This window comes from Melanotaenia boesemani, chromosome 4, assembly GCF_017639745.1.
Source record: "Melanotaenia boesemani isolate fMelBoe1 chromosome 4, fMelBoe1.pri, whole genome shotgun sequence".
Lineage (NCBI taxonomy): Eukaryota > Metazoa > Chordata > Actinopteri > Atheriniformes > Melanotaeniidae > Melanotaenia > Melanotaenia boesemani.
This window is the reverse complement of record NC_055685.1, coordinates 21,268,831-21,340,919: the sequence shown is the minus strand read 5'-3', so window position 1 is coordinate 21,340,919 and position 72,089 is coordinate 21,268,831. Positions and strand designations below refer to the sequence as shown.

Below are 72,089 nucleotides of genomic sequence, written 5' to 3'. Positions count from 1 at the left end.
CTGGAGCATCGATACATTACGTTGTTTGTGGTTACTCGGTTCCGCGCAGTTAGACTGAATGCGAGCCTCTCACATGATCAATGCTAAAACAGCTGTTTTGCCAGCTGCTACTTATGCACTAATAATGTTTGGTGGCGGGCAGAGTACTCAACAGCAACCAACAATAGTTCCGCCCTGAGTTGCCGCCAACCAGCAGGTCAGGGAACGGTATGAAATGATCAAACACTCAGGGGGGAGACCTTGCCGACAGGAAACTGAGTTCAGGAGGGCAGCCTCTCAAACAGAGTACTGAGTTTAGGAGGGCGGCCTGAAAGCCATGACAGCAAGAGCTGTATCGCTGGTGAGTGCAGCAGAATAAGCCCTGACAAGCCCTGGTGTTAAAGGCAAAGGAGAGAGTCCCGACCCGGGACCCCCTCAGAGACATGAACCACAGGAGACTGAGTGGACCAGGGTTGGGATGCAGGTGGCGTGGACCGCTGAAGCACTGGCCAGGACCTGGGTGCCAGAGTGGGATGCTGGAGCGCTCGACTGGACCTGGACACCAGCATGGGACTCTAAAAAGCTGGACTGGACCTGGACGATGGACTCTAAAGCACTGGTGTTGGACGCTAGAATGTGGAATGTGAACCCAAATGCAGGACAGAGAGGGAGGAGGCAGATGAAATGCAGGAACAATTGATTTAATCCAAAATCCAGAATAACAGGAACTACACGATAGAGAAACAGGATGGATGATATGACAAAGGACAACTGAAACCAAAGGGTATAAATACAGAGGTTAACTAACAGGGAGCAGGTGAAGCAAATGAGCAAATCAAACCAGGTGTACTAATGAACAGGAACACATAAAACAATGCAATATACCAGGGAAGGAACTACAAAATAAAACAGGAAAACCGACAACAAACCCAGAGTAAGACAAAACCAAAAACACACAGACCATGGCAGGACTTGACAGGACAAATTAAGTAATGGATAGTTAAGTTCCCTTGGAGAAATGCCTATTATGAAATGATTTTAGTGATTCATTCACATAATGCCCTACTAACCATCTATCAATTGTCATTACAGTTTATGGAACCACACAATGTTGCCCCATAAGCCCACCACTGCCACAAAGTGCAGATAAAGCTTTTTCACTATAAATCTGTTGGCAGATTTGTTACCAAAGTCTTTATCCAATAAAACCTCTACATTCTTGTTTCAGCTGAGTTGACTTTACCAATTAAACTATATGGTAATTGTAATGGTCATCTTTATGGGCTGGTTTTGTGGGCCAGTGAAGTGTGGGACTGCTAACAATGCAAATGACTGTTGTGGACTGGATGCATAATGTATTTGATGTTTTGTAATTAATTTGGAACAACAGACTTTGATCTGTCCATCCATCCATCCATCCATCCATCCATCCATCCATCCGTCCATCCGTCCATCCATCCATCCATTGGTATTGCTCAAAAGAATAAAGTTTGACACCTGCAGATTAATTAGGCATAACACAAACCACCGAACAATGGGATCAACTTGGTTATTAGTTCTATGGTTTTTAGTGTGCCCTGCCAGAGGATTGCAGATGATAAACATGGATGCCACATGTGTCGTGCAACACATGTGGCATCATGACCATGTGGATGTGTCAACATTCAAGGCTACTACAGTATGACCAAGAGCTTAATTCAAAGATTTAATATATAGTGAGGAGTTGAAACCACCGGGAAAAGTTTGAATAGCTTCACATCCTCCACGGGTGTAGAGCCCATGCGAGTCTATGAGAAAGGAGAGTGACTCACAATTTCCACGCAGTTTTGGACCAAGTCCAAGTTACTCCAGCCTCTCTGTGCTGTCTGCTCTCTGGCTGCCTCCTCTTCCCCTCTCTCTCCTGTTTCTTGCTGTCTGAGAGAGTGGATAACAATAATAAGCAAGTGTGGGCAGTAAAATGCAACGCAAATTTGATGCAAACATATTTGAGGCTGAAAAGTGCTATATAAGTACAGTCCATTTACCATTCATCCCATGTGCAATACAGAGACCGGAAGTCCTCTTCACAGCATGCCTAGGTTCACTTCCTGAACTGGTGCCATTTCTGACATCCACCCTCTCTTGGCTCCTATTCCTGCCATTTCTTCACTGTCAATAAATGCCAATAAAGCCCATAAAACCATTAAAATAATCATATTCTACTGCATTTACCATTGTTTGATACACACACCCAAAGATATATTTACACAAGTAAATATATCTAAGCTCGAGGATAGCCCTAAAATAGGATATTTTCTTTATTTGTTTGTTTGCTTAACTCTGACAATATAAACTACAGAAAACAATTTTTATAGTCTTTTAGACATGTATTTTTGGACTTTACATTGTAATTGCAGTGTGTAGTGATAGTAACTACATCCAGTATATATATGATTACATTACATATTTTGTTACCTTCAAGTGTTTGAGGGTCCAGCAGGTGAGCAAAATATTTTATCTTGATTGACTGATAACACAAATAAAATAAAGTAAAGTGGCTAAAGCTCACCAAAGATGAATACATGCCCATATATTCCTTTTGTGGTCAGGAAGATGATAGATATATTTTGTGGAAGCAACCCAAAAGAGAGTAATTGCAAACCCCTCACATCTCCAACAAAATAACACTGCCATCTATGGACTTAAGACACTTTATATGCACCAATGACCATAAGAGAACACATATGTAAATGATTATTTTACCGCTCTACCCACAATATTAGATTTAACATTTATGCATGTGCAACAGCACTTTGAAAAACAACAAAGCTTAACTGTTAAGAAGGACCTCAAGCAGACAGGTCAAGGTTAACCAAGATTTATTCACAGGAACTTATAACAAGCACTGAGTCTTACTATGGAGATCAGAGTTATGGAAGTCACTGGAGTCCGATTAGATGCGATGAGAGTCGAGACCGGGAAGGGGAGACCAGGAAAGTCCAGCTGCATTGAAATGAGGTCTGACGAGGAATGATTGTGAAGCTGGAGTATATATAGCCCCGGGGTCTGATTGATTGCAGGTGTGAGCTATCAGAATTCTGGTGAGTGGCTGCGGTGATGAGTGTCAGGTGCGTCCGTGACAGGGTCTGGTGCAACATTAACAAAGTGCTACAATGTGGACATAACTTTAAAAAGTATTAAAATAATTAGATTATCAACACATCTATATCGCACCTCAGTACAGAAAAAATATACGACACATATTGTATGTGTCTCCTTTCGCTCAAAGCTAACTGGTAATGAACATGAATGTGAACAATGATTCGTTTAAAACATTTAATCTTTGTTCATAGGAAGAAGCTGCAAGTCATTATGAAGTAAATGGTGATTATATGATACTAAAGTATATTTTATTACCATGCAGTTACACAGGACATCACCGAGCAACTATTTATCCAGATTTGTTTAACTTTTACTGTCTACTGGGTTTGAATATCAGACATACTAAAATATAAAAGTTGACAAAACAATCATATCACATGATTCAGTTAGACTACATTTTGAAAGATGACAATAGTTCACACTAAGAATAGCTAATTTACTGTCAGAACAAGTAAAACAAACCATTCCAGAGGACTTGAATGGTAGATATTGAAAGCATTCACAGGAGAAAGCGATAATTGTGACTTGTTATCTTATGAAACGATATTTCACAATTACAAGATTCAGATCGCTTAATTACAAGATAATGTAGAATAGACTAATGAGACTAATGGAACTGAAATGATCAAAGTCTTGCTTTTTTCCCACTATGTGCCTCTGCAGCATTCTTTTATCTTCTCCTGTGCCACCAGCTGTTTTTACAAGTCACTGCAAAGATGTGTATGTCTAGTTTGGAAACACAGTCAGTGTTTTACAATTAGGTTTTTAACATTCACACCAAGAAAAACTTTCTTTTTTTTTCTTTCTTTTTTTCTTTTTCCTTATGTTTTGGACAGGAATAAAAAGAAAAAATGTTTTGTAGCAAATGGTTGAGATGAAAGTTAACAATAGTAAAATGGTCAACATTTAAAACAACCATATGATAACATACACTTATTTTGAGTATTACATAACAAAAGCAATTAGAGATGGCTCAGGCAGGTTTATTTCCAAAATTTTTAAATAGAATTTATCATATTCACTGAAGTCACCGAATAAAATTTATCATAGTCACTGAAGATTTTGCTCTACCAAACCGTAGTGCAGGACCTTAAAGGTCTAAGTGTGCTCTGTGACTAAGGTGGTCCAGCTATCTTTTATGCAACAGGATTTTAATTCCAGTTTACATTCATGTCTTGGGAGTTGAGATTATCAGAGAAGATTGTTATGTAAGACCAATGAGCCAGGTTTTTGTGTATATGTGTATGTTTGATTACCAGCTAGTACACTGCATTCAGACTCAGTATGATGATTCCTTATCTGTATGTAGAAGAACTGTGAGAGGGGCCTTTTTAAGCACTTCTACCTACTTTAAACACAAACACACTTATTTTATATTTTAAGGTTGCAACTGAAGTTATCCTGAAAAATCTTGTGCATTTTCATTTTACAGGCATGTTCATTCCTGACATCTGTTTCTTAGGTGCTCATACATAGATGCATGTGATTATGTGTAAAGTCTTATCAGCGACAGCGACCAGTAACAGACATGTGGGTCAGGGTTGGGTGTGCTTTGGTTATCGCGAGTTACTCAGAGAGCTGCATTGTGTCTGTTCAGTCATGCAGGAAAGCTAAAGCCCTTGTAGAGCAGACAAGAGAAAGGGGTCGTATATGTGTTTACAAGTGATACACAAAGAAAGCCTCAATAATTCAGACAAAGAGATCTGTTGTATTGTTATTAAAGTGGAACGTTAAGCTGTCAGAGATGAAGAATCAGCAGAAGAAAAAAACGACAAAAAATAAAATAAAAAAGCACTATTAATGAAACAAATACAATCATGTGGCATCCATACAAAACATTTGCCAGTTTATACACAGAGTAGGAAATAAGATAAAGCACACACACACACAGACAAAGTAATAGCATTTATTCTTCTATTTATGCCAAACATGTGCAAATAACTTTGATGGAGGCTAAATTAAAAGTTCTTATTTATAATAAAGCTGATTTCCATTAATCTGACAACAGTTGAATGTGTCGTTGTGAAATTTAACACGTTATCCCAAGCAGTTTGTGATGGTAATCCTAATAAGTCATACCTCGAAATGTCTACTCATTACTGTTTTTCTTTTTGTTCTCATCACTTTCAACAATTTGGCACAAGTCTGAACTTATAAAATCAGATTTAAGGGGTAATGCACCCGCAAATATGTTTTTTGAGTTATCAGCAACATTAAATGATGGTATTGTTTTGAAAACCTCTGATACTGTTGTTATAAGTGACTTTTTCTTTTTAATTCAAATCATGATTTTGTGGGTTAAAGATGGCTCAAAACACTACCTATTGTTTGAAACCAGGTTTAGTTCTTCAAACCCAAACCTGATGTAGAAACAACCATTTAGGATTCTCATAGAGAAAAACAAAAATAATAATTCAACCAATTCAAACAGCTGCAGTTTATCTGCTACCAAGTTGAAGAGTAAACGGTTGAAGCAGAAATCCACAGATTTCCCTCTCCATAACTCCTCTAGCACTTCCAGCCAGGTGTTCCCTGATTTCTTAAATATGGAAAAAGAATGGCTTGCAAGATAGCCCCATAAACAACAACAACAACAACAAAAAAGAAAATTATCACCATGAGAGACAGTCTCTGTATCATAGTCAACCCCACTGATGAACAAGATACCAACAGTCCTAAATTTCTCTACTTTATGCAGCAACTCACTTCCAACTAGAGGTGTAAAAAAAACCTTTTCCCAGCTGAGGACTATGACCTCGGACTTGAGGTGCTAATTTTCTCTTGGCTGCAAAGTGCTCCAGTGCCTGCTAAAGGTCTCTGCTTTGATGAGGCCAACAGGACAAAATCTTCAGCAAAAACAAAATTTATGTATGCAATACTAAGCCAGTTGACCTGGAAACCTTCCACCGTTTGGCTGCACCTGAACATTTAGTCCAGAAGTAGCTATGAACAGAATCTGAGCGATAGAGCAGTCCTGGTGGAGTCCAGTTCCTACCAAAAACTAGTCTGACTCCCTTGTGAAAACTAAGGTCTCACTCTAGTTGTACAGAGACCGAATGGCAGCTTATAAAGGCTGGATACCCTATACCCCCAAAGCACTTTTACAGGATATTGCAAGAGACAGCCTTTTCCAAGTTCACAAAATATTGAATGACTCATTGGGCAAACTTCCAGACACCTACCGGTAATCTTGGAAGGGTTGTTCCACAACCGGGACCGAATGAAAGAATTTATAGACACATTAATGAATGAATGAATAAATAGCTAAACAAATATCAGCAAACATATGGGTCAAGCAGAAAAATAGTCATCCAGAAAAAAGAAAGGAAATCTAGATAATAATTTTCTCTTTAAAGATAACACACAAGCTGTTACAGGTTGTACAATAGACATATCTTTTTTTCTTCTTCTTTTTTTTTTCTTTTTTTTTGCTAGTAAGGCTAACAACTTATTTGTTATCAGGCTGTCAGTTTGATTATGTTTTGTCCTTTCATCTGTGACAATTGAACAATAGCTCAGTTAGATAAGTCATGTGTAATAATTACAATGATGATATTTGATTTTACCTCATTTTAAAATTTGATATTTAAGTCCATTTAAAATCAGTTAAATTTACCCCATTCTTCAGTTCAAAATTATATCATTATTTCAAACTGTGTATTAATAGTTGTGCATTGATTAATTGGAAGAAAGAAAGTCTTTTGGGGAAATGTGAGAAATGCATCTTTTGGTCTCAGCAGGCTGAAGGGGTGTGCCAATGTCAGCGTTTGATTTACAGCAGCTTGCAGGTTGTCAGTGAGAACGAGAAACAAAGTAATCAAACTGAGCTGTAGCTGCGAGTCATGTGCAGACAGTGTGTTATTGGTGGTACAGAAGAGTGGGGTCCACGGTTTTAGAGTTCAGAAAGATCATGCTCATTGCTCAAACTAATCTACACTGACTGTTGGGCTGAGTGTGTGCTAAACAACACTCAACCCCAAATCCAACATCCATCCTGATCTCCACTTTTAATTGGATTAATGTTGCAGGATGATCACCTCTGAGAAAAAGCATTATTTTTGGTATGATGATGACAAATCACTTTCCAAAAAAATGCATTTGGATTTTTTAAAATATAAATCACCAACACTGTTGGTGATTTATACACTATCATTGTTGATATTTTTATTTTTACTTACTTGGAATACTGGCAAAAACTTACAGTTGCATTGCAGGAAAATCACTCAGTCAATCATCATAATATCAGACAATTACAGTCACATGCAGCATCTGATCACTGAGTTGTAATCCAGGATTAGTCAGATTAAGATCAATACCTATTTGTGTTCAACTGTAACACCCAGCTTATTTACAGCAAGAGGAATGTAATTATATCTGTAGGCTCAGACTGAGGTGGCAGCTGCAAGAGAAAGACTAAGGGAAACTATTTACTCATATGGTAAAGTTCCTTGTTATGTGATGCATAAGTGCTGTTTGCCTCTGTCAAACGTGAGACAGAGAAGGAGGAGTATCAGGAGGAGAAGGGTAGAGGAGGAAGGGTGGAAACATAACTTAATGAAACTAAGGACAAAGATGACTGAGAAGAAGGAAAAGCTCTCTGTGGGGTGACTGATAGCACCTGGATGAATGACAAAGAGTAATTAATAAACTCAGAGGATAATCAGGTGTCTGCATGCAGGCAAACTTGGATGCACACTCTTCACACACACACACACACTCACACACACAAACACACACACAGTGTAGAGCATATCGTTCCTCCCAGTCAAGGACTGGATACTGCTGTGGAGTGATGGAGAAGCTGAGAACAAATGTGAAGAGAGGAAAGGCCTAATGAAGATTTTAAATGAGAAATTCCTGCGAAAATATGATAACCCTTCCACCTCACCCCTTCCTCCCTTCCAGCTTTGATGCCAGTACTTCTTCATCCCCTGCACTCCCTTCTCACCCTTCACCCCTCCTCTGTGTTCTGCAAACTATAAACACAACCTCGTTTTAATAATGATTTTTACATTGGAAAACTTTAATTTTCTATCCCATATTTTCCACAAAAATCTCTATCTTCAGCTATCAAATTATTCCAGGCCAAACTCATAACTGCATGCGGTCCAAAGGGGGATTTGTGCACATGTTGGAGTTTATCTAAAGTTGGGGGAGCTTAGGAATGTAAGAGCATAAAGTGTTGCTGATCTCCATAGTGCAACAGCAGATTATACTAAAAAAAAAGAAAAGACAAAAGCTTTAGGTCCATCCATCAAGATTAACTTAAGACTGTGCCAAGGGGAATATCTGAAAGTGAGAAATCTTAATGAATTGCACACATTGTGGAACCCAACCATCCTTTTTAGTGAAAATTAGTGTTTGTTACATAAATCATTACAGTTTATATTTGAACTGGTTTAATGTAAGGTGGGGTTGGGTATTGGCAAGAAGAAATTATGGGTATTGTTCGGATAAGTCTCCAAGAAATGAACCCAAGCCTTTTTAAAGGCTTTTGAAACAATGGAAACACAACTGTTTGTGTAAAAGTGTAAAAAAAATGTTGTTTACCTGTTGTAATTGGTTTTTCTAAATAGCAGTTTCCCTCATTACACACTCACTCACATGCACACATATACACACAGAAATAAAGGCTAGGCCAATAAAGATTTTAGATAGCAGAAGTACAAAGTCAATACACTTGTCAAACTCACACATGGAAAATTGTGCAGACACACAAATATATGTCTTTGTCTTCAGTATTTCAGTGGCAGAGAAACACAAATACAACCATAGACAAAAATATCTTTTTTACTTAACATGATCTCAACTGAATACTAAAGGCCTAGTCAGGTCCAAGAACATCCACAATACTTACTAGAAGATTTGTGGGATATGTTATAAGTGACCATAGAAATTTATTCTGTGAAGCTAACCTGCTCCAGACCAGACTAAGTTCGAGGATGTATTTAATCTCATCCCTTATTACAGTCAGCAGTCACCACAAATGGAAACCAATATTTATTCTACTGCACACTACACATTGTTATCACATTCAACTACATTAACGGTCTTTATTTAAACACTTGTGATCAGTAATTACAATAATTTTAGATAAATGATTCTAGATTATTTTGCAATCATTAGATAATTTACTCTTTCCCCTAGACTCTATATAAAATACACATTCCATATAAATACACAAAATGTAACATTTATTAAATAAGGATAAATCAAAGCAATTAAACCATGAGCTCCAGTCAGGACTGAAATTACACCGTGCTACACAACAGTGACTCTAGTGATTAGCAGCTGTTCTTTTGCCGATAGTGGAGGCAACAAATCAGACCAGCACATTTACTAAATCCTCAGAAATGTTGCTTCAGGAGAAAAAAGGCCAGATAGAAAAACAAGGAAAATAACTGGTTTAGGAACTTTCCTGTTGGTGAGGTGTTTAGCTAACGTAACATAGCAGACGGCCTTTAAACCATTCCCATCCCCCTGACCCACTTTCTCATTTAGCTACTGATTAATAAAGGGCACTAGAACCCACAGAATGTTAAAAATATAACAATGTAAAAAACACCTGTTTATGGAACACACACAATATACAAATAACATCATAAACGTTTTACAAATTCCATTTGGAGTAAAAGTATTTTTTAATTTTATTATTGATGACATCACGAGTAATTGACTAATTGTGTTTCGAAAGGCCTGACTAGTCAACTTCAAAAATCACATAAAATACACTTTCCTATGGACTCTATACAAAATTACACATCACACACACACACACACACACACACACGTATATATGTGTGTGTGTGTGTGTGTGTAGGGGTTAGGGGTGGGATTTTAATTATGATTAACTAATTAAAAAAATAACACCTTTAATCGCAGTTTGCATTTCAAACAACGCAGAAGGTTTGTGAGTGTACTTTTTCCGATACACTGATTAAATTGAGACACAAATTGGAGCTAGCTAAATCAGTGTTGCTAATCATGTTGCTCATCCATGCATTCATCTTCAGCAGGCTGGATTACTGTAACGGTCTTTTAACAGGACTTCCTAAAAAGAGCATTAAACATCTGTAGCTCATCTGAATCGTTGCTGCTAGAGTTTTAACCAGGGCTAAGAGATCTGAACACATCACACCAGCTTTGAAATCTTTACACTGGCTTCCAGTCAGTCACAGAATAGATTTTAAAACCCTTCTGATTGTTTACAAATCCCAGAACGGTTTAGGCCCAGAATACATCTGTAATATGTTCAGAGAATATAAACCTAGCAGAGCTCTTAGATCCAAAGACTCTGGTCAAATAGTCCAGACCAGAGTCCAGACTAAACATGGAGAAGCAGCATTTAGCTGTTATGCTGCAATCAAGTGGAACAAACTGCCAGTGAAGGTTAAACTTTCACCAAATGTATTTTAAATCCAGGTTCAAAACATTTCTTTTCTCACATGCCTATGCATGAAATCTGCACAGTAACTTTTTAACTTACATTGCTTTTAATCATTTCAATGTAATTTATGATTTTATTGTGATTCTTGCTATTTGTTGCCGCCTTTTACCATTTCTTAATATCTGTAATGCTTTTAATGTTTTATGTAAAGCACTTTGAATTGTCCTGTAGATGAAATATGCTATACAAATAAACTGCCTTGCCTAATTTAACTATTTGCCGCTTTATTTAGTGAGTTTTCGGACACATCTAGTGACTCTACTGAGGCTGAGTGAGATGGTTTTAGCGGAGTAGTGAGTGTGCATTTGTGCACTACTTAAGTTTTCAGGGGGTTTGCAATACTTTGCTACGCATTCTCTCTTTGTTGTATAACCTTGTTGGTATTTCCTTTCTGTTCAATTTGGTCCTTGAATTCTTCATACGCTTCTAGGAGGATTTCCTGCTCTGACAGAGAGAAGTACGCCGCTGGCGTTGCCATGCTAGAACTTTGATTCTGTGATAGATCACGAGAATCTATAGAGGAAGCTGCGAGCGCGTACTTATTCAGGATAAGTTTCACCTGGTTTGATGAATCCGTGTCTGCTCATCCTGGCTTGCTCTTTGTGCAACAAATTTAGCCTGGACACCCTTTTTTTTAGATTGGATTAGACCGGCTTAGTTATTTATCCTGGACGCCTGAATCCTGCTTTTGTGCAGCAGGCCCCAGGAAGAAGAAACTAGTTAACTAAAAAAAAAGAAAAAAAAAAAAAAAGAAACAAGAAACAGCACACTAGGACTGCCTAGTGCAAAGATCCCTACAAGTTTGTCCAAAGCCTTTTTGACAAAAAAAAAAAAAACATGCACCCTTACAGATCCTGTAAGGGAACTTTAGGTAGGACTGTTTAAGGATGGGCCATTCTGACAGTCAAAGGTATAAATAACCATACGCCACCTACGCAATCACCAGAGCACTGAATGGACACAAGGTCCCTATTATGGGCATAGTTGAGAGCACAGGGACACTGTTTAACACCTTCTCAAAGTTCACAAAGCACATGTAGCATGGTTGAGCAAACTCCCATGCCCCCTCCAAGACCCTGAAGAGGGTGTAGAGCTGGTCCACTGCTCTACGACCAGGACGAAAACCACACTGTTCCTGATCAAGCTGAGGTTCGACTACCCGAAGGACCCTCCTCTCCAGGACTTCTGAATAGACCTTACCTTTTTTGAAGAGGGGGACCACCACCCCAATCTTGCAGTCCAGGGAAACTGTCCCCAATGTCCACGTGATGCTGCAGAGACATGTCAGCAAAGACAGCCCTACAGCATACAGAGCCTTAAGAAACTCTGGGCGGATCTCACCCACCCCCGGGGCCCTGCCACGAGGAGCTTTTTAACCACCTCAGCCCCGGAGATAGGAGATCCCACGGCAGGGTCCCCCGACTCTGCTTCCTTATTGGAAGACATGTCAATAGGATTGAGGAGGTCTTTGAAGTATTCCCTCCACCGACCCACAACGTCCCGAGTCGAGGTCAGCAGCCCCCCATCCCCACTGTACACGGTATTGATGGAGCACTGTTTCCCCCTCCTGAGCCACTGGATGATGGACCAGAATCTTTTCAAAGCTGTCCAGAAGTCATTCTCCATGGGGCGGTGTGGCTCAGTGGGTAGAGTGGTCGTCTTGGAGCCTGAGGGTTGCTGGTTTGATCCTCGGCCAGTTGAGCTCATGTCAAGAAGCAAGACACCGAACCCTAAATTGCTCCTGATGGATCGTGGTTAGCGCCTTGCATTGCAGCTTCCGCCATCAGTGTGTGAATGTGTGAGTGAATGGGAATATGATGTATAATGTAAAGCACTTTGGGTATCATTCCAGGTACAGTAAAGCACTATATAAATACATTTGCCTCTAACATTTGCCATTACCATTACCATTTGCCTCTCCAAACTCCTCCCATACCCGAGTTTTTGCCTTAGCGACCGCCAAAACCATGTTCAGCTTAACATGCCTATACCCATCAGCTGCCTCTGGAGTTCCACAGGCGAAAAAGGCCTGATAGGACTCCTTCTTCTGCTTGATGGCATCCTTCACTGCTGGTGTCCACCAAAGAGTTTGGGATTTCCGCCACAACATTCACCAACAACCTTACAGCCACAGCTCCGGTTGGCCACCTCAAAAATAGAGGCATGGAACACAGCCCACTCGGACTCAATGTCCCCCGCCTCACCCAGGATGTGGTTGAAGCTCTGTCGGGGATGGGAGTTGAAACTCTTTATGACAGGGGAGTCAGCCAGACGTTTCTAGCAGACCCTCACAACATGTTTGTGTCTGCCAGGCCTGACTAGCATTGTCCCTCACCATCTTAGCCAACTCACCACCAGGTGGAGGACAGCTCTGCCCTTCTCTTTACTTGAGTGTCCAAGACATGCAGCTGCAAGTCCAATGATACAACTACAAAGTAGATCATCAAACTGTGGCCTAGAGTGTCCTGGTGCCAAGTGCACATGTGGACACTCTTATGCCTGAACATGGCATTCGTCATGGACAATCCATGACAAGCACAGAAGTTGAACTTAAATCAGGAGGGCTGTTCCTCACAATCACTCCCCTCCAGGTCTCACTGTCAATGCCCAAGTGAGCACTGAAGTCCCCCAGCAGAACGAGGGAGTCCCCAGAAGGAGTGCTCTCCAACACCCATTCCAAGGACACCAAAAAGGATGGGTACTCTGAACTGCTGTTTGGTGCATAAGTACAAACGACAGTCAGGACCTGTTCCCCCACCTGGAGGCAGAGGGAGGCTACCCTCTCGTCCACCAGGCTAAACCCTAATGTACAGGCGCCAAGTCAAGAGGCAATAAGTATGTCCACACCTCCGTACCTCTCACCAGGAGCAACTCCAGAATGAAAGAGGGTCCAGCTCTTCTCAAGGACAGTGGTTCCAGAGTCCAAGCCGTGAATCGAGGTAAGTCCAACTATATCTAGCTGGAACCGCTCAACTTAACACATCAGCTCAGGCTCCTTCCTCGTCACATGTACAGGCGCCAAGTCAAGGGGCAATGAGTATGTCACACCTCCATGCCTCTCACCGGGAGCAACTACAGAATGAAAGAGGGTCCATCTCTTCTTGAGGACAGTGGTTTCAGAGCCCAAGCTGTGCATCAAGGTGTGTCCAACTATATCTAGGCGGAACCGCTCAACTTAGTTCAACAGCTCAACAGCTCAACAGCTCAGGCTCCTTCCTCGTCACGTCCCTAGAGCTAGCTTCTGCAGCTGAGGATCAGACTGCCAGGGTCCACACCTTCGGCTGCTGCCCAGCTGACACTACACCCGACCCCTATGGCCCTATGGCCTATTGAACCGCACTTTGTCTGGTCCCTCTCCTAGAGACCTGTTTGCCATGGGTGACCCTACCGGGGCATAAAGCCCCCAACAACTTAGCCTCCAGGATAATCAGTATGCGCAAACTCCTCCACCACGGTAAGGTGGCAGCTCAGGGAGGAGTAATAAAAGAAAATTTAATCAATTAAAGAAAATAAATTAACCAAAAAATTTTTTAAATTGTTTATTTGGAGCACATTGAGACCTCAAATATGGCAATGCTGGTTTGGAAAACAGAGCAAAATCAGGATTCCACATAAGCACAGTATACAAAGTCTACAAACTACAGACACTTCAATTTGTCAAACTAAGTGAAAAGACCTGTGTAAATGTTCCATGGTGCATGGGACATTGCTCTTCTGGACTGTGTTTCGTATGTGTTTGTACCTAGCAGCTAGGTTTACCTTTCTAGCCCTCACATACTGTTCGGGTCAAATTTGACGCATTGTGACATTTGACAGCACTGAAAATACCCTCAACATAATTCCTTTTGTCTGAAACTTGTCAACATTTCCTAAAGTAAGACAAAATACACAAAAATAAGAATATTTTCAATATTTATATTTTTATATAAGTGCTACAAATTTTTGGACACTAAGGCTGTTTTGGGTCAAATTTGACCAGTAACTATTTAAATGGTTTTAGATTACCCAGAAAATGGTGGGTTTGGGGAATCTTAGAACTCTATAAAACTATACAGGCCATGTTTCTGTTGGTACCAGGCAACAGTAAAGCAATTAAACACCAGAGGAGTTTATGGTGTAATAATGGAACAGAAGTCAGGCAGAGGTCAAACGGTGCCATTACTTAAACACAAGATCTGCACCTACAAACACCTGCACTTACACCTACAAACAAATTAAGAAATTTGGGTAGGGAGGGTGGTGTTAGGGAACTCATAACATTATAAACGTACATGAGCTGTCATTTTAATGACGGACATCATTGTTGCAAGACATAATGTGCAACATGCCTTTTGTCTGATCCTCCAACAGGATGGGGTTGATTTGGAGGAAGATGTGTCAGAGTAGGGAGACAGCATAGAAAAAAAGATAATGAATCAGTGCTATTTGTTGGTCTTTACTTCACACAAGAAGCCAACACAAGATGTGCTTGGCCCTACCTGAAGCCCTTTGTTGCACGTCTAACCATTTGACCCCCTTAACTTTGAAATAAAGACCACTAGAGCAAAGAAAATGTTAAAAAAGACAGATATGATTTCTTATGATATAGCAGTGAAGACAGTTTTTAATGAGTGCAATGGCTAAACTTGGTTATATTTTAAATCCCAAGTTCATGCTATTATTAAATTGAGTAAAATAAATATAAGTTTTAAAAGCTTTTATGTTTTATGTAAAACAGGACATGATATTGTGTAATAGATGTTTTTCTCCAAACTTGATTCCATATTTTTTTCCTCAGAATTGAGTGATTCCATTTTTTCCCTGTGCTTGGTCAGTAAAAGTAACCTTTTCTGACTACCATAATGTTTTTTCGTTGTTTCTTTTATTGTTTCTTAAAGCCAGAAAGTTGCCATTTGGAATGACTAGAGTTTTGTGTCATGTTTGTCTTCTGATTTTGTTTTACACAACAAAACAACTGCATGAGCGCTCTGCCAAGACTGGTGATTCCATACTTTTTGCCAGGGGTTGTATACTGAACCTTTCAGCACAACTTTAACATTGTAATATCAGTATTGGCTAAGATTAACATTATGAACTACATGGTCCTTGGTTTCAGACCCAGCAGCAGCAGCAAGTCCATCTTCACATCCAGATGAGGCTGAAGTTATTCAGTTTTCAATTATCTGCAGCTGGTTCAAACAAAATGATCTCAGTAATACTGACATCAAGTGTTTATTCTATTGTATGTCATGCTATATGCAGGTTAAGATAATCTTATATCTATCTGGCTTACATGGGATCTGGCCTCCTTGTAGCAGAGAGTAAAGCTTGTTACATACTCCGAGAGAAGTTTGTTCTTGTTCTCAGCCACAAAAACAAGAAAAATGTTTGCACTGGTCCTGTCATTTCATCCTCCACAAGAAGCTTTGACAGGGCAGGGATTACTGCAGGGTGCTGTCTGTGTTTTTATGTGCAGTGAACAGCTGACCTGGTGATTTCATATTTAACAAGAAACTATGTCCATGGCAGGACGGATCTGAGCACACAGTAGTGTCTATGTCTTTGTTTTCTATGTGTTGTATTCATTTTCACAATTTCTCACCACTTCAATCAGCTGTTAATTAAGACTTCAAAAAAGGCCAAAAACCAGTCCAACAAGGCACACACAGATCTTGAGAAATTATTATGACTATTAGTATGACTCTGACACAGAGACTTGTTCACATTTTATTTATTTATCTATTTATTTAACCTGGGCACCATGAATTTCAGCTGGTTGAACAGTGGCCTGTGTACAGATGCACCTGAAAAGCCACACAGAAAATTACATCTATAGAAGGCTATGCTACTGTGTTCCAGATCTTTACTGGATTTACATTTTAGGCATAAAAAAAATGAGTCTCTGCATTGTTTTAACCAGGCCAGTACACCCAGGAAATGCTTTGGGTGTAAAATGGAAGGCACAGGCAAAAGCTGGTGAATGTTGACATGTTCAGAAAGAGTAGAATAATAATGCGAGGAGCAAGCCTAAGTCTTTTGTCCACTGTGAGCAATCAATGGACCTTTACATAAAGGTATGTTTTTAAAGGATTTTTTTTCTTTGTCAGGAAACAATGCATTGATCACTTCAAAGCATGAAAATATGAGAATCTATACAGAAGTCAGTGTATAGAATAAAACCATGTATCAGTGATATGTGATGTTTTAGATGGTCAGGATAAATTCAGCCTGTTGTTACTGCAAAGCATTCAGTTTTTGTTTTGTTTTGTTTTGTTTTTTTTTATTTATTGTTGTCAGCCTTAGAGGAAACACTTTTTGACTATCAGACCTACAAGTCGTCTTTCATTAACGTCCAAAATGGATTTAGTTCTGTTTTGTGATGAGCCACTTCTATGGCAAAAAATATACTCTTGAAGCAAAAAGCTGCAGATTAAATTGTGGTTTGTTTTGTGGCGTCGCTCTGTAGTTCCATAGATGATGTTAGATGTGCACATCAGCAACATATTTCAGTGTTCCAAAAACACTTAAGTTCAGTAGTAGATCTATGATTGATATCATTTGACAGACTTCACAAAAACTTTAACCAGGTTTCGGGCAGTATATTTCAAGAGGACCTTACAATTTGTTGCAGTGCATTACTGGTGATGGTTTTTGTAGTGTGGAGTAACTCTTGGGTACATGATGGGGCTGGATGTGATGTAGCTGAGCTTATGGTAGAAGTAATTGCAAAAAATAATAATGCTGACTGTGCAGCAGAACCAGGAAATGAATAACCTTCTGTGTCAAAGTCATACTGTACACTGACGCCATGAAAGAACATAATTAAAACTACTGAGAAACAAAGAAGGTTATATTATTGCCTTGCCAGCTACTGATCCTGCTACTGATAAGCCAGCTGTGATAACTGATAGGCAAACAGTGGAAATGTGAAGATAATATCAAATCTGTGTAGCAACACAGTTGTTACACTGGTGCACTCCTTATTTAGGGAGCTAACTTTCAATGCAAACATCAATTGACTTTTCAGTCCCTGAGGAAAGCTGGTGGATTTCTGTGTGCTAGTTTCCAATTCTGCTTTGGAATCACACTTAGAGGTTGTGAACACAAATGTGCCAAAAGGTTTATGTATTTGCTTGAGGGGGTTTGAAAGAATAAAGTGATGTGACATAACCACCTGTTTCTGGTATGAATTGGTCAGACTCACCTGAATGACCAGTGTCTTCCCAGACACGGAATACTATTCCAGATTTTCCCAGTGATTAAAACTAATTCCTAATGAAAAGCACTGTCTTGTTTTTGTGGTGTCCACCACAGTTGTAGTCCTGGTTTGTTTCCAGTGAAGACATCTACGACTTTTACAACCACTGGTAACGTAATCTATATCACCACCCTCTGACAACACTAAACAGTCTTTTTGTTGTACGAAAACACATCTGACTTTCTTTTATTGCAGCTTTTTGAAAACATTGCCTAACTAACTTCACTAGTGGATGAAAACCCTGCTTATGAAACACTTCTTGGGTACAGCAGCTGCAGGCACACCAAGGTTTGAGAGAACCGTAATTTCAATTCTCTGGTTGTCCTGTACATTAAGCAATAAAGCTGACTTTGACTTTTGACTTTGATGCTCCCTTAAATACGTAAATAGGGACTTCCGTTTGAAACGTTGTAATATGTTGCAGTCCTCATACTTCCACGTATCTTTTGCCTTGCCATGGTTGTTAAGTCGATTGCTCCACTAGTGGGCAGTGCTACGTTCAGAGTTCATTCCCACAAGCCGACATCAGTTTTAGACACTGTTGGGCGGCAGTAATGCACTAGTACGAAGTTGTTTTCAACCCCCCCCAACATACCTTAAACACTCACATATCCTTTCTTCAAACGCTTGTGCAATTTCTACGTTTGTTGTCCTCGTCTTCATTCTCCCTTGCTTATCCTCTTCTTCTCTGGTTTGTTTCTTTCGCTGGTTGCATGTCAGCTGTTCTGCTCAGCACTGCCCCCGTAATTTTCAGTGGTATTGCTCTGTCTTCTGCTTCAAGCAATGGATAGCTAAGCTCTGTGAAAAAGGACCAAACTAAAAGCATAACTGACGCAGGAGACGCACAAAACTGTCCATCCATCTGCGTATTTGTCTCATCCGTCAAGTATAACTGGGCCTTAAGACTCACCATAAATTATGTGGTGTTTCCAGTCAAGTTATTTAAGAAGTCCAAGCAGGAAATCAGTTTAAACGTTTACATAAATGTTTATGTCTGGTATTTTAGGCAAAGACGCCACCATTAATTTTCTTGAGATGTTGGAGATTGATAGACAAGCATTATAGACCAGAGTGTCTAGTCTTAAAAAAAATCAGTTGAACAATAGTTTCCAAAACCTTAGTCAAATACTCACACACACTCCACTGAACACAGAAAATAGGATTTAAATGACTTGGAAATCCTTGCATATTTTAATTTATTTATATTTTGTATAGGCTGGCATCATTTATCATCAGTGAAAATCAAACTTCTTGAAAGGCAAGTAAGAGGGTGGCTGGACAAAAAGTATCTGAGGACATCTCAGAATAGATGGAGCATGACATAAACTGAGATTCACAACAGTACTCTACAAACCATTAGGTGGGTATTTGCTGTTTGCCCTGCTGAACTTTGCATGACAATGCTGGAAAAAAAACTACATGAAATAAGACAGAAAATGTAAGTCATCTGAACAGTTCTTAACTCTGCAAAACAAGCCAAACTCAGACACAAACAAAAGATGAAAATCCCATGTACAGACTGCCACTCAGCCCACTGGGCCTCATCTCTCTGACGCTGAGTAGTCAGCACAGTGCTGCCATCACAGTGAAGAAGAGAAGCCTGTTGCACTGACGGGAGTGCGGGGCTGTCAGTCATCGCTTACCGCTGCATTTGACATTTCAGTCAGGTAGAAAAGGTGTGTTTCGTGCCAAAGTATCTCAAGTCAGACAAGCATCCAGGCAGGGTACCTGAATAACAATATTTCGTCAAAATAAAGTGGGAATAACAGGCAAGAGGATGAGAGTGGTAAACATAGATCAGCATGGAGCTGCAGTTGTGTTGTTATTTAAAAACAGAAAAGCAACTTGTTCTTTGGCTGTAGCAACTCCAGCCTTCTTCTTTTTTTTCTTCTTCTTCTTCACATGCACGTACTAGCTCGCCACTTAACATGCTCTTCCCAGTTCATTAGCATATAAATAACTCATACAAACCAAAAAAGGCAACGGTGGCATCAGACTGATGTCTTCTCCAGTGGTGCTAAGAGGTGAATGTGGAGTATCAGCAGTTATAAGCAAACTCTAGTTATGTCAGTGTGTGTGTTTGTGTGTGTGTGTGTTTGCGTGTGTAAAAGCTTCACCAAAACTGATGAAAAGGCTTTTAGACTAATTACATGAGCAGAGAGTGTTTCTTTCCAGATGAATTTTAATCTTCTGCTTACGTCTGTGCTCCTCATACACACAAATAATGCATAAAGATGTATTGTGCACAAAATGCTGCTGCTGGATATTAAAGTAAGTCTAATATGATAACAGGTTCTCATGTATGTACACAGTGTGTGTATTGCTGTGATGTCTTCCACAACACTGAACTGTATGACTGAGCCAATAAAGAACATGATGTTCAGAGTGTGACCTGAGCAGCTTCGTCTTGGTTCATTGCTGATACCTTGCTTGCTGATGTTGCATTCTAGTCAATGACTTTCTCTTTCTCTTCTGTTTAAATTGGCTGATAAAAGGATAGATTAGCAGAGAAGAGGGTTTAGATGGGTTTTTGTTTTTAAATCTGATGTAAAAGCGCCCTCTATCCCAGTGAACTTAAAACTGCAGCAGCAAAACTGAGACTTTACCCCGAAATCAAATAAGGTGGATCAATTTTATCTACTGAAAAGCAGATTTCTTTACGATCTGTACGGTATAGAGTGTCCTTCTACCTCAAGGACTTTTATTCTAAGACAGTTGAAAAGATGGGAGAATCAGAAAAAAGATTATCAAAGACAAACACACTACGTGGCACATACCGATAGGCAATTCATTTTCTTAGAGAATCAAAGAAAATATTTGAGTTACTTTGCACAGAATTCTACTTCTTTTGTGCTGACTTGTTTCTGCTTAACCTCATTTGGCTACTCTTTCAACTGGAGACTCCGTATCTAAATTATTCCCAAATTCAGTTTAATAATTTTGTGTTTTACCTTTATAGATTATATATTTTTTTTCTGCTGCAGGCATGTATTCATTTGCCATGGGTTTGATTTTTCTGTCTTCCTTTCCCTGTTTACACACGACCAAATACTGAATATATTCTTCTAACATATTTTTACAAAACATTTATTATTTTGAAAGCCTTGGGTGAGTTTGATGTCTTAACAAATTTTAAATAAAAGATTATGAAAACATCAACAACTGAATCCACATTCATTTATGAGGAGATTGCCATATCACAGTTTTTGATTTACACACATACTTCTGCAGATCAGAAAATATTTGTCAAAGAATAATAATAATAAAAAAATCTGAAATATATAAAGTAAAAAGTAAAGTCTGCCGAACCATTGTGTGACATAAACACTTGTTGGTAGGCACCTAAATTCTTACTCAAGCTTCCCAAAATTATAACACAACAGTTATCTTAACACAGCCTAAATGTGGAATGGTGCAAAGACACAGACTCCCTTAGACAGGTGCAGTACTGGGTTGCAATTATAGCTTAATTTAAAATCAGATTTCAACTATCAAACCCAGTTCGGGGGTAAGAAAACCAGTAACAGAGTATTACAAACTTTTTGTGGATCTAGAACTGAAACCCTGTGAGTTGGGAGCTGGGAACAGGACTGTCATAGAAAGGAAGACCAAATAAAATTCCAGCCACCTATTTAAGAAAAACAGCGCTGGTGTAATGTCTAAGTCCTTGGAAGAACAAAAAGCTGTAGCTGTGATTGTCATTTTCTCTCCCATTTAATTTTGAACATATTCAGTCACCATCTTCAGTACAGCTGGAAATAAAATTAATATTGCCACCTTGAGTTGCAAGTACCATTCACATTGGCATTTATGTGTCAAATAAAATAATACTTGAATGTATAACAAGGAAAAGCACAAAAAGATTTTAAAAAAATAATAATAATAGTAAATAACAGGTCCCTTGAATAGAGGATGTGTTGTCTTTTTCTGTGGTTCCCAGCAGAAGTTCATGATAAACTAGAGAGAGCTCTAGATGAAAAGAAACCAGTTTCAGAATAGCAACAGGTTTGGAAAATAATAATAATAATAATAAAAAATCTCCTGGTTCTGGTGCAAATCCAACACATGCAGGTGACAAATGTTTACTTTATTATTGATTATAATTCATACTTATAAGGCAGACAGAGTAACTTAATACAAAAGACAGGGTAAGATTAACACAAAATCTCAAGGAAACCCAAGAACAATGCCATAATAAACATAAAACCATACACCATGACAGTATGGAGGAGCTTGTGTGAAACATATAGGTAAATAGTCAGACACTTTCCATGGTGAGGATTTTTCCATCTTATTAAGGCAAAGGGCAGCTACTGTTAACATTTGCACTACATTTATTAGAAAACCATTTTCCCACAGCAACTTACTAGTGAGGAACACAGTTCCAGTCCCAGTAGAACAAAAAACATTTACCCATCTATTAACTGCTTGATCTTTTTAGTAGATGAAGGGCAGCTGCTACAATGGCATGAGGATACACCCTGGACAGGTCACCAGTCCATCACAAGGCCATCACAGAGATAACAACAACCAATCATTCTCACTTCAAGAAAGAATTTAGAGACAGCTATTAACCCAACAAGCATGTTTTTAGATTGGTTAGGAAGCCAGATACCTAGAAACAACTCATCCATGTACAGGGATATACAAACTCTGCACATACAGGTCACAGCCAAGGTTCAAATAACGAACCTCCTTGCTGAGAGACATCAGTGACTAAACCATCACACCACCGTGCTGTAACGAATCTCACTACTGTTCAAAGCCTGGTGTATTTTCACCCGCAGGTTCAGCTGATAATCTCTGTGTTTATTTAGGTTTTTTTTTTCCTTTTTTTTTTTCTTTTTTTGTGTGAATGTGTGTATGTTTAAATGTGTGTGTGCTCGTTAATAAACCACCACTGTCCCCAGTGTAGTTGTTGAGTTAAATCTTACTCTCTGCCAAACACATGATGGAGCCAAGTGTTAGAATCTTTGTGCTTGTGCACAAGTGTGTGAGTGTGTGGTTAAAACTGCAGCATCAGTGTATGCATGATTATATGTACTGCTCTGTTCTTACATGTATGCACTACGTTTATCTAGTATGTTCTTCAGGTAAGCCTGAGGCAATGAGCAAAGACCCCAGCTCTAAAGTCTAGTCATAAATATCTGCCATAAATATTAGAGTTTATGTTATGCATTCATGGTACATTCTCTTAAATAAATTTGCATATGGTCATGACTTACAGAAAACTTGGGAGAAATGTAATGTTCTTGCTTCAAAACCTTGATTAGTTTCTGAGGCTCTTGGCAAAATGTTTTAATCAAACGTGTGGTGTATAAATTATGGAAATACTCAAACTGCCCATGAATGGTGTAGAAAGAGTCCAAAAGTGTATTAGCATAGAAACAGCTTGGAGGACGTTACACTCCAAAAGAAGAGGTTTAGATAGGGCACAAATATGATGTCCTTACAGTGCAAAGGCAAACACAAAATGGATCAGTCAACATTTAAACAATCTAAGGAGCTAGGAAAAGTTTCTGTAAAAAGCATTTTTTAGTCTAAGACAAGACAAACAAAAAAACAAAATATAGAGGTTCAGTAAAAGCTGATGAAAATGTGATTGCACCGAATTTACTGAAAAGTTATTTAAACATCTCAAAAGAAATATGAGCTGTGTAAAGGCAAAAAGATTGGAAATATAATGAGATGCCACTTTACACTAATGTAAATTCAATTCAATCCAGACTAACTGTGGTGTAGTAGGAATATAGAAAGGAATTTAAGCTTTTATGGCAACTCTAAATGGTTCACGTTCTGCTCTACAATCATTTTTGACATTTAAGGCTGCCAGTTTATCTATTTTTTGTGGATTCTGGATGCAACATTTTAGAAAAGAAGAGACAGGTTTTAGGTTAAAAAGACCTCCTGCAGACTAGAGAATGTCAAGGTCCCTGTGCATACAGAACCTCACACAAGAAAGTATGTGATTATCAAAAAAACTTGTAGGAAACTAGTACAAAGCAGCTTACAGTACATCACTCTGCAAAATCTTTGAGGCACCATGCATTTCTGCCTGGAAAACTGGGACTGCCTGGAGCAGTTTATTGATGCATGAGCAAATTTACACACATAGAAATACAGTATACAAGGCAAAAACCTCTTTAACCAACTTAAACATCAATATTTCATTTGACCACCTTCAGTCTTCAACACAGCCTGAACCTTCTCAGACAGGATTAGTATTTTTCTTAAATAGTATTCAGGAATATTTATCCAGGCTTCTTGATGGACATTGCAAAGTTGTTCTTTGGATGCTGGCTGCTTTTTGTTTTGTTCTTTGTCAAAATGACCCAACTGTTTATATATTGTTAAGGTCTGGGCTCTGAGGAGAATTTATAACTCCATAAGACCTATTGCAACTGGTTTCCAGTCCAGTTCTTTTTGCATATAACAGTCTTCTCTTCTTGTTTTCTCATTTAAAAATATCTTCTTGACAGCCACCTTTCCACGGAGACCATCTCTGATGAAGCTTCAGTGAACAGTAGATTAACTAACAGAACAGATGCATATTTTTATTAAACCAGTATTTAACCAGGTTTAAAATCCTGTTGAGATCAAGACCTCTTTTTCAGTGGCAAACTGGTCAAGAGGTCAGCAGCACATGTCTTAGAATACAGAATAAAAAATTAAAAGACCATAAATTTTAAAATCTGTTGTCAGGTATTTACTGGGTTTTATTTTCTTTTTCTTAAGCACACCACTTATGTACCTTCATTTGTCCTTAAAAACGTACACCACACACAATGATTAACAGGTCTTTGGGAATTGTTTCACTGATGTGAATTGTGTGCCTGTCAAACTGTCAAACTTATGTAGATCTTAACTCTGGCAACTAAAGAAATTTACACTAATTATGTGAAGTTTTTTGGTGACAAGATACAAGTAGCTATAGATAAAATGTGTAAACACAACATTGTTTTATCCTTCAGTTAGGTGCCATTGCTTGCACAGTTCACAGCTCAGTGTTATGTGGGATAATGTGTGTAAAGGCAGCTTAATTATGTCAGGTAAATAAATGAAACAGTATTCAAAGTCCTGGGAGTTTGAAGGACCTTCTGAAAACTACTGCTGAGGACCACTTTAAAAGACTTGAAGAAAATCTGAGAGCAAAATCTAAAGAAATGAGAATTAGGTCAAGACGTTTGCAGGCTAACAGTATACTCTGTTTTATGATTATTTGGACCCTTTTGACATTTTAACACCTCCTCAGTTTTCTTCATCCACCCTCAGGCTATGTTTTAACCATTGTGGAGGGGGGGGGGGTATGCTGTAATATTCGTTTTCATTCATTTTGTGGATGCATGAAAGCTAAAATTTTAATAATTCGTTGGGTTATGTTTTCATTTTGAAGTCATTTGCAGCTTTAATTTGTTTTTCACAATTCCATTTAGATTTATTCCTGGGGATTATTATTTTAAAAGAAGCTGCTTGTGTGCTGTTTATCTCTTAATTTTAAAGTAAAACTACAAGTAGCTCCTCTTAAAAGGAAACCCACGGTTCGTGTCACCCCCTAATGCCCACTGGCTCCCTCTAACGGTGAGGCCCGGCAGTTCGCGGTGTCCTCTCAGTGTGACCGTCCCACCGCCGCCCGCAGGGGTTGCTCTCTCAAGTTCACAAACCGCTGGTTGTGTGTTTAGATAGTTTGGATAGACTGTCCCACTGTGATAGATTGTACAGACCGCACCATCGTTGGGCTTTGGATGGACACGCAGACTTCAGGTCAACTCTAAGTCCTATTTTCTGATCTCTAGTAGCATATTAAGTATTTAACATTTTAATTTTGTTCTGGCTTTGTTTCTCCGTCTAAATAGAGTTTTTTTTGGTTTGTTTTTGTTGATGGCGCGGTTTAACCAAGATGGACACGGGTTGTTTGCCGGTTGGACACTAGATAACAGCTTCACCACTAAATGACTTTACTGGTTCATCATCTGGAGACGTGTTGCCTCTCAAGTGGATATAGCCAAACTGGGCCATTTCCCAGAGGTCACAATCCTATAATGAACATTTCCCCACTGGAGTTTCGTTAAACTTTTCCCATAACTTGCCATGTCGGGAGTGGTCCGCACCCTGAGCCGCTGCCTGCTCCCGTCCGAGGCCAGCCGGGACCCAGGCGGCAGCAAGGAGGGGAGCCGGGAGAGGGACGCGGCGCAAGAGCGGGAGGCGAGACGCAGGAGCCGGGAGATAGACGCGATGCTCGCCCGGGAGAGGAGAGCCGTTCGGCGGCTTGTGAAGATCCTCCTGCTCGGGGCCGGAGAAAGCGGAAAGTCCACATTCCTAAAACAGATGCGCATCATAAACGGACAAGAGTTTGATCAGAAAGCGCTTCTGGATTTCCGGGATACTATTTATGAGAATATATTGAAGGTAAGGACAAAGTTAAGTCTGTGCTGTCAGCTTTTTTCTGCTGGTTTTAAACTGTTGTGTGGAGTTGTAAAACTTGTCAAGTTACAGAAGTGAAGGGCGACATTTAGTTTTGATCTGATCAGTTTGCTGATTAAGTTGGACAATTAGCTGCTATCAAAAGCTTAAGGATTAGTTATTTAGTCAGCAGAAACGATCGGTTATTTAAATTATAAATATATTTTAAAAAAACCAAATCAAAATTCAGTTCAGTTCCGCTGTAATGATTTGCTGTGTTTTCTTATCTCATGGTGGGAAACTGAGTAGGTCTGGGTTGTTGTTTTCCACACAGTTAAATAGGAAAGCCTTTTAAACTTTTGGCCCTGTGAAACTGTTTTATGACACATTATTGCAACCACTATTCATTGACTTATTAGCAAATAAGTTCTTGGTTAAATCATCTTGAAATAATTGGTTACATCCTGGCTGAAGTTCACACACCCACTAAAACGCATATAATGGACTGTTGACATAGAGCATATTTTTATCCTGTAGTGTGTATTTGTGTGTGCATGTGTGTGCCGTCCCTTTGTTTGCTGTCATGGCTGGGCCTCCTTCACCAGCTAACAATACCAGACTATTCCTGCGGGATGAGCACATCCGCCCCAAGTGCCACACCGCCCAGACAAGGATGATAAGAGCCTGCACTCCTACACAGACAAGACAGCATTCATTACCCTCCCCCAAATACAAGCATACAGTGACGGTCCTGTCTCCAGCTAGATCAGGAACACAATACTCCCCCACACACACACTTTACTGCTGTCCAGTGTAAAATACAATCCATGACATAGGAGCTGAGATGCAAAGCAAAAACGTCAACTTAATTCTGAATGTTTTTTTTTTCTCTCCATGCCTGTCTTATCCACATAAATGCAGTTGAGATCCTAAACAGAAATATTAAAAAGATACCCTTTGAAAGTTTAAAGTAAAAAGAGAATGAATGATTTGCAGATCATACAAAGGCAACATATCACATGATGAAAGTGAAAAAAATATTATTGATATTTAAAAGACATATGTTCATTTTAAAATTTGATCTTTAAAAAAGAAAAAAGGCCTGCTTGTGAAATGAAATGGAAAAATATATTCCCAGAGGGAAATTATAATGTAATTAGGAGAATAAATAAATTAATAAAGGGAAATTATTCTATAAGTTATAATTTATGTTGCATGACTTATAACAACACTCTGTGAACTGAGGAGACATGCTGCTGTATATGTTTGAAAGGAAAGTTTTTTTCATCTTTGCATGATGAAGGATTTCTACTGATCAACAGTTCAGGACCTCCTCTATTGTGTTTTTTGTGTTTTAAAATGTGCCAAATGCTGTCACCGGACTCATTTTCTGTCAGACTATTATTTCACATCTGATGTTTTTCTGAAATAAGCAAGACTTTCTCTGAAGGGGTAGATGTGGTGGTTTAGGATCAAATTTACCTTCACATATAAAATATATTAATGCTTCATGCATTTTAAGTGTCTGGATAACAAACAGGATGAACCAGGTTTCAGATTTTGGTTCTGCCCACAGATTAGTTTTCCTCTTAATTTCATTCCATCTAGAATGAGCTCAAGCTTAGAGAAAAAAAGTCATACTTTGTGGTCTTTAATTGCAGAGAAGAGATTTTTTTATTTGTGGACACAGTGATGAACTACTAACACAATTGTTTTCATAAGTGCTCTTGAGTCCATGATTTGATTTTTACCACAGAATTATGTCTGTTTTTAATGCACTGCTGCCTGAAGGCCTTTCAGGCCATTTGGGCTATTAAGACTGTTAAACAGTTTTTGGCTTTGTCCCATGAGTGCAGAGATTTGTTTGAATTTTTGATGTAGATAACAAAACCTTGAGTATTTAAATTATTTCTGGAGAAGCATTATTTTTTTAATTGTTAAAGTACTTGCTAATGGAATCTTCCACAGGGTGGTTATCCAACCCGTTTTCATAACCACCTTGTAAAAAAAACTAAGTTTTGTCCAAGTTTATTCCTGTATCATGACTCCAAGTAATAGATGCTGATATAAGAATTGTCTGCCCATTTGTAAGCAACAAGGCCCGTATAAGCAAATATATTCACTCTTCCACACTGTCAATATCATTTGTCCTGAGAATAAAGTCTGTTATATTCTTGATTTATGCACATTGAACTTTGAAAGGACACTTAATCCTGATAGTTTTCATGTTTTCTTATTCAGTACAGTAATCCAAAATATATATGTGCACTGTTTACAGTCACATGAGACAAAACACAGCTAATCCTTAGCTGTTTATGATTTGGGTAGCTGGTGGAGGATCAGGCTCACCTGCCAGGTGTAAAGCATTCCTGCCTTTCATGGGGACATAATAACAGAGGAAGAAAACATAGCAGGAAAGGAAATAGGGATAAAGCTGGCAGAGAACACACAGGTGTCAGGCACAATTGGCATATGAAGATAAAAATCATAGAATACATGACAGGTGCAATTCTGCTCACTGAAACTCAGTGATTATACATCCAGTAAGGTGTTGCATCTCTGGTATAATCCTTGTCAACATGGAACTATTGGCTTCTTAAACATTAAAGTGAAACTACAAAAAAAAAGTGCTAGTTCAAGTGGAGCCTTGAATATCAAGTATGGGTTTGCCGAATTACTTTACACGTTACCTACAAGATGTGCCTCTTACCTCGAAAGGAAAACAACAAAAAGGGTTGGTGCTTTTCCACTTCCCTAGCTTTTATTTGTTGCTGACTTTCTGGGTCTTCTGTTATTTAGTGTAATTATGTTATTTAAGGCAGATATGGAAATGCTTGCATGCTGTTTGTGTCACTTAGAGCCCATCCAGGCAGGAATCATGTCATCAGCAGCATTCATGCAGGAAGACAGCTGTTTCCTAATAACTGTACTGCAATAAATAAATAAATGCAATGAATGAACAGACCTGTGACTATCCAGCAGTTAAAACATCAGATTTATATGTTTACAGGCCGCTGTGTTCTGATACAGGAGGTGAAGTGGCACATGAGACAAATATGGTGAGGTGGCTCAGCTTCCCTTTTAAAAAGTGAGTCCTATGGTTGCAACGAGGATGAAGTTTAGTTGAGGATAGGCTGTTAAGATGAGAAAGGCTGATAACTATCATTTCCTCTCAGGGGGTTTAATGAAATATTTTTCATTTCATTTTGTAAGAAGTTCAAATCAGGTGAAAACTTGTTTGAAATACAAAATCAACTGCTTTAACTACAGTGACTTGCAAAGTTTGTTAAAAAAAAAAGTTGTGTGACATTTGTGTGTAAAAGATGAGCTAATCTACTCAAGACATAGAAACGAACATTTTAATAAATATGCAATAACTATCGCTCATCTTTCTTCTCAATGTTCTTATCTTCATTTTAACAAGAGTCTGTTAATAACCACATTGTAAACATACATACAGCAAAGCACTGAATCAGCTTAGTTGGCATCGCCAGCAGTAAAACAGCAACCTAGCACCACCATCTGCTGCTTTATTCACAACAGAAACATTGTACTTCTTGTCTGCAAATGGAGGCCACATAGACTAACAGCAAAAATCACATTTCAGTCAAATATTTGTAAATTCATTTGACTTAAATCAGCCCAGTCTTAATAAAGAGACAGCAGTGGCTCAAACAGTAGAGTAGGTTGTCTAATAACCAGAAGGTTACTGGTTTGAATCCACCTCCATCCCAGTTAATCCATCATGGTGTCATTGGGCAAAACCCCTCACCCGCCTTGCCTCTGTCGACCACACTGGTGTTTGAATGAATGATTGTGGTTCAGATCGGCAGCCATGTTTCCAGCAGTCTGCCCCAGGGATCAAATCCATTATTATTAATATTATAACCAAAAAAAAACTACACACATTACTGGAAATTGGTGCTTCCAAAATATAATTTAGATTATTATTATATTTATTTATTTGTATTTTTGAATAATGCAAGAAGAAAAACGTACAGTTACGAAATGCACACACCTTGAGAAAAATTTTTACCGGGGTCCCAGATCTTGCTCTCAGATGGGACATTCAAAGGCAAGGTGATGCAAATTTTAAAGCTTTATAAATATTCTTCTACAAACCGCATCCGTGCACAATTCACAGCATGACATGGTCCTCTAACAAGCTGCCTGGAACCCTGAAAATTATTTGTTTTTCTTCAGTTCATAATGTAATTAAGAAATGGACGTTAACAGGGACTCTGAAGAGCAAGCAGAGATCTGGAGACCTGGAAAACGTCACTTAAACTACTCATATGATTGATAAAAGAAGCTAATCAAATTACTTGTTTGACAACAAAGAGCCTTCAGGATTAAACAGACTACAATGTTGAAGTTTTTGTTTATTTATTTATGTTTTTTTACTGGGAAGCCAGTCCTGCACAAATATTATTTCATTAGAGGAACTTTTTCTTAAAGAAATGAGCCATCTTTAACTTTATGCCTTATAAAAATCAGTTCTTCTTCTGCTGACGTATCGTAGCTTTTCAGAAACGAAAACGGTGAACAGTAAACTGTAAAAACATTCTGCTGCTCGTGAACTTGTGTGTGAGTGTGTGTGTGCGTGTGTGTGTGTGTAATAAGCAGCATGTTCAGACTCTTTACAACAACTTTGCTTCAGGGTGTTCGAGTACATTTTACATCCACTGGTGACTCATGACCACCTCAGTACAAATACAGTGCTTGCTAAATATGATGTAATCATGTGATATTTCTTGACTGTACAAGCTGACTATGATCACCTGATTGTTCCAGCAAGAAATTAATTCACTCACATGAAAATAAGGGAAGGATACTCTGCTACTGACTTACAAGCTTGGGCAATAGAAATCAGAATATCAGTCGAGCTGTTTAGTTTCTTATGTGTTCAGAGTACAGTTATAAGAAAAAGATATTTTAAGGTTTTATTGTACATATAAAAAAATCATCTGGTTCTTACTAGGTTGTAAAGTTAGGCAAACACAACCTTTGAACAGAAACACATGACTTAATACACTGTGTCATCATTTATTTGATACTGATGAACTGAAAGACTGCTCCATATGACTCAGTGTCAGTCAAGCTTTACACAGATTGCTTCACATCTGACAATACTTTGGTATACGGAGGAGTTTATGGTTAACTGTAAGGTGTCCAGGTCCTGGGGGCTGCAAAATAGGCCCACATCATCAGCCCTTCACCACCATGCTTGACAGTTGCTATGAGGTCTTTTCCACTTTGATCTCACCTGTCCAAAAGACAACGTTCCAGAAATCTTGTTTGTTTGGATGCAACTTTGCAAACCTTAGCTGTGTTGCTATGTTCTCTTTCAAGAGAAGAGACTTTCTAACCAGCTGGAAACCAGCATTTATAAAAGCAGGCATACAGGAAGACAGACGGACATGAATATGGAGGATTATGCAACAGACTGTAGAGATCAGTAAATCAATAAGTGACATGTGGTCTGACAAATAGTAGAGATCCCAGTCTGGATGTGACTCAAGGCTCATTCAGTGGATATTCACTGCCAGCACTGTGCTGGTGTTGAGTTGGCATGTGCGTCAGATTATTGTAATGTGTGTGCAATTTTTCTCCCTTTTTTGATGTTGTCACCCAGCTCACTAATACAGAAAAAAATAAGCTTTATAATGTGAGATTAGCCTTAAAAACACCACACCACTGAGTCAAAGTGTATCCTATAGAGTCTACACACACACACACAAGCTCATACACAGCCTACTTGCATTGTTGCTGCATTAGTGGCAAAAGTCTTTTACTGACACACCACTGTTGAAGACCTATCTGCTTTTTCAGGAGAATTTATCTCGACTTTTCTTGTCTGAGGTTGTTTGAAAATTTTAGAGGATTTCCTAATCTTTATAAAGGAAAGCCTCAACAGGGTCAGGTGATCATGTTGCAAGCGGGTAAAGCCTATTGAATGTGAGATTAAGCTAAACAAATAAACCAGACTAGACTTGACTATTGCAAAGGGATTAGGTGGTCATGAGTCATTGGCAGGCACACACTAGACATACACACACATTCTTTAACATACTGTGACCACCGCAGCTTCAAGTAAAAGATTGTCTCAGATTTTGAACTTTAAGCTGCAGAGAGGACCATAACGTAGGCAGGATAATAACACTTTATTTACTTGCAGACAAACTAAAGGCATACAGCTAACCAAGACACAGAACATGGGAATACAGAGGACAAGATCAAACTGAAAAACTGACTCATAACAAAACCCCATGAACTATGACGGCATGTTTCACATTACAGTAATCATCAACAGCCAGGATATAATGGATGAAGACCAGCTTATTACAACACTTCGGGAATCAGAAGTTTTTACAGTTAATTTGCATTTTCAGACTCTCCAAGAAGACATCTGTAGATTTGCTCTGGGTTGTAAAAAAAGACGAAAATAGTTGTATAACTGCCTTGTTTTGTAGTCACTGTGTGAAGTGAGTGTGAATATCAAATCATCAGGTTCAGGAAGTTACACTAATGATGACCAAAGTCTCTTATCTAACTGCCACTAAAAGGCAGCTGTTTTAAATGTATCATCATAACAGTAACTCAGTGCTGGTTTTCAGGTTTGTTTAATGTATGTGATGTCATGTCTCTCTTGAATTCATACAATAGTACGTACATTTAGAAAAGCAGCTGTTGCTCCACCGTACTGATTGTGTGTAATGCTTCCTCTGTGCAGGGCATGCGTGTGCTGGTGGACGCCCGGGACAAACTGGGGATCAGCTGGCAGAGCTGTGAAAATGAGAAGCAGGGCATGCTGGTGATGTCATGGGAGGGACGTGTGGGTGGCTCAGGTGTGGAACCCAGTGAGTTTCAGCTGTACGTGATGGCACTGAACGCACTGTGGGCAGACACCGGCATACAAAAGGCCTACGCACGGCGCTCAGAGTTCCAGCTGGTGAGTAGATAAGAGCCGTGGTTCCCAGACTTTTATTCGATAAACCGTTTTTTTATTAATGCCATCTGCAAGATATTAACTTTTCCTAAGTAGATATTAAATTGAGGGTAATTTAAAAACTACCAACAAGTCCTTTAACTTCAATGACCATGTAGACCACTCCATGATTTTGGAGTTTGGACGTTTACAAAAAAAAATGTTAAAAACGTTCATGCAAGCATTTCTGTGCGAGTCTTAGGACTGAAATAAAAGAGACTTGAGTTTCAGACTATTTTATTTCCCAGGTTGCTTGTATCAAGAGTAATTTCCAATGCCAAGTGAACATACTGTATGCTGGTGTTCTCTTTGATACTTGTAGCTTGAAACAAGTTTGCATTTATTCTGCTACTTTAAAGCAACTTAGCTTAACATGCTCATTTTTACACACTTTCATGTGTTTTCAGGGCATGTTCTGCTATAGTTGGTAGTCTTCTGGTTAATGTGACAAGAAATGAATTTCACATCAGTGTTGCAACAAACTGTAAAACCACATGTTTTGTTTACTCTTCCACACAAATATGTGGGTGATTTAAGCAAAGTAATCAGTGTTGTGCAACATTTTTCTTGTGCTCAGTTGCAACAGAAGTGTCACATGAGGTCCGACTTCCCCCTTCAATATAGATTAAAGGATGGGGGTAAACTGATAAACAGCAGTGTTAATGTAAAGAGAGCTTTGAAAAGTGCTAGTCCACAACAGAAAACAGCATCAAAACCTCTTTCTACTGTCTAAAACTAGTCATGCAGTAGTTTACCGTCGTCTATTTTCAGGCATGAGACACGTTACATTAATGACTTCAGTCTGTTGAAGCTATTGAGTCATTAGGACATTAATCACATTTACTTTACTGTTCCTCACAGCTGTATTCAGATCTGTCTATGACAGTGACAGAAAGATAATGTACACAAGATTGGACTGTACATAAAGTAAAGTGGAACTCAGAATTTGTTGGTGTGAGAGTACAGTATAGTATAAGCATCTAAAGTGAGCTATGGTTATGGTATGGCTTGCTATTTTTTATATGTGTGAGCATACTGACTATCCTGTTGTATAATTACAAAGACTTTGCTGTACAATTCAAAGTAAAGTTGTCATCATGTGTTTATGTTTACACAAGGACAGCATCTCTCTGTTTGGTCCTGTTCACACAGCTCAGGTGCTATGAACATAGCTTAGTTGTAATCAAATCAGTGGGAAGGCGCGTGTGTGAAAAGGGCTTTAGTTTCATTATTTCTTTTAAAAGAAAGACCCAGTGTTGCCGTAGCAGTGGGAACTTCTTGGATTAATTTTTATTATACATTCTTTGCATCCTTTATCTTATCAGTTACTGTCTCAAACAAGCTCTACGTAACTGTTGGCATTTAATCAGCCTGCGTGATTTGTTGCCACAAAAGAAAGTGAAAATCCCTGTGGATCTCCTCTCTTTAACAGGACCTAATTATGTCAGTGAGCATATGTAGACCTTTTCTCTAATGAGACAGTAGAGCAAAAGTTTTTCCATTGTTGAGAATATTTGGGCAACAAGGACAAGAGCAATCATGGCAAAGTGCGTGTTATGCCAGGATGATAATTAGCGTCTGTTATCAGCTAAGAACTCTACTTCTAAGAACACCAGTAGGCGAACGCAGCTCCACAGCACCAGTGACTGCCAATCAACACAACAACAATGCTGGTTAGGTGGTGAAGGAGATTCTACAAACAACTGTAGAAATAAATTCAATAAAATCCATACAACTACTTAAGCTATAGAGAATGTGAAGGCTGCACGCTCAGGATGGAGCACCATCTTGTAAGGAATGGTCTTAGTTACAGCCATTTCTGCCTGGTTAGAGCTTGTTTTGTTTGGCTAAAACAGTCAAATCTAGCAAAAGAAGAGAGAAGATGGAAAAAGAAAACAAAAAGACGCAAAGCAAGAACACAATATAACACAAACAGGCCAATGAATGATTTCAACTTCACATTATTTGTACACATTGAGCCCTGCACATTTGATTTCCTGTTTATTTGTAAACTCAGTTGTTGATAAAGTCCAGTAAATGGGATATCGTGGCTGTTAGTCCTGTATTAGCTTGTAGAGCTTCAGATTATAAACGATAATGTTGACTCAGTTTTAATCAAAGTGCACAATGAAATGTAACTGGGTGGTTTTATTTGGTAACACTGAAGCAAAAAAAACTGGTTTCCTTTTATAAGAAGCAACAGTTATGCAACTAATTAGTTTTAAAAGTAACACACAGTACACTGGCTAGCTCATATGTATGCTTGTCTTTTGTGTATTTTTTTGATCAGTTTGTGATCATCCCCCAAGTGGATTTTGAGTATTTAAACAGTGTTTGACACACCCCGACTCTATTCATTACATTATACACGATTCCAGTATAAACACTGCATCCTCCCACAAATATCTGCAGTCTTTACCAACCTTCAGTTGACTCAGTCATAATCAGTCTACTGGATCAGTTTACTCACTTGCTGGTACAATGCTTCATTTTTAGTGCATCACATTAGTAAATAATCTAGTGAGTGGCCCACAGTATGAACTTCATATTAGTAAGAAATGTTTCAGTGCTTTCCATGTAACATTGTGGTGGCAAACATCAAAATTCTTTCAAAAGGTGATTATTATTCAGTAATGTCTGAAAAAGAAATCTACATTATAATCTCCCTCAGGGGATTAATAAACTATATTTTATTTCATTTTCATTCATTTTGTCTCTTCTGATAAACTGCTTCCCCTCTAAAAGTAAAAAAAAAAGAGCAGATATCTACAAGGTAGCTGATGGATGACAGCCTGTTTTCTCTAATTTAATGTTCACTGACACGCTCAAAACACCAGGGACAGTAAATGGATCACATCAGCGATGTTTAGACCTGTCAGGAGTCTCAGTGAACTGCTCAGAGCTGTTCAAGTGAAGCCAGAGGAAGTATTCATTTCTTTTTTCATGTAACTCCATTTTTTTTCTCCTTTTATTTATTTATTTATATATATTTTTTTTTGTTTTTTGTTTTGAGACTTTCCAGAGGTGTAATTATTTTTCTCTTGACTGGAAATGGAGCTGGTGAAGTGGAGCCCTGTGGAGTTTCATCTCCCTTGTCACATGCGGTGAACACAATCTGACTCGCAGATGGTGGCGCAATTCTTTTTCCACGTAACTCTGTTGTTTTAAAACACTCACTGATCAACAGTGAGTTGCACACTTCAGAGAAGCTTCAGTCTTTTTTTATGTTGAGTCAGTTGCTGTAAAAAAAAAAGGAAAATAAAGTGATGTTTTTATTGAAAATGGCACAAAGTAAATTTGCAGGTTTGATAAAATGGCACAGCTTCTTACGCCTCACAATATTTTAATTATTTGTCTTTAATCTGTGCAGTCTTCTTACAGATTTAGTTGGTGATTGATTCTTTTCCTCCAGAGAAGTCCAGGTTTTTTTTTTTGTTTTGTTTTTTTTGGTCCTCTTTTGGACAAACTGAGACTGTTTTAAAGTACTAACTTTAGCTTACACTATAGTTTAGGAACAACAGAATGGCTAGAAGAACCATTAACTCTACAAGTGACAACAAAAAAGGTCCAGACAGACTGTTAATGACACCTAATGGTTCAACAGAATGTCATGAATGGCCACTAACCATATTGCCAACAGAGTGAACGTCTCACAGCATCGGCTTCACCAGCTGGTCTTCTTGTGTGTGTGCTCTAGATACGCTGTGTCAGCCAGTTTTATTTGGACTTTACTGAAAGTGACACAGCAGATTTACTGTCTGCTCAGGGCTGTAAATTTGACCTTTTGCCGTGTTTCTCATTTATCAGTGACAAAACAATCTGGAGTCAGAGGAAGCCACTTCCTCTCACTTAACATACCGTGTGTGTGTGAGCGAGAGAAAGAGTGAGAAGAGAAAGAGGCAGGGCTTTTGTTCAGACTGTTATGTCTTATCTAAAGTTGCTGTGTGATAAAGTTAGTATGTTACAGCAAACATCACTCTGTTTAAAGGCCAGTCCACATAGAAGGTGTACTTAGTGGTGTTTTTTTTTATTCCCATTACCTCCTTCCATCATGAGAAATACATGTTTCGAGAGTTATTATGTTTCCATCAAAGCTTTCATGCCAGTGTTATTTTCACTTTAGAGGTTAAAAATAACAGAACTTAAAAAAAGCTTTGCTAAGGAGTTTTGCCCTCATTTAAATTGTCTTATTTAAAAAAATGCTTAAAAAGGGAAGCTGGAAATACTTCACACAAGCAAATATTTTACTTACACTGCAGACTCACTTAAAGCGTCAAGCTCTAAGAAATAAACATGATTTGTATAAGTTAACAGAGAAAAATTACAACATCTCCAATGGAAAAAAGTTTAAGACAAGTCACCGTTTTTTTTACGTAGTTTAGCCAAGGCAGCCTACTTTGTTTGCCTTAGTATTTTATTTTATTTTTTGGTTTAGATTACTTGACGGCTGAATGATAATAATTAGCTTCAGTTTTTTTTTCCGTTTGGAGCTTCTTAACAATTTGCATATCACTTTGAACATCGTAAAAAATCTTAACTGCTGCAGTCACTTTAAATGATAAACATGTCCTGTAGGTGGTCTAAAATCTGCTTTTCAGGAGAATTTAACACATTTTATATGAATAAATACTGCCCTCACTTTCCTACTCCATGGTTTTACGTTCCCTTATTTGGTGAAGCCCCTGACATCTTTTAAAGTGGTCTGAGTCTAACAAGCGTAGGAACAAGTCAGCTGATTATTTTCTACTGTTCTGCAGCTGCAGCCTCTACTCTCACGTTGAAACATAATGTTAAAGTCAGATCAAATGAAAGATAACTTTTTTTTCTCAAGCTAATAACTAACACTTATAAAGCAACAACTTAAAGACAACATAGTTCTTCATAATGCAATCTGTTCTGTAAGCACGGCTGATCTGTGGGAGGAGCTTACACATTGAAAGATTTTTCAGCAACCATCTCATTTGTCCGATCTTTGTAAAATAGTCACAGCTTTCATAGAGATAAGTCTCTTTCTCGCTCTCTCTTTCTACATTAATGCAACAGTATACAGAAGAAGCAGCTCTTTTTTTCTGTTTGGGTCACTTAAGATTGAAATGTCTATAACTTTGCATGGTTTCTTGCTTGAGTCAGTAACATCACATGCTGGAAACATGAAAGAAATATTGGTGCTCTCACCAGCACTGAACCAAATTCTGCTGGATTTCCTGAGCAGACAGTCGTTTCTTCATCATGCTCTACTTCATATTGTTGTATAATTGTTCATATATTGCAGTTGAACTATCAACTTACCTAAGAACAGTGTAGGGAAATTCAGTTTGTACATGAACTAGTTTAAAGTTCAGTTCATGCATTTTAAAATGAACTATTTTTTGCTGCAAGCTATTACCCTCAGAATACTGATGCTTTACTATTGTTGCCACCCATTTGGGACACGCTCATAGCCAGCTGCAGCTTTTACTTCTACGGTATAAACACATGAGGAAAAACTTGCTTGAATGTTTTTTTTAATGAGGAATTAATAAACTATCTGAGGTAAGAACCAGGCTGAATAAGTAAAAAACAAAACATGCAAGACCATATGTCTGCATTTGTCAGGTTTATGAAAGCTGAGGGTTCCTCTTCCCTCAAAGGCTGCAGATCTCCGACAATATACTGCAAAAGGTCTCCCAGCTGCAGCTGGAGATGAAGACAACGGAGCTGCTGCTACTGTATGCCTTTATGTAGTTTTGGCTGGTAGAGGATCTGCTGTAGCACGCCTGAAAAAAGTTCAACTATGAAAGAACGGCGTTCCCAAACGCCAGAATGAGCACACTCACAATAACGTTCATCAGGCAGAAATACAGTACGCTCAGTTCACGTTCACCTAAAATATGAACAAGTTCATGAACGATCGTTCAATGAACTCGTTCAGGCACAACACTGCCCAAGACGTCCTTCAACTTTTGTCCGTGGTGTAAAAATCAGGTTTAAAATGTTATAGTGTAAATTAGATATTGGATTTTTTTCTCTGTTCTATTGTGAAGTTCATTTCAGGGGTTTATCTTAAGCTGCTTTATCTATTCACCTTAGTTTTAATTCCTTTTTTTATTTTTAATTAAATAGATGCAACTGCTTGTCAAGTTCTGCACAATGACCTATTAATTTAAGACCAATTAAGCATCTAAAACAGTGATGGGGAACCCTGTTACTCGAGGGCCGTAGTCTTGCAATTTTTAGATGTTTCCCAGCTCCAACACATCTGACTCAAATGAACGAGGCACTGTGCAGAACTTGATAAGTTGCTGGATCTATTTTATGTGAACTGGGTGCGTTGGAGCAGGGACACATCCAAAACCTGCAGGACAGTGGCTCTCTAGGACCGGATTTGAACAGCCCTGCATGCTTGTAGGGTCTGTCCTCCTGTACATGCAGTTGATATTACTTCCTGTTCTTGATTCACACCAGGTTCTAGTTTGCTGATCGCATCAGCTGCAGTGTGTTTGTCATTATCTCCTTTAATAGAAACAGTTCAAGTTTCCCTTTGTTCTGTGTCAGACTTTTGTGTCAGTTTCTGCTGTGTGTTTAATACCTATTGCCAAGTTTCGTTTTTGGTTCCTGCCATGCTCTGTTTTGTATTTTGGTTTCATGTTTTCTTGAGCACCGTGACTCTGCAGTGCTTTATGTTTTGTTTAATATAATTTTATTTATTTTACTTGCCTGCTTACCATCTAAGCTTGCCTCTGTGTATTTGGTTCCTTTCATAGAGATCCAGCTCCACTTGAACAGGAAGAGCAGATTTTGATCATTTTACCTGCCAGTGGCTTTAATGGCTGATTATTATCTGTCTAAAAAGGACTTTAGATGCACACTGAGGACTGCAATGATGGCTTTTTTTCTGGATAATATAGCTGCAACAAATATCATTAAAATTCAAAACCATTGTATGCCTTTTAAATATTAGTATATCATAATAATGCAAATGAGCCTTTTAGCAAGTAATTAGTATTTAATTTTCTAGAATATTCATGAGTTAAAACAGCAAAACATCTCCTAGCATTATTTTCTGAATATTTTGGTTTTGTGCAACAAAACAAAATTTAGGTCAGCAACAACTTTAAAGCTATATCTTATACAATAAATGAAAAATGTAATTATGGAGATTATGGGTAAGGGCCTTTTAAATTCCTCTTTCCCCTGGCAATATTCATGAAGAGCTGTTTAAATCTCAAAGATTTGCTGTTTCTGCATTGGAAACATTTTGATGAAGTACAGTCAGTGTGTGGCCTGGACGTCTCTCGCGCCTTACTTTGAATCTGATGTGGATTTTCAGTGAAAGGATATACTTTTTCCTACTGTCAGCAAGTGTCCTAAAGAAAAAGATAGCAAAACGTTGGAAAAGAAAACTGTCACAGACATGTCTTTTTGCTCAACACAGGCCACAACTTAGTCTGCAGCCATCCTGGCAGCTGTGTGAGCTGGGATTCAGCCACAGTTCAGAGACTGAATAGAAAGGAGATCCAGAAAGGAAAATTTTACCTTTAGTTAGGTGTGGGCTGCACCTTGAGGCTGATTTTTTTTTTTAGCGTGCATGTCTAAATTTCAGCTGGCCTCTAGATTGTAATGAAATAACGAACAACTATCCCCTAAATTTCTAATTAGATATTAAGTATAATAACCAGTTATAAATGAGCCAGAGCCTGTTTGCATTCGAGGTTCGGCGTTTCTCTGTAATCACTGAGCAGATTTCTGGATGTTTATTTGCAATGGGTGATTGAGTTATGACCTCCGCCATGAGTTTTGACACCAATTGCTGCAGTCGGGTGCATCTGGTTTCAAAGAACGGTAATTGCTTCCAGTGGCTGCTTGTCATAGTCACTGCTGCTGCTGTTGGAGCTGCTTGTGTCGACAAATTGACCAAATCAGGACAAACTACAATTTTATTCCAATAGCTTTATAAAGAAGTTACCATTATGTTTCTTTCAAGTGTTTACAGTTGAAAACAGATACATTTACAGCAGTTGGTGTTGTTTGTCTAAAACTACAGTACACAGCTGTTTCTGTAACCTTTTACTAATTAAACCGAATACATGTGACCTCTTTTTAATGATTTACATCTTAGGCAGGACTGCCTGATTGAGGGGTTGTGTACCAGATACCAGATAAAGAAGCTGAACTGTGTTGAAAACTATGTTAGTACAAAGAAAAAAATATGAGTAGCATCAGCCTTTTCCTTTAATAACAATCTAAAATGGCTGCAGTGGAGTAAATATGCTGACTTAGATCCTTTTCACCTCCCTTTTTTTTCTCCACTTGAAGAGGTTTTCCGGGGATACCACAGTCAGATTTTCCCAGGCACAGCTGGAGCTGTTCCGCAGGCAGGAGGGTGAGGAAGGGAGGGAGGGAGGAAGGGAGGGAGGGAGGAGAGTCCGAGCAGAGGAAGAAAGAAAGGGAGTGGATGGGGATGGGGAGGCTCAGAGAAAGGGAGCAGAGTGAAGGCGAAATGGAGATAGTGCGGGAAAAACAAGCAAGCACATGCAAGGATGTTGTTTACTTGTAGGGTTTTCTGTGTTCCCACCACACCCAGATAACACACAGTTTGATATAGGATATAAACACCAAAACCTCACCACTCGACAAAAACAAGGCTGTACATCATACCGTGATGGTAAACTGTTGCTGTTGTCCTCAGCAGCACAGAGATCCTAAATAAATGAGGTTTAAATTTTTACAGGGCATGAAAGCTTAGGCCCCACAGAGACCAGTGTTACGTTGTCAGTGAGGAGCTTTGCTTCATGATTTAATGTAAGCAATCCTCTATCCGTGGTGTAAGACTTTATCCAGAATACATCTCCCTGCCTCAAGGTTTGCAAGATGCATTTCTCTTTTTGTTGCGCTTTTTATGCATGAGATACGTAACATTAGTGACATTCAGTTCAGTCTTTCAGACATTGGTAACTTTTCAGTTAAAGTTTGTACCTCTTTATATAGACATGCCTGTGGAAAAAAGGAAAAGACCTACAATGTGCACATGACAAACCACAGAAGTCTTTTTCTCATAACAATAATAAAAAACACAACATTTCACATTATTGTGCCAAGTGAGCAGTGTTTGTGTAAAACATGGTGACTGTGAAGAGGAAGCAGAAGAAAATCTTTTCTTTTCTACGTGTTAAAGCTTGTTGAAAAGTCATGTTTTACTCATGGAGGATAAGTTGTACAACAGAAAATGGCAAAGTTGTTGTCAGCTAGAGAAAAATGCATCCGCTTTCTTCACCTCTGGACACTTTCATCACTCTCACTACTGTGACAGAAAAGAAGCTGCACCACCATAAAAAACTCTGCAAGTCCTTACTGAAGCAAATCTTCAAGCTAACAAACGCAGAACATTGTGTGAAACAAGACAGTGGTGGATGGTAGCAGGTGAAAAGAAGATATAGTCAAAGAGCCGACGCTGCAGCTCTGCAAACAGCTTTCGCTCTTTTATTTGGTTCAGATTATCTGCAGTGACTCATCACAGGTAAAACCATGGAGCAGGAAAGTTTAGACAATGCTGTTACTTATTTGCAATTTTGTTCTGTTGGAACAACACACATTCAGTTGCCACCAGATTGATGGAAAACCCTGCATGTCTGAAAGGAGCTTGAGGTTCCCTCTGGCATAGCATGATTCTTACATGGCCTAAAACGTAATCATGGCTCACTCATTCTGAAAAGCTTCAACTTCATGCTGTTCAGGGTCATGTGAGGCTGGAAGTGGTCCCACCTGACACACTGGACTGGTCTTCAATCTGCTGCAGAGCTCACACATAAACACAGACAACTGCACACACTCAGTCACTCTACCTATATGGAAACACCAATTAAACAAGGGTGCGTGTCTTTGGACTGTGGGAGGAAATCAAAGCATCTGGAGAAAAAAAAACCCACGCAGACACAAGGAGAACATGGAAACTCCACAAAGAAAGTCTCATTGAAGTTTAGATCATGAACCCTCTTGCTCTGAGCTGACAGTGTAAAACCACTTCACTGGCAAGGAAGTCATTGCTAATTAGAGGTTTTCACTTGGAGCTAAACCAGATCAAAATATTATGAATAGTTTACCAAGCAAAAAGGTTAAATGTTGGCTTCTTAAAATAACATTTTTGCTCCATTTCCTGCCTTTAATAGAAATTTTAGATTGCTCATCATCATTTTTTCCAACTGAACCCCCATGTTAAAAATATGTTTACTTTTCTTTTGAGCATCTTCTAATATAGTGAACTCTCTTTAAATAGCTAAAACTGTTATTGTTTAATCATCTTGAACGGTTGAGAGACATTTTGAAAATAAAGTTACTGATCAAAAGAATAATCAACACTTTAATAAAGTTTAATGGATTGTAATTTATTACGTAGTATTTTCCATGCTGTAAGTTAATGTACCATAAGAGCATTGTAATGGACTGACTGACTATAGTGGCACACCCAGTGACACATACACCTGTTCCCACACACACACTGCAGAATGTGAGCTTATTCAGGTCTTTGCGGCAATAAAGCCCCTAATCTGCCCATACACATCGCGAATGGACACATTCCTCTCGTGTTATTCAACCACACACTCACACACATAAAGCTGATAGATCATTTATCAACCATCTCCATTCCAAGGTGCTGAAACTCTGTCTTTAGCATAAATAAAATGAGTCTAATATGATGCTTCCACAGCACGAATAATCAGACTGTTTCTGCAGATGGTGTTTGAAGTGTCATAGAAATGATCACTGTCTGCATGAGTTCACATCCACGTCTATGTCTATGTCTTTGTTTGCATATCCCTTCATCTCTGGGAATTCCCCTCTCTCTGCTTTTCCCTTGTAAAGCCCCTCATGTCTAGCTGAGCCAATCAGAGTCCCCCGGCTTTGAGTTTCCTTTTGCTGTGACACTGTAGGTCAGCAGCGAGGTCACGGCCTCACATCTCACTCACACTGGGGTCACGTTTCCTGGTTGCTCCATTTCATGTCAGAGCAGTTTGGGAAAAGCTCCTGTCGATGGCAAATGTGTGTGCTTGTGTGTGTGTGAGCGAGAGAGACGAAAATGCTAAAATGACTGTAACTGGGTTCTGTCTGACTTGCTAATCCCTCCCTCCCCCATGTCTATGCACTGTTTTCACACACACAGCTGTTTCCTGTTGAGTGTGAATGTATTTAAAAGAAAGAAAGGGGGGGAGCGGGAATAAGTTTTTAACTATTGTTGGCAATCGGTCTGAACTTTATGCACCTATTGTTTCTACTTAAAACCTGGGTTTTGAACTAGTCTTTACAATAATCACATACACTTACCAGCACAGTAAAGCATTCTGCAGATCATGCTGCTGTTCCACATTAACCTGATTAAACCTCTTTCTCTGTTCCAGGCCCTTGCTGGTTTCCATTCATCTGCGAACAGTCTGAAAATCAATTAGCAGCCTCTTAAAACTTACGTGAACTGTGTAATCCGTTGGAGTGAAGAACACTGTGCACTTTAACCACATTACTGCTTGACAAAGAATAGAGAACTGACAAAAATAATGCAGGCTTGATGTTTACTGTAATAGATTACACAACTGAAGCTTCAAGAACTAGCTAATTGATTTTTATACCATACAAAATGAAGTGAAGTCAACTGATGCCTGAAAGGCCAGGAAGCATATGTCCCAAAGCATATACTACTCAGCCTGTATGCAAAGATATCCATTGAAACTACATATGGTCAACAAGTATAAAGTGTTTTAACTCAGGGACAAACATAATCATTTTAATGGCCTTCCTTCTGTTCTGCTCAGGCTCAGTGGGTCAGGCCAGTGACAGTCAGGAGATGAAAATGATTATGCCAGAAAAGACTAAAACAGTGCAGCATGACGTAAGAATTATTCAATAACCTAATTTATCATTTCTCCTTATTCTTGTTTTAAAGTCACGTTGATCACATTTTCATATCCGGCTTCCAAATCAAGATTGTTTTGTTTTTTCTTCCCTTTTCTGCATAAACTTACGGTTTCTTTTTTGATGCAGAAACATGGGAGAATTCATTAATTCATCACAGGGTTTCAGCTGTTCCCTTGTGAGGCCTCAAACTTTTTCTCATCAGTTGTTACAGTTTTTTCTCACTGCTGATGTTTGTAAGTTTTAGAAAAAGCAGCTGTTAACACAACATATACGAAGGAGACTGGTCCTACAATAACATGATGGTTAGCTGCAGTTGGTAGCCTTACTTTGCTAAGATGTAGATTACAACCAAACAATTCATGTTGAGGTATAATTAATAACATTTGATTCTATTTGGGTATTGATTAGCCATCAATGCAACATCCACAACAAGAAGAACTTATAGTATTAAAAATGATCTATTAGGAAATATGTATTTGGATGATGCAATATTAAAAGATCTCTGAAATACAGAGTAGTTTACATGTATCATCAGTATTTGGAAATAGGTCAATATGGCTAAAAAACATCTATGTTTATTAACAGAAGAACTTTAAAATGCATCTACAGATATTCTGTCATGGTAACTTTTTTGTACTGAAATAAAAAATCTATATGGGTAATTAAATTAACTTATTTAAGTGGTCAGAATTAAATGGAAACCTGAATAAATATGAATATAATTTAAATTGTTGCAGGAAAATGGATGAATGTACAAATAAAAATAGTATATTTACCTCTAGTCTGTGATCTATGTTGTATAATGATATGGACAACACTAAGTTAATACACAAGCATTAAATATAAAACTGCAAAGTAAAGGTACCATGACAGCCTACTTTGGTAACTTACATGGACGTCCGTTAAACTGTGAAAGTGATAAAAGGAAAGAAAAACATAATATGATAGAATATGTGATTACTTTTGTTTTAATTAGAGCCCGCTGAAATAGATCTGGTTTTCTAGGCAACCCAGTGAAGATGGAACACATACAGCCTGTAAGAAAGACCGGCATTGTTCGAGCTGAACTAAAGTTTGTAGCTGACCACATGAGGGGAAAAAAGGCCTTTTCAAAAGTTTGAAGGCCAAATGAGACAAAGATTAAAATCTTTGGCCATAATGACTCAAGATTTGTATCTGCAGGAGTAAAGCTGAGGCAAGAGCGTTGTACTATCAGTTAAGTAGATTATACCTAATTATTCTGTAACCAGCACTGATTTTACCCACTTCTACACCCCATCTGACGTACATCACATTCAGCTGTGTGCTCCAACTCAACTTTATCTTACTTGGATGGAAAAGACATTATTTGTCCCTCTCAGCCTGTGATTGGCTTATTTATTGGAGTTACAAACAATTATTTAAAACAATTATAGACATAATTGGGTGGTCATGCCACCTCTGATTACATGCAGCTCATGTGATCTATTGATTGATCTTGACTAATCAGTAATAACAATATGTGGTCTGTGGAATATCATATGTAAGAAAGATCTGTCCAACTATTCAAGAAAAATTACATTTTTAGAATTAAAACCTCATGATGCCAAAGCTAATCAGATGTACCAAAACAGGTTAAAAAAAAAAACCTTAAAAGATAACACACGTTCAGTTTTCTTGTGAGGATGGGCCATTTTCATTGTTATCCAACCCTATAGCCGATGGACTACCACTGACTGGAAAATCTGCATCTCTTAATGGGTTATGTCAATTTTTAGTCTGTAAAGCGAGGCAACAAAAAACTAAGTAGTAATGTGAAAATACCTCTGGATAACCCAAATATAGTAATAGCATGCCTAAATTTGCTCTTAAGAATATAAATTAAGATTATAAATTGTACTAATATTACGCCTTGGAGAAAGAGCAAAGATACATTCATGTCTACTTTAAAGTTTAATTTCTTACCAGAACCAGCATTCACTCTCTCTTTTATCGCTGTTTTGCTTTGCACCAGCTATCGAGATGAGAATTTCTGTTTAGCCACTAAATTTCTCACTGGTTTCTCCAGCTTGTTGTGTGTCTGCCGTCTGCTGCCAGGCAATTTTATGTACATCACTACTTTGTGGTTAGAGTAAACCAGCAAGCCCGTGGTAGTCAAAACCCAGAAAAAGCCGGAGGTATACTACAGAGTCGGGTGATAATTCTCTGTGGGTTTGCAATAACAAGCACTCCTTGTGAATTACACATTGCCCTTTAGTCCATTGTGAATGGGGAAACATTGATTAGTGCAACTTTACTGTAGTTAACAGATCTTTAAAGAGTCAGGGAGTCATGTCAGGGTCTATGTACTAAACGTGATGGTGAAACACTGATAACAACATGGTTCACATAAACACAATGATCGGTTTAAGATTCAGTTATAGATTCAAAATAATGCAAAACTGGTCAAGTCCGTACAAGCAGTAGAAATGTACAGAAATATGATAGGACTGATATCATTATGTTTGGTCACATGGTTTCGGTCTGTTGCTGCATTGATCTATGTATTATTCAATCAAAAACTACATCTTCTTTGAAATGGAAATTAACCAAGGAAGAAATACAAGAAATTAAATTGTTGTAATAATTAGATTAGAAGCTTTAATTTAATTTTTTGGTCCAATCATGTTTCCTTAATGCTTAATAGGATGACTCAGTTTCATGTTGAGTCAGTGACATTTTTCTTTTTTTTTTCTCTCCTTTTTGTCTGCAGAGTGAGTCAGTCAAATACTTCCTGGATAACTTGGATCGTATTGGACAACTGGTGAGTCTCACTGAAAAACAATGCTATCCTGATTCTTCATCCTTTGTAACATGTTAAAAAAATTAGTCTGTCCCCTTTTTCAGAGCTACATTCCAAGCAGACAGGACATTTTGTTTGCACGGAAGGCGACTAAAGGGATTGTCGAGCACGACTTTGTGATCAAAAAGATTCCCTTCAAGATGGTAGATGTGGGCGGTCAAAGGTCGCAGCGGCAGAAGTGGTTTCAGTGTTTTGATGGGATCACATCTATACTCTTCATGGTATCTTCATCAGAGTACGACCAGGTATGTGCATATTTGTCAGCGTATATATATCTCCCATTCAAGAACTTATGTTAAGACGCTGAAACATCTTAACGAGAGGTTATGGTACTAAACATTTTAGTAAATTCGATTGTCTGAATAGATGAATTGCTGAATGCACCTCCGTGTGAGACTGACATAGCCTGATTTGGACTAATGCGGGAGTTTTTTGACAAAAACAAGGTGGAAAAGAAGTCATATCACCATAATTTTAGGAAATGTTTTTATTTTATTTTGTTTACAGTGTTGTTAAATTCTGTTTTGTGGCATTAAAACTGTTGTCCCATCTGTTTAGCACATCTACACGCAGATTTAATGCTACAGATGTGGTCTTTTAACCATGGTGGTGGTTTTTTTCTGTCAGGACTGATTTGCAATTATTCAAAATCTTTAGCTGGAGAATGTATTAGAAAGATCCTCCGCAAAAAACACAAGAACTCTAGCTTATCGAGCTCCTGAGAGCCCTGATAGGAGTTCCTTACCATTCTCAGAAGTCTGAGTGACGGGTCTAAAGTGGTGAGGGTTTTACCAGGTTACAGGCTGCAATTCTTATGTAAAGCTGATGCTATGGAAATGTTTTTCAGACTGTCTTTTGACTTTTGGAATTATGAAATGGAGAAGAGAGACACAACCTTCTGAGGTTTATACAAAGCTGTCTTTGTGGTGCAATGAGGAAACTTGATTGTTCCTGCAATCGTGGCTCCAGTTCAAATCAACAGTCATATGATGGCAACTGAATCCTTAATTGCTACTCAGATAAGACCTTAAAAACAAACAAAGAATAATGCTGAATGTGTGTTATTCCAGGTCTTGATGGAGGACCGCAAGACAAACCGTCTGGTGGAGAGCATGAACATCTTTGAGACAATTGTCAACAACAAGCTCTTCCTGAACGTGTCCATCATCCTCTTTCTCAACAAAACAGACCTGTTGGTGGATAAGATCCGCACGGTGGACATCCGCAAGAACTTCCCAGAGTTCAGAGGAGACCCCCACAGGCTACAGGATGTGCAGGTACCCAGAAGTTATTCATGTTTTATAAAGATACTGAATCACACCTGAAACTGTAATATTATCCATCCACACAAACAATATCATCTTAAATTAAAGATGTCTTTTTAAAAACAAATCTGAAGAAACCAGTTGATTTAGATCTGGATTTTATGATGTATGCATGCACAGATACACACAGGCTCTTACTAGCCCTGCTCTGCTTCTTCCAGGCATTCCTGGTGCAGTCGTTCAGTCGTAAGAGGAGAAACCGAGGGAAGCCACTTTTCCACCACTTCACCACTGCAGTGGATACAGAAAATATACGCTTTGTCTTTCACGCCGTCAAGGACACCATTCTGCAGGAAAACCTCAAAGATATCATGCTGCAGTGACACTCCCACTGCAGACAACAGCTTTTCTGACTGTAACTGTGAAAACAGCCATGAATCAAGGGTGTTGAGGACTTTCTTAGAAACTGCTTTGCTCTGATAATACAGTGCATGACTGTACATTAACACTGACATGTTGTACAGTAGCTTTACCCACACAGAATGGATCTAACTCAACTCTCAACCTGTGAAGCCATGAGGTGACTCTGGACTTGTCGATCTATGTTGGCCACTATGGAGACTCTTCATTTAACCTGTACAAATGTGTGTACGCTGGAAAGAGAGGCAGGATATAGAGGAAAGAACCAACTACATGGTATAAGCACTGAAAGTGTTTTTCCTCTTATGTATATAAGACTATTGACAACCTTGTCTCTAAACCACATCAGACTGCTGCCTGTTGTGATGTAGCTCAAGCTGTGTGAGCAGGAAACAGGAGGGAAAGAGTGCAGAGACAGAATAAGATGGAAAGACAGAAGGTTTGAAAAATGCCTTGTTTAAAGGTACACGTGACAGGAGGAGAGGGGTGAGGGTTTGGGCCTAAACTGGTCATATGCTGTGTTATGTGATAAGGTTGCACAAGTGTTCCTGTCAATGAACTTTAACAGAAGGAAGAGACTAAGCTCTCTTATGCTCCCTGTCCTCTTCTGTATTCTTTCCTGCTCTTGTGTTTACTCTCTCGTTCCCACCGCTGTAAAAGATATGAACAGCTGCAGAGAACGGGTTTTATTCTTCTAATCCTCTCTCCTGTCCTTTCCTCTCCTCTCCAGTACAAAAGACAGATTGTTCATTTCCTCCAACTTCAGCAGAAACTCCAGACGTTCAAATTAGAGACTCATCTTTGTTTAAAGAAACACACACAGACAGTTTTTGATTGTGTATCATTTATGGTTCCTCTCTAACCCCATGCCTTTTTTCTCTTTTCCACTCTGCACACCAGCCTCTCAGTAGATGCACCACGATAACCTAGGCTCAAACCAAGCCATATTTTAAGTATTTACAAGGTAGTTTTGCTATATGTTTAGACCACCCGTTCCCATTCTTTTTGTAAGCATGAAAGGAATAGCAGAAAACGACAAGGTTGAACTGTTAATGACCTTATCCTCATTTTAGATGTCAGCAGCTGTAATGTCTAAATGGTAACAAGCAACTTAAATGAGCCAGACTGAACAGAATTACAGAAAAATTCATTTATACAAGTTTTGGTGACATTTCCTTTTATTGGTATGTTTTATTCCCCTGTTATTTCCTTTCGATATCCTACAGAAGAGCTACGTATGTTGACACTAAAAGGAAACTAGTCACTACCCATAAATGTGCCTTATGTTGCCTAGCAACAGGAGCTCTGCCCACAAGCAGCAAAGGTCTGGTGAAGATACTGTTGTGGAAGTGTCACAACTCTACATTGCACTTCTGCCACAGTAAATGCAGCTGTCAAGTGAGAAACATTGGATGAATAGTAGAGAAAAGCAAAGCACAGGTAGATGGACACACAGAGATTCCTTCATTCTTCTTAGCCATATGGTTTTCTTCAACAGTTCAGTTAACTTGTTGTACTCTAAGAAACTCAATTTATATTGGCTGCTTCCGGCTTCCAAGTTCACTTTGTAAATGAATTAGGTTTGAGCATGTAACCAAAAGCAAGAACGCCTACGTCAAGTTGAAGGAGCACCGATCAATATCTTTTGTATTAATGACAGAAAAAGGTGTGCTATATTAAGAGCCTGCTCTTCATGACTAAACCATAGACAATGATAAGGTTATCATTGACTGTGTGGATCCCTTCAGCTATATGAAAGATTTTATCTTCTTTCAGGCCTTTTTTCTTTTAATAAAATAATGCAGTTTACACTCACCACTCTCATTGTTTAGTTGACAAGCGTTTGAGGCCAAAAGTGAATCCAGAAGATAAGTGTCGCAACCACTCTTGTTGAGTGAGTAAGCATCCACTACGAATGAATTTGCAAAGTTTATATCATGATAATATTTTCATTTGGTCTGACCAGAATGCTTCCAAGTCTCAAGCCTTTCATTGGGAAATTATTTCCAAATCAACGTTCCAATGCTGTGGAATTTTTGTGGTAAATCTCATTAGGCCTTGAAATAAGAAACTGCATTTATTAACCCAGCACTCTTCATTACACATGAATTCTCTGAGAACATTTAGTGTTAGACTATAACAACGCTCAGCCAAACCCAGGGACATTGGCATGAGACCACAGTAAAATGAAAGTTAGGTCAGCTCACATTTTCAGTGTCGTGTTTACAGCTTTTTGCGATGCTCCACTGTGGCTAAAAAATGTAATATTTCAATGCCAGTTTGAAGAGAAATGATTAATAAGGCATCCAAAACCATTTTCAGCAATATTTTGGTTTATTTCATTGGTAAACTAGTTGTATTTGCAACTAGTTTGCTTGCAGCTATGATTGCTTGCACACTGATTCACAATGGTAGTTAAGCAGAATCATGACATGCTCTGTTATGTGACACCATCTCCTTTATATTAATTCATAAAAACATGCATTCAAATAGAGAAATTAATCAAGTGGAGTAAAATAAAAATATTGATTTGATTTCCATAGTTTGTCTAATTTGCATTTTGGTGCACAGAAACAGAACACAGCTGGGCTGCTTTTCCCACCCTGAGTTTCTTTCCACTCAGTGTTGAGTAAAAGGAGGCAAACCATGAACACTTTCACACGCCTTATTATTAAACTGTATTAATCTGTATGTGTTTGTGTTCATTGTGACATTTTGCATGTTCATACTTCCTGTACGTTGAATACTGTAAGCATCTGACTGACACTGTGTGTTCAAGTACAACAAGCACCACTCTAACAGTATCACTGTAACTGGTATGTTGCTGTAACATTTGTTGTTAACTAACCTACGTTCTCCACTCTTACAAGTTTTTATTATTTTTATAAGCGTGTGTCGTTGCACTGGATGTGTGTGAGAGAAGAAGACCAGAGAGCAAAATGTCGGGGACAGAAAAAGGCAACGAAACAAATAAACAGGCACAGACTTTAAAAGGCGAGCAGGAAGATAGGTGGGAGGTCCTCTGCTTTTGTTTTTGTTTTGTTTTTTTGTTGTTTTTTTTTTGTTTTTGTTTTTTTCCTGTGTCTTGCCTCTTTGCTCTGTGGTGAAATACACTGCCGTTTGCTGACATGCTGGTTCTTTATTTTCTCAGTGTGTGTTTGAGTGTGTATGTGGTGAAGCAAGGAGGTCAAGACCCTCTGATGTGGAAAAGCGAGGAGTGGTAGAGAGATTAGCAGAGCGGGGGTGGGAGGCAGGGGATTTAGAAAAATCTTTTGAGCTTGTGAAGAATAAATGTGGAGAAAAAAATAAATAGATTCAAATATGTTTTTCTTACTTCCCAAGGCTGTTTAATCAGTATTTATGAACATGAAAAGCTCAATTGCAGAGCTAAAAAGCAGCGGGTCGAAGCCCCCGATAAGTAATGTCATACTGATGTACAGCCGAGGCAAACTGTAGGTCCTCATTCCACATAATGTAATATGAAGCTCATCAGCAAGAGCTATCAGACCGCTGGGCATGAGAGCAAAGCTGAAGTTGGGCGATATCTCTGTTACCCAGCAGAGTCTGACCTTTGCTTTGGCTTTTAATCAGAGGAGTCCTGCTACATAACAGCCTTTAAGTCTCAGGAGAGAGGGAGGGGGTCCAGAAACAACTAAACTAGAGTTTTGGTGTTGTTTTAGAAATCACTGGTCAACATACATTTATTTACACAGGAAGTGCACAGAATGTAATTTAAGGTTTATACATGCACACTGCAGAAAATCATGTGACTGTGATCTCTGGCACCGAGGAAAAACATGACCTTGTGAGAGGGTAGGCACAGACTGGGGGAGGGACAGACAAAGGGAGGAAGAGGGAATACAAGAAAAAGTAAGAGGATAGAGGGAGGGAGGTGGGGGTAGGAGGTTGTGTTTCCTCTGAGCCCACTTCCTGTCCTGATCCCAAAATGGAGCGACTGTAAGAACGACATCCCTCTGCCTGTTTCAGCCCCCCGCCTTCCACACAAACACACATCAGAGTAACCCAAACCAGTCTCCTGTGGTATCCTACAAAGGAGGAAAAAGCAGGGAGCAGAATAATATATCCCCAGTGGAAGGAAGCATTCGTTTACAAAGACAGAGGTGCAGGACATTTTGTCCTCAAGTTGCACATCAGCATGTGTGTTTTATCTGTAGTCTGTGCTCTACATTAATATTTATTTGTGTTCAGCTATTTGCTCCAGTTACCACAACACTATGGAGTATAATTAATATTTGAATACTGGTCTGTTCCTGGTGTGTTTTTTGGGGAGCTTTAGAATGTGGTCATGTTGTTGTATTAGTTACCTGTAACCTGAATACAGCATGATAAAGTTGGAAATACATTTTCCATCACTGTCTTTGAATTATAAATCTTCAGATATTAAACAAATATGTGTAGTACATCTTCTGAAACATAAACCCACCCACTTTTATCTGAATATCTTTGCTTTAAACTCAAACTGAGCCAATCTAATCTTTCAGGACAAAAATATTTTCCTATGCAGAAAAAGTTGGTTTGTCTTCCAAGAGTAGCAGTTTAAAGCTTTCAGGACGACAATAGCCCCAATGTCTTTAGTGCAACACTGACTCTAGGTGTGTAAACAACCCTTGTTGTCAAGTTACTGTTTTCTGGTGGTTATTGTGGCTTCGGGCCTGTCAAGATGGCTCATTAATTGAGTTTTATTCACCTTGAGGTTCAAGAATGTAAATTTCCATGACTGTGCTCTGGTACTACTTGTGCACTTGTAATAGAAATGCTGTCAATTTTTCCAAATCTTTACATATAATGGGCAAAAGTGACACCCAAAACACCACAACAACCACTGCTCAGGCTATAGTGACCACCTAATAAAATTAATTTAGTCTGCTTGCAGTACCACATAAATTCCACAATAACTCTCCATAGTAATTACCTTTGGTGCTAAGAGGGTTTTGGCACTACCTTAGTAAATCCATAACAACATCATCACACCATCAAGTATGTCCCTCCAGGATACCAAGGCAACCACCTAGCAGAAACTTAGTGACACCCCAGCAACAAGAGTGAATAATGTGCTTAACTGCAAGAGCAATGAGTCCCTAACAACTGAATAGATCATCTATAGTAGCAACCACCTTAAATACCCAATCAACCATTGGCAAAAGCACAGCCAACAAATTCAACAACATTGTATAACAGGACAACCACCCAGAGTGGCAGACAACAAGATAAGTCATTTGAAAGATCTTGAAAAGCACCTTTGCAGCTTTATGAAGAGTGCCGCACACCAGCAACCACCTGACATCACTGTACATGGTGTGCTTCGTCAGCGTGCTTGCATAAACTGAATGGCTTCATTTGTAACCTACTGCGCATGTTATGTATTACATTAAATTACAGTGACATTTGACAAAGGTCTGTTGGCTAGTTTGATATACACAGGCCTGAGTGCCATCTCGTGCATTTATTTGTTGTCTGTGAGCGGGGGTAAGAGTGTGTGCTCGACTGTGTGTGTGTGAGTAAGTTTGGTCTCATGACTCTGGTTAAGCTGATGTTTCAATAAGGCTGTTTTGATTGGACCTACAGCTGAACTCTGATATTTAATAATGAGCAGAGCACATACACACATACAAGGGCCGGCCAAATGATTGAATCATACAGTGAACTATAAACAACTAGTGGCTCATTAGCTGATGACTTGACCATGACACGTTGCTGCACCCTGGGCCGCCACATCATTAAACTACTGTTTAAGTTCACACTGACAGTGGAATAAACTCATGTCTAGCATCTTATCTGCTCTACATGATGCATTTTCAGGAGCACATTAAAAATTAGGCAAAGATTCATGCAAGAGAATAGCACATTCAGTTGTTAAAATTCTGGAAAATGCAACAAAATATGCATGTAAACTTTTCATATTTATATTGTAACTTGAAAACACTTATGAACAATTCAAATTAAGGCACAACGGTTAATAAATCATTGCATATTCACTGTTTGATTACCCGTCATACATACACGACTTAACAGGAAACACATTTTGAAAGCTCAAGAAAGAAATCTGCTGGGAAAATACCTCCCTCTGCAGGAATAAGAGAAGTACAGCTGATAAAAGCCCCAGCAGCATTTTGTTCTCATATTTTATTTTACAATGTATATACTGAATAAAAAATACTTGTCAGGAAGAAGGCAAGTCATTATTAAATGATTCAATAATAAAGAGGAAACTTTACAAGTGCAAATATGTAGAGTTCACCACCTGCAGACCATTTATAAACCTTGAAAGCAGAAGTAGATTAAATACATCTTTAAAAATAAACAGATCAGTTGAGAACAGACCAGAATGTCCAGGAGAAAAATTATAGAGTGGTTTGACTGGCTCATGATCTGAAGCATTGAACTACTGTAAAACACAATGAGGCAGAGTGATGCCATTTTCTCTGTTTACTAATGATGTAACATGAGACAGTAGCTGTTACATGAATTCTTCACTGTATATGGGCATGTAGTAAGACTATCCTTATTACAAGTGTATAGGGATTTATATCCATGATGATGAATTTATGACCTATATATTTTGGTAAACAGATAACATGGCAAAGCTGTGTCTGTGTCCAAATATTTCTGGATCTAGGTTTTTAAAAACACTCTTTTTTTCACACCTAAATATTATGGAGAGGACAGAAGAGAATATGCAGTGAACTCAAACCTATTGCAACAGGAAATTACTCAACCAACTAAGCCAGCCAGAACCCCGACTCCAAGAAACATTTCACCTGCTGGTTTGACCATTTTTACTGTCTAATACAAAACAGTGTCAAAGGTTAGTCCATTAATGTAAGAATGAACCAAAACCAGCTGTTAAAACTCGAGAACACAAACAAAAAGCACACTGAGTTTGATTTGTCTGCCGCTGTTTACAAAATAAAGAGGAGACTTGGTTTTACTTTATCCTTTGGCACACCCAAAGCATCATTTTATTTCACTCATGCAAAAAAAAGTACAAAAGTTGCCCAGTAAGCCTTGTAACACTTTCAACTATTCATTTTTTTATTTTTATTTATTTTTTTAATAAAACCAGTTATCCAGTGCCTGAGTTATTAGCAGTGTTGTAACAAAGTTTGTGCACTAAAATTCAAAGGTTTTTATTTCAGGTAAATCTGACTCTGAGTCACTTGATAGATAAACTCTTAAAAATTTGAACGTAAATCTGAGTAGTTTCATTTTAGACATGAGACAAGTGCGGTACTTCAGATCCATTCTTTAGTTGTTTTTACAGATAAAATATATTATCTTAATGCAATAGGAACATTATATACGTTTCAGACTTTCTTTAAAAATCAGATCCACTGTCACAATGGCTGTTTTTATTCTGAAGTATTTCTAAAATTGCTAATGCAATTTTTATTAGTTTTTTTTCCTATCTGCTTCAGTGTTGTTTCCCAGAAACAAATTTTCAGAGGCTCAAAAAGATTATTCTTTTTAAGATGTTTAAAGCCTTTTGAAAAAGGGCCAAATAAAATCCCGTAAAATAAATTTATAAAAACGACCACAGGCACATGAATACCTTTTTTCCATATTACTGTATCTTCCCCAAATATAAACCAAAAAAAGAAACAGTACGGGCTTTACAAAAGTAATAACGGGTACTGTCAAGGATTTCTGTTGCTGTGCACATGGAGCATGGAGTGCAAAGTCATATGAAGGCTATTTAGCTTTGGGGGGCAGATAGTAGGGGTGAAACAGCCTCTCATGGGCACAGACGTGCAGAGCAGCGTGTGTGTGCATCAGTAACCGTGGAAACCGTGAGGTGAAATAGCTGACGAAGCCTTCGGGCAGCTCACCAAGAGTTTCCTGTACCTCTGGCGGCAACTCGTGGTAGTGATGCTTCTGTAACAGTACAAAAGCAAGCATGTAAGGCATTTAAAAAAAACATACTGAGTGTGCAAATATTAAAATATTGTATATAAATATGCAGTCATGTCATGTAAACATGCAGACTGACCTTATTTCTCATGGCTCTAAGCAGATCTCTAACAGAGTTTCCTTTATATGTTCTGAAACGCCTCAAGTCTGGAGTGCAAATGGAGGAAAAAAAAATTATGATTACAGACCTCTGACCACAGTTATTAATTGTAGAATTATGTGTTTACCTGTTTGTAAAGGCACAGAGATATGCATCCTCCAGTTGGTTCGAACTACTGCTCTTCCTGCAGTCTCTAGTCTGACTACAATCGAACTGTCTGCTGGTTCCTTCTCTATGCGGTCACTCACATCCTTTCAACACACACACACAAAATTTAAGGAAAGGCAGATAAGAACAGTACACACATTAATCTTGATTACAACAGTAAAAATAATGACATAAAACAATGATGAGCAACACCTGGAAAAAGAGCAGCTGTTTCTCGGGACTCCAGAAGAATGGATGTTTGAGTACACAGGCGGTGGAGGGGCGTGACTCCGCCTCAGCACTGATCATTTGCTCAATCAGATCACGTGCTATGACATCATCTACAGACAAACAAGCATGAGTTTCAGATTTGTCACATGAGGTATGATTTTATTTGAGAGGTGACTCAAGCAGCTGTCTCAGATTAATTTATCATTTTCATTAAAAGATGTCTTGGGAATTTTGATAAATTGTGATTATCAAAAAATTAATTTTCACTATAACCCACACTAGTTACTGGGATAAAAGAATTAACGACCAAGAGATGTAAGTCAAAGACTACTCTTACCATGGATATCTTCCATAAAATGCAAGAGGGAATATTCTCCTGACAGGATGTTGATCTGCCGTCTCAATGCGTCACCAAAAGGGTGCTGCCCCCTGCTGACCACATAGTAAAACACACAGCCTGCTGAGAACACGTCCACAGCTGCTGTCTGGAAAGATGACAGAAAAAGATGAAGAAAGTCACCTGAACGTGTTGCAGTAGTTCAGGATTTGGAAATGGTGAAACAAATCATAAAATCCTGATCTGGCTAGAGATAAACCTGGTTTATCAACTGTTACTAACATATTTACTTTCATGTTGTATTCTGCCTGGTGCGATGATTAAGTAAGTACATACTGGTTTATTTCCAGGTGTATCTCGCAGCACTTCAGGAGCTATCCACCCCTCTGTTCCCGGTATTCCAGAACGCAAGGAGAAGCTGGTCCGACCGTCGGGGATCTTCTTACAGAGCCCGAAGTCTGAGATGAGAGCTCGGATTTGACCCAATGCACTTGGACCAGAAAGAAGAATGTTTCTAGGCTTCAGGTCACGATGGACTATATGAGGAAAAGGATGGAGGAATTTTGAGTTTCCAAAAGAAACATTTTTGTTTGCTTGTTTGATTTTTTTAGTTTTTTTTTTTTAAATACAGGGATTAACAATACATTTTATTTATGATTACAAGTCATATGCATCTATCCTAATGGGCGTGTGTGTGTGTATCTCAGACCTATATTGAGTGAGTGGAGGTGTTGGAGTCCACACATGGTCTGTTCCAGCAGAGTTATAGGATTCAGCTCAGGAAAGGAAGCTGGGTCCTCTACATACTGAAGAGAATACAGAGAAGTAGCAACAGAACCTTTAATTCTTCATTAAGAGATCTCAATCTAAGTTACATACAAGGGTGAGACAAAAATGTATTACTCCACTAACAAAGCCCTACAGTGCTGACCTGTTGCATGGTTGCAGCACACAGCTCAATGGCGATGTAAGTGAAGAGGCGGTCTCTCTCTGTGCAGAAGTATCGGATGACATTTGGGTGTGTGTCAGACTCCCGCAGGAGCTGCACCTCACGCTCTGCTACCTCAAAACACTCTGGCAGGATTCGCTTTACAGCCACGTTACGTCCATCAAATCTTCCCCTAAAGTTCAAGAAAGCATCCTCACTTGTTATGTACATATTAGTTCAGGCCAATACCATGAAAATGGTGCTGGTTTGTTGGTAAATACATACAGAAGAAAGTTTTCTGTGAATAGTACAGAGCTTTGTTAGTGAAGAGAATCTACCAGAACAGTTTAAGGTTAAAATGCCAGCTCTGGCTGACACCTACACACTCTACTCTCTCTACTTTCAGTCATCATCATTTTTTAGGCTCCATAAATTATATAAAGTAATTATATCTTGCAGTATTAGGATCTGTAGAGGCGAGGGGGAGTTTTCTGTTCGATCTCTTTGGTTTTTAGATCAGGTAATTTTAGGTTGACTAACTTATATTAATTTTGTCTGAACAACCAACCCTGAAGCTATAAATCCTTTAATAATAGTAATGAAAAAGTACTTTGAGTGCTATAATTGTGGTTGCTAGGGGTAAATTGGAGCTTTCAATGCAATGACTTAATGCATATTAAGCTAGAAAACTGCTTGACAATTTAAACTACAGTGTGTTGTCACTGTTGATCAACACTTTGAAAATATATTAATATGATCTGTTCACAAACAGCCAAAAGAGCTCTTTGAAAAGGTATAACTAATGTACCTGAACACAAAAGTTCCTGCTGTGCCATGACCAAGAACCTCAGAGGGTGCAAAGGTGATTTTTCCTACCAGCACTTCCTCACCATTTCCTTCTGAAACAAATAGGATGGTAAATTAAATCGTATCTATAAATGACCTTAGTTTCATTTTTATTTGAACCCAATTCAAGTAATTTTGACGAGTTCCTCCAAAATCAAAATCGAGGGTTAAGTACTTAAATAATCAGAGGACTTTTATGATGTGTAAATGCATTAAAAATTGTATATACATATATAAAAAAGGTGAAACAATTTGGAATTTTACCTGCCGCAGATCTGTGGTCAGTTGTGCCATTTTTATCTGTATCTGAGTTACTACTGCTGCGACTGTGAAGACTAGGAGGAGCATCATTTGATGCAGGTGGAGAGACTAGATAAAGAGAAACAAACTCACAAATTATGTGTGCTGCACATGCTTAATTTCTGTACCTAAATTAACCAAGAAAACAATAATACTTTTGACATTTCTAGACTTAACTACTGCTTACAGCAGTAGTATCCAACTCAGGTACATTAGGGCCCCAACCCTGCAGATGTATCTCTGCTCCAACACACCTGACTGAAATTAAGTCATTCTGCAGAACTTCATAGTCTGTTGGAGCCATTTAATTCGAGCCAGATGTTTTGAAGCAGGGAAACTTTACAACCTGGACTGTGACCTTCCAAGACCGACAACTCAAGCTTACACACTTCATTACAGACTTCAATAAACCCTGATTTTCCAACGATGAAGAAAAATGTTTAATCATTATTAAAAACATGAATTAAAAAAAAGTTTTAAAAGTTACTGTACATACCACTAGTAACAGCTGTGTCAACAGACATGGTCACGTCTGCAGAATCTGAGGTGGTGGTCTGAATATTTGCTGTCTGCATGCTGGTCTGCATATGTGTCTGCATGCGCTGGAGGCGAGACTCAAAAGCCTCCTCCAGCTGCCTTTGAGCTTTCAGTTGTTTGGCTGTACGCTGTAAAAACACAAGCATGCAGGGTGCTTTAGTAACTGTAAAAAGGTGGACTTGGTAAGCATGTAAATGAATACAACTTAGAGGTGTCTTCATCTCTCTATGCTGTGCTTCAGCCAAGCCTCTCATTAAATAGCAGGGAAATGGCCTGTGGTGCTTCTTTTCTCATTTTCTTTCTCTTATTGCTTGGGTGGCACGATACACAAGCATGGAGCTGTCACCCAAATAAATTTATAAAGGCTATATGCACCGCTGAGACTGGGAGAAACAAGTTGCCAACACAAAGACGTAGTCCTGCCTGCTTTAGGGATGCAACGTCAACGTCAGTGTCTTCCGAGCTACACCAAATCTCTCCAATGAAGTACAACTTCATCCCATTTGGTAAATTAGGCATTTCTCTGGCCATAGCATGCACAGTTCATCCCCTTACAATGACAAATATTGTTTAAAGTCCACGTTTTCACCACAAAACATATCACGTTATAACGCGATACGTTTCATGTTTATACAATAAAACTATCACGTTGTAACATAAGGTCCTAATTTTTTTTTTTTTTTTTTTTTTTGGGGTGACAGCTCCACGTTTCTGTAGCAAGGAAAATAATTAGCTAAAATGATGATTTTAATCGTAATTTTCATTCTGATCAACGTACATTCACACCTGAAAACAGAATCCTCTGAGATCCATCCCATATTCTACATTCAAAGTATCTGTTGTTACTATTAAGCAGATAATGTGAAGTTCAGCACTCCAGACTGGATCAATTTAAGAGTTCCTTTGTGCCTTTATCAGTTAGCATCTTAAAAAGTAGCCTGAATTAAACAGAGTTACGGAGGTTATTTAGCAGGTTGAAACCACAAACCTACAGATGCCCCAAGTTTTTCTTTTTTTTTTTTTCTTTCATGAACAATTTTACCTCTGTGTATTTGTAACTGCATCTTTTTTGTAAGTATGTATTTTCAATATTTTTGTGCCTTCAAGTGGGTGTATTCTTAATTCATCTGTCAATGGGTCAAGCATCAAAAAGTCCAAGCACAATTGTTCCCTAAGGGAGCAAACAAACTATCTATCTATCATTCATCTATCTATCGACGTATCCATGTATATCCATCTACCCATAATTCCACCTGTTGATACAAACAGATAAGGGAGAAAGATATTGTTTATCCAGATGTTATCTCTTTCAAAGAAAGCGTTACCTATTTTAACAAGACATTATCAAACAACATTTTATACTTCATAAATCATAACATAAATAATGACATTTATAGCTTGTTTATTTTTTTGTATGGATTACATAAACAATATATTATTTGTTAGTGAGCTATAAAGAAGCTACAGGTCCATTACACAGAGCTAGGTTGTTTCCCTCTGGTCTGAGCTTGTTGCAGCAACACATCTAAAGTACTACCATAATATTGGAAAGTAAATGTAGGTCTTTGCAAAAATTTAAATGAATAATGGTTTTCAAATACCTTTTAGCAGCTTTTATCTAAAAAAAAAAACTGAGGTGTAAATGTAGAGACACACAGAAACTTACGATAGGACAAGTGAGTGCAAAAGCAAGCCATCCTCCAAGCAGCAGCGTCAGGACAGCCAGCGTCAGACGGTCCTGAGTCATATAGACAGGCAGCATAGTGGCAGGCCTCTGATCCTGTTCCGTTGTCCTGCTCCCAGCACCTCTTTTATTAGTATTAGTGTCACCATGGCTGCCACCAACTGTCTGAAACTGAAGGACAAGAGCAGAAACAAATGCTACATAATGAGGATCAACTTTGTAATCTGTGTTTATGTTATTTGGTCTCTACAAAGCTGTTTATGTTGTTAATGTTACAAAGTGGAAATTTCTCTGTGTTGTGGTCTAAAGTTGCTTAAAGAAAACCTGACAGAAATAGCTGTAAGAGACTAGGATTATTATTTGTTTCCATTTTTGTAATTTAAACATTCTCAGATATACACTACAGTAATGGCAAGTACTGTGTCTCACATAGTGCTGATGGTAGTAGGAGGCAGAGGAGACTGGAGAGGCGGAAGATCGAGGGGGGATGACTGCCTCACCAGAATGCTGCAGAGAGGCTGGGAAATCTCTCAGCATGGTGGTGTGTGCTACTGGAGGGAGCTCATGGTGACCTACAACACAAAAAACACAGTGTGTTTACTGGTGCACAGCTGTCTCATTTTGCAAACAATACTTCTAAATTTAAGTTTAAACCTAGCTATCTTTTTTTTTCTCAGTTTTTTTTTTCTGGATGCAGTGAATCCTTTATGGGTGCTGAGTGTGTTTGTGTGTCTTTACCTATTAGCAGCCATTGGTTTTTCTTGCTGTTTGTGCTCCCTGGTGGGTAACGCACATCGGTGGATGGTGTGATCTCACACTCCCCTTTCTCACTGACCGTCACTCCAACAGTCATTGGACCGTCTATCCGTGCCAGGGTTAGTCCCCGAGGCTGCCATGGCAACAACACAGACCAACCATCATGTTAGCACATGGATTATTATCTATTCCTTATCATCAGGTAACTTATTCTCACAGGCTTTCTCTTAATATTATTGTGTCTAATTATATTGGTTTTATGTGCATTTTTATACTCACGTGTGCTAGCGTGCTTGTGTATGTATGTAAATGTACGTCAGTGAATATGTGCATATGTGTATATTTGTGTATTTATATTTATTGTTCTTTTTATGTAAAGCACATTGTGTTTACAGGTAATGAAATGTGCTATATAGATAAAATTGCCATTGCCATATTAGTTCCTTGTTTAAAAGAAGGGGAGCATTTTTACCAATACTGACATATATGATAAAAATAATACATATTTGCACTCACCACTAATGAGACTCCATGGTGGACGAGAGATGTTGAGGCATAGAGGTGGGAGTTCAATTTTCCTACATAGAGAGTGGGTCTGAAGGTAACAAAAGCTGGGTTATTTCCTTAACTAAATACTGTTCTTCGTATACCTATATGTTCCTAAGTCATACCTATTCATCAGTGGATGGACTGCTCTTAGAGCTATGTCTGGATTTAAACTCACTCGATTCTCTGTGACTGAAATTTTAAGCTTTCACAAAACAAGTAAGAACAACTTTAAGCTGGAAAATTGTTAAACAATTCCCAAGTCTTCTAGCTACTAATCCTAATGATCAATAAGAAGCCCAAACACAAGACACCACTGCACGGCTGCAGGTGAATAAGTGTATAAAATGTCTCTCACACTAGTTGTGTTTGTGCAGTGGCTTGCTCCTTCACAAACTGATAGCTCCACTTCAAGGTAGAGTGTGCTTCTGCCTGGTTTTTAGCGGAGGAGAAGGTGAGGAACCGTAGTGTTTCCATAGCAAGGGACAGGTGAGGGGCGTGTCTCAGCGAGTCCCCAGAGTACAGGTACACCCCCACAACGGGTGAGCCATAGTTTTGACTCCATAGTACATCACCTAGAAAACAATATAGCATTACATTTACAGTTTTAATGCTGAGCAGAAATTAAAATCAAGAAACCCATCATTTGCTTATTCACGTAGTTAAAACTAAATACTTCCCCCTACCTGACTCTCTATCAACTGTCACAACAAGACCATCACCACTTGACACCAGATGGGCCATTTCTGAAAACAATGAACACAAAGCCAGTTAGTTTAGGGAGAGGATGGACTTTGTTCTTTTCTAAAGATTTTACATTTTTTCTCAGGATTTTGGCCTAGTGGGGAATCCCGGTCTCTCTCTCTCTCTCTCTCTCTCTCTCTCTCGCTCTCGCTCTCTCTCTATATATATATTATATAATATTATATTATATTTCACACAGGTCCTCACACAAGGAGGTTAGAGTTTTTGTGTAAAATGTCAACAAAAACAGAGTGCAATCATTAAAAAAAATTAAGCCTTTTGTAATTAACACTTGCAATATTTTAATAGCTAGCAACATATTTCAATGAAGTTGTATTTACAAAAAGTTCAGAAATAGAGATGTGGAAAGTTTCAACACGGTGAAAAACTGTAAAAGATCTATTTAGAATGTTTCTCAAAAAAAGAAAAAGATTTAAAGAATCTGGATAACTCTGTACTAAGGGCTATAAAACATTTATTTAATGCTTGTGATTATCAAGTCCTCTGAGAGCACTGGCTTAAAAGCAGAAATGTTTCTGTATTGAATATCTCTCAAAGGGCTCAGGAACACTTCTATGTGTGTATGTGTGTAGAACACTTGTTCTACATTCATGAATGTAGAACAAGACCCTTCCATTCAGAGAAAAAGCATATTAATAAATTCCAGAAATGCTCCAAAGCTTTAAAGCTCAAACAACCTTCTATACTGCAACAAAATGGTTCTGCAGTAAAAGAGCCCACATTCTTGCAGTCCAAACATGTTACCCACTGAAAACATTTGGTAAATTTAATTTAAAAAACATGAAAGAGGGTTCAAAATGAGCTCAAGCCCTCTATCAGACAAGAACCGTTACATTTTCAACTTAAAAAAACTACAGCTAATAGTATTCACAAAAGTTCAGTGTCATGTCACTAGCATCCAATTTAGAAACAAGCATGATTTATTTTAAATAATAATCCACATTTCATTTCTCAATTCCAATATTTGATGTTATGTTTCTTTTTCCTTTTATTCACTTTTGAACCACAAGTAAATAAATGCTTTCTCAATATATTATTGTATTATTTTAAGGTTTTAAGCATCCTAATAAAAATTAAAAAGAAGAAACAAAAGAAACAATAAGAAATAGCACCTAAAATTGTGCTTATTCTTTTCATAATCAGTTACCGCACATTAATTATTTTTAAAAGATAAAGAGCTACTGAAAGAAATAGTTTCATATGTTCATATACAACCAGTTCACTGAATAAACAAACTGAATGTGTGAGAAGGGACATACTGTAGTCTTGCTTATCATCATAAGGAAGGGCGGAGTAATCATTGTATGTAGCGCTCCATCCCAGTTCTTGTGTCTTAGTATCGAACATGGTGACCATGTACTCTGGAAAACAAACAGCAACACTCTTGAATATCATGCGTTGTTCCTCAGCTGCAGGAGACTGTTCATGAGCCGTTGTCTGTGGGATGTACCTGTGCGTCCAATGTAGAGCAGAGGAGTGTTGGGGCAGATAGACTCAGAGGAGGAGGTGGTTAAACTGGTTTGCTTCTCACCCGTTTCAGGATCCACTACAAACCACACATCCTGTTTTTTTCCTGCAAGTACACATGGCATTATTGACCAGGAGCAATCAGGGAAGTTAATTATTCACATGGTATGTCTTTATTTCTGACAACAGTTGACCTCAAACACAGAGCTCAAAGCACATTCAGTAAAATACATTTCAATGTCTTTCAAATACACACACACTGAAAAACGTTTGACCTGTATAAAGCATGCCATCAGAGCTTCTGCAGGGAGCTGACTGAACCAGCTCTGGGATAGTAAATGGCAGTTTCTGCAGATAAAGAAAATCAATGTGGTCAAATGGTAAAAACAAAACAAAACACAGATAAGCAAATTCAATATTCCTTACCATCAAGCCTTCCTTGTACTTTCCACCAAGTACATATAAACTGCCATCATTAGGGTCTGGGAGAAAAGCTGGTCTACATACAGATAAATAAAGGCATTCGTTAACTACTAAAATCATGAACTGTTGAGAAGCACTGTGCATTTTTATGTCATAATTTATTGTATAGTTATGGTCAATCTAAACAAGGTGATCTATGCTAAAGTTGAGAGTAATGTCCAAAGGTTTAGGACATAATCAGTCTTCAAGACTTGTCGACTCTTGTTATCCCTGGATCTCCAGCTAATCTGCATGTTTTCATTTAGCAGGCAATTTTATCCAATATGACTAAGAAATAAAGAACAACATTTAAGCATCACGCTGACAAAAAAAAAAGTGCTACATCCATTTAAATCTATTCAAACGTCAGAATACAACTAGAACAGGTACAGATGTTCAAAGTAAGTGTACAAGTGAGCATAGGTTAGGACTGTTAGCGGTGTTCATAGAGAAGGTGTTCTCAGAAGAGATTCTTCAAGGTAGAGAGGGACAAACCTATTTAACAAACCATTTCGTTCCACCATACTGGAACCAGAAATGAGAGTCAAGACTGAGATTGCCTTGTGCATGGGGATGTACCAGATGAAATTCCTGAGAGGAACATAGTGTTCAAGAAGGAACATAAGCCTGTATAACTGAGTGTAGATAAATGGGAGCAGTCAATTTAGGCAGCAAAGGTGATGAAGTTGAGTCAGGAAGCCAGTGAAGTTCAATGACTAATAGAGTGGCATGTGTCCACTTTCTGTACGACACTTACTGCACAAGCTGTGACACTTGCTAAAACAGCACTGCAATAACACAATAAGTCATGCGGGCAGATGATTAGGTCCAAGGAGGTGGTCTGTATCAGTGGTCCAGGACCTCCCATGAGGGTCCCAAAGTTTTGACCATTCAGAGCCACTGTGATTAATGTCCACACAGAGAAGAGTAGAAGTGTATCTGCTTAAGTTTTTTTTTTTTTTCATGGAAACATAAACTTTTTAAACCAGATCCCAAAGAGAATAAATGGAGGTCATAAAAAATCTGCTATACAATATTTTATCACATGTATCCTTAGTCATCCAAAAAAGCCACTTATAAGGCTACAACTTGTGCATCCAATCAATTTTCATCCATGTACTGGGGTTCAGTGAGGTCAGTGACCTGGTAGAGCTACAGCAGAGGAGTACTTCATGTCTGTCCCGGTACCCTTGATTTAATTAGAATCTCATTAATTAAAGCATAAAACCAAGCATGGTTTCAGCAAGGGGTGGGGCAGGGGTCCATGGCTTTTTAGTATTTGCATGAAGGAGGTCTTCAAGGAAAATACATCTTTTTTTTTCCTATAAACCACTTCATATAAACCACTGGTTTATATCACAAAAAGAAGAGGTCCTAGTACTCTGAGCTCAAAAACTGAACAGAAAATGCTCAGTGCCATAAACAAGAAACCCCCAGCTTAACAACTTAAAAATTTAACACGGATTCTTAAATTAAGTGACCTGCAGATCACTGCTAATACTTAAAAAATCCACAAGCTAGACGTGAAACTGCAGCTCTACAACACTAATTTTTAATAGATTTAACTCTGTACACAGTATGAAGAGTAATAGTGTCAGTTCAAATTAAATTTAAGAACACCACTGATGTCAAGGTGCAAGCCTCTCTTTTAATCCATTCTCACTGACTCTCATCTGAGCCCCTCCCTTATGACTGAGCTGATCCAATTCAATACCTGGTAAGCTCCTCACTTCAACCAACCATCCAGCTGCAAATCACATTATATAATTATAAGACTGATCATCCACCTCCGTCCTATGGCACCCATTTCCAAAATGCACATATGAACACCTCTCAATTCAAATATTGTGTTTGTTATGTACAAGCAGTGACAAAGAACCACATCAGAAGACTGCTAATGCTCAGACTGGGTGGGTTGTTCCTCTCTGTTGCATGCATGAGAGATGCAGGACTGTTATCTTTCAAAACAGATAATGTGAGGGATATATGCTTTTTGCAAACAGAGCAGGGAAGTAACGTTTTAAAAAAGTGGTTACTTGAGATACATGTGGAAAACCAGTTTAATGCTACGGGGCGAACTGACACACTGAAGGTTGTCCAGCTGACATCAGATCACCAAAGAAGCGTGTTTCAAATCATTATGATAATTTGACACAAGTAGTAGTTACAAGCATGTCATGCAGAAATACCCATTATAAATACTGTAAACATAGCTGCATCCCAATTTGACTGAAAGACAATAAACCAAGTAAATAAGCAAGACAGAAACTTCACACTTCCCAATATTGTGTGCAATAAATATGTTTAAGTCTGCACCACAAACTAATTAAAGTTTACCTCTATGTCCACAGACTGTAGTTGTGTGTAACTTACTCTCTGAGGTAGACTGGTATTTGAATAATGGGGTCTGAAAGATTAAAATGATAAAAAATGAGGAAATTTCTACAAATAAAAAAAATAAAGTGAATGTCACTGATTTCTGAGTGTATGAACCTTCTCTTAAGGTCCACTTGATGTCTCCTGTCTGTTTGGACACAGCATGCAGACTACCGTCCAGGGTTGAGACAAGCAGGAGGGACTCCGGGAGGGTGACTGACCTGACTCCTCCAACCTGAAGAGTTGCAAATAAAAAGAGATGTGAGAGAGAACCACTATGCCAGCTGTCTTACAAGGAGGTCAGCTGTGTCATGTATCTCAAGATTTCATGACAGCTCACCTATAAAGTGTGTGTGTGTGTGTGTGTGTGTGTGTGTGTGTGTGTGTGTGTGTGTGTGTGTGTGTGTGTGTGTGTGTGTGTGTGTGTAAATTTATGGTAGTGGGTGTGCCAAGCCTAGATTGTCCAAGTCTATGAGTTGGTACTCTAATAAAGATTGCACGTTGCTCATTTAACAGGATATCCTTATTTACTTTGCTCTTTTTTTTTTTTTTTTTTTTTCTTCTTACTTTGCTCTTCTAAAGGTATACTCTAAGCTGAGTACATGTATTGCTCATGTTGTGGGGATATAAATTTGTTTACGCAATCTGTTTCATATCATTTTGGGAACAAAAAGTAATTCCATGTAATACACACAATGGTTAAAGATTTTATCCAAAACTGGTCATATAAACATATGAGTACAATCGGATTTAATTTTAAATTATTTAATACTGAGCTAATGGTGAGAGTAGATAATGGCAAAATAAATCTCTCGGCAATGTCCCCTAAAGTGATCGAAACACTACAGTGAACATTTGCATGCGTGCGTGCGTGCGTGTGCGTGTGTAGCATATCGTCGCGCCCATATTTACCCAATGCGGCTGTAGCAGGACAGTAGAGAAAATTTTCACAGTGGGCCCCTTCTAACTAGCGTCCATTGCCCTTTTATTATAACAATAAAATTTTAACATTATCTCAAAATGTTTTGTTATTATGGCATTAATTTTCTCAAATACAACGTTTGGAAGTTTTTTTGACAGCTTTCACTCTTCTTCAGCTTAATCATAATTTGTTATTTACTCTTTATTTAATTAGCATGTTTCCGAAACAGATTATTAAACTATGTGCTAAAACCTACATTATGACTCTTCTGGATGACATTTATAGCATAAATAAATGCAACTTTCAGCGGCAATGCTTACCGGATGCATATGGAAATTAAAATAAAAACACTACTTACACACAATGCTCAAAAGCTTCCATCCATGCACCTTAGCCATTATCCAGATTTCTTTTCTATCGACTCTATAACTTTATACTCTTAGCTTGACATGTCAGCGTAACTGGACAGAGCCAAAGAAACGTTATTGTCTAAGTTGGCTGTTTTTCATCATCAAGACACCCAGGTAGTCAACAGGAGCAGCTGCTCTAAGTAGGTTCTGTATTATCTGCAATACTTAGCATTGTCTTGATTTATTTTTGCAGTTCCTGCTTTCTTATTCTTTATTTTGTTACAGCCAGCCAGATAACACCTTTTCATTTTGGTAAACCCTCTCTCGCATTGCTTGCTGCAAGAGCGTGAGGTTGTGGCGGGGCCTTTCAAAGAAGTTAAGCGCGAGCGCGGACTGTCATTATTGCAAACTCTTCCCTTGTCACTGTTCTGTAGCGCCACAAAGCTAGTCAGCCCTCGAGCATTTCACTGATATGCCTGCTGACAAGCAGCTCCTCTGCTTGAGGTACAAGAAACCAAGCACCGAATTAAGGCGTGCATGGAGACTCCGCAGGTGTATGTTTACACGCACAGACTTTCGGTCGGCCCAAAGCAGTTCAGCCCCTAACCTAACCATTTTCTAATTTCTGACCTAGCTTTAAACATTTATAAATCAGACTGTAACCGAGGAAACAAAATTGCTGTTCCCATTCAGGAAATCCCTGTAAGTTGATGTTCAATCAATGTTTTGGTCCTTATTATCAGCTATTACATGCGCAAGCGCGCACTCACAGCTTCACACAAACAAACACACGCGCGCGCCCACCCACACACAGTGTAAGTTTCTTCAGGCAAACTGGACTGTCCAGTGAGCTAGCAAAACACTTTAATCATCCCACCATACCACTGGCAACTTTACCAGAGCCTTAAAAATAGACGCGGATGCCAGTTGCGGGCTCCGCTGCGCATAAATAGCAAGACTCTCACTGCATTCACAACAGAAACAACCACACAAGTTAATGTTACGAAATTTACCTGTAAAAGTTTGCTTTCCCATGACAGCAGGAGAAGAAACAGTAGCAGGTGTCCTAGCGCCCCCATGACCCCTAAAACACTTTGTTTCATGATCCGACACAAACGGAAGAAAAGCTATTGAACTAACAACAGAGGTCGAACTCTCTCCTCGGTTCCAGCGATTGCGTCCATCTGTCCCACAGCAAAATTCTGACTTTTAACATCGCTTAAAACTCTGTGCGTTGTTAACAAAAGTAGTAAAAAGAAAAAAATTAAAGCAACGAGTATCGCTTTAAAACCATGACAACCGCTCCTGTCACTATTCTATATTTCCGTGTTGGGACGGAACTGGTGACGTCAGGGGCGAGTTGTCAAGTCGCGCAGAGGGCGGGACCCTTTCCCTCTTTAAAGCGCTGCAGCGTTTAGCGTTGAGTGACAGGTGTTCTGACAAATGGCAGAAGACATGTGGAGGACATGGGGCGGTGCTGTAGAAAGGGCTGGAACACGTGGAAACAGACAACAGGACAGAACGCAACAAGAGAGGCTTTTTGTGCAACAGAATGTGGTGGAGAGGGATTAATTGTTTATTAACACTCACAGTTAGACAAAAACTAGTGGAAAGTACTTTTCTATCATTTATAAACAAGAGCACTTCTTTTCTTATTGTATAGGCTTAATATTTCATACTTTTTTAGAGAGGAAAATTTCGTTTTTACCCTTTATTTGTAAGGCACTGGCTTTACGAAGAAACATTTTATCTAATTTCAGACTGAGATGTTACAGCAGCATGAAAAGATTAGAATAAAAATGAAAAGAGAGAAAGAAATACTAGG

At 38.6% G+C, this 72,089-nt stretch overlaps 2 protein-coding genes across 4 annotated transcripts; one reads left to right on the top strand and one right to left on the bottom strand.

Annotated features, from left to right (window-relative positions):
• The first annotated feature begins 25,487 nt into the window (after nucleotides 1-25,487).
• Nucleotides 25,488-52,708, top strand: gna12a (guanine nucleotide binding protein (G protein) alpha 12a). 2 transcript variants are annotated; one of them, XM_041982838.1, is made up of 6 exons: nucleotides 25,488-25,604; nucleotides 32,938-33,156; nucleotides 47,807-47,857; nucleotides 47,941-48,141; nucleotides 48,967-49,173; nucleotides 49,383-52,708. In XM_041982838.1, the coding sequence occupies exons 2-6, from the start codon at nucleotides 32,941-32,943 to the stop codon at nucleotides 49,542-49,544; spliced, it is 837 nt and encodes a 278-aa protein (XP_041838772.1). In that variant the 5' UTR covers nucleotides 25,488-25,604; nucleotides 32,938-32,940; the 3' UTR covers nucleotides 49,545-52,708. The 2 variants fall into 2 exon arrangements, with proteins under 2 accessions (XP_041838772.1, XP_041838771.1); XM_041982837.1 differs by having other exon boundaries at nucleotides 25,488-26,210.
• A 3,817-nt stretch (nucleotides 52,709-56,525) lies between these two features.
• On the bottom strand, nucleotides 56,526-71,607 carry ern2 (endoplasmic reticulum to nucleus signaling 2). 2 transcript variants are annotated; one of them, XM_041983564.1, is made up of 24 exons: nucleotides 71,278-71,607; nucleotides 69,110-69,227; nucleotides 68,990-69,023; nucleotides 66,581-66,653; nucleotides 66,430-66,502; nucleotides 66,138-66,260; nucleotides 65,947-66,048; nucleotides 64,609-64,668; nucleotides 64,281-64,497; nucleotides 63,893-63,971; nucleotides 63,359-63,509; nucleotides 63,050-63,192; nucleotides 62,603-62,791; nucleotides 60,896-61,064; nucleotides 60,364-60,468; nucleotides 60,062-60,152; nucleotides 59,257-59,446; nucleotides 59,035-59,131; nucleotides 58,662-58,861; nucleotides 58,326-58,473; nucleotides 57,971-58,098; nucleotides 57,738-57,861; nucleotides 57,590-57,657; nucleotides 56,526-57,474 (listed from the first exon to the last, which is right to left on the bottom strand). In XM_041983564.1, the coding sequence occupies exons 1-24, from the start codon at nucleotides 71,365-71,367 to the stop codon at nucleotides 57,292-57,294; spliced, it is 2,955 nt and encodes a 984-aa protein (XP_041839498.1). In that variant the 5' UTR covers nucleotides 71,368-71,607; the 3' UTR covers nucleotides 56,526-57,291. The 2 variants fall into 2 exon arrangements, with proteins under 2 accessions (XP_041839498.1, XP_041839499.1); XM_041983565.1 differs by having other exon boundaries at nucleotides 60,062-60,149.
• Between the last annotated feature and the right edge of the window lie 482 nt (nucleotides 71,608-72,089).

What these genes read in the sequence shown, in the direction of transcription:
- gna12a (XM_041982837.1), top strand. Translation starts at nt 25,893, where the DNA reads ATGTCGGGAGTGGTCCGCACCCTGAGCCGCTGCCTGCTCCCGTCCGAG. An exon ending in GGCGCTCAGAGTTCCAGCTG is followed by an intron (nt 33,157 to 47,806) that starts GTGAGTAGATAA and finishes TTTTGTCTGCAG; the next exon opens with AGTGAGTCAGTCAAATACTT. An exon ending in ACAGGCTACAGGATGTGCAG is followed by an intron (nt 49,174 to 49,382) that starts GTACCCAGAAGT and finishes TGCTTCTTCCAG; the next exon opens with GCATTCCTGGTGCAGTCGTT.
- ern2 (XM_041983564.1), bottom strand. Translation starts at nt 71,367, where the DNA reads ATGAAACAAAGTGTTTTAGGGGTCATGGGGGCGCTAGGACACCTGCTA. An exon ending in GCAGGAACTTTTGTGTTCAG is followed by an intron (nt 59,447 to 60,061) that starts GTACATTAGTTA and finishes CTTGAACTTTAG; the next exon opens with GGGAAGATTTGATGGACGTA. An exon ending in AACAGCTGCTCTTTTTCCAG is followed by an intron (nt 57,862 to 57,970) that starts GTGTTGCTCATC and finishes GTGTGTTGAAAG; the next exon opens with GATGTGAGTGACCGCATAGA.